This window comes from Eleutherodactylus coqui, chromosome 4 (genome assembly GCF_035609145.1).
Source record: "Eleutherodactylus coqui strain aEleCoq1 chromosome 4, aEleCoq1.hap1, whole genome shotgun sequence".
Taxonomy (NCBI): Eukaryota; Metazoa; Chordata; class Amphibia; order Anura; family Eleutherodactylidae; genus Eleutherodactylus; species Eleutherodactylus coqui.
In genome coordinates, this window is record NC_089840.1 from 209218147 (window position 1) to 209290235 (window position 72089).

The 72089-nt window shown below is 42.5% G+C and overlaps 3 protein-coding genes across 3 annotated transcripts in view; all 3 read left to right on the forward strand.

Moving 5' to 3' along the window:
* The first annotated feature begins 6853 nt into the window (after positions 1-6853).
* Positions 6854-17922, forward strand: SRGN (serglycin). Its single transcript, XM_066598781.1, has 3 exons — positions 6854-7010; positions 13359-13488; positions 17277-17922. The coding sequence occupies exons 1-3, from the start codon at positions 6935-6937 to the stop codon at positions 17449-17451; spliced, it is 381 nt and encodes a 126-aa protein (XP_066454878.1). The 5' UTR covers positions 6854-6934; the 3' UTR covers positions 17452-17922.
* A 17427-nt stretch (positions 17923-35349) lies between these two features.
* On the forward strand, positions 35350-56659 carry VPS26A (VPS26 retromer complex component A). The gene is made up of 9 exons (XM_066600647.1): positions 35350-35447; positions 43337-43486; positions 46172-46247; positions 47687-47843; positions 47988-48152; positions 50927-51033; positions 51918-51986; positions 54396-54538; positions 56072-56659. The coding sequence occupies exons 1-9, from the start codon at positions 35445-35447 to the stop codon at positions 56180-56182; spliced, it is 981 nt and encodes a 326-aa protein (XP_066456744.1). The 5' UTR covers positions 35350-35444; the 3' UTR covers positions 56183-56659.
* A 6655-nt stretch (positions 56660-63314) lies between these two features.
* Positions 63315-72089, forward strand: part of SUPV3L1 (Suv3 like RNA helicase) — a 24070-nt gene continuing 15295 nt past the window's right edge. The window contains exons 1-8 of the mRNA XM_066600649.1: positions 63315-63694; positions 66596-66673; positions 68328-68435; positions 69750-69864; positions 70232-70400; positions 70593-70704; positions 70797-70874; positions 71009-71100. Of these exons, the coding sequence (XP_066456746.1) occupies positions 63436-63694; positions 66596-66673; positions 68328-68435; positions 69750-69864; positions 70232-70400; positions 70593-70704; positions 70797-70874; positions 71009-71100 (1011 nt within the window). The 5' untranslated portion in view covers positions 63315-63435. The remainder of the gene's footprint in view (positions 63695-66595; positions 66674-68327; positions 68436-69749; positions 69865-70231; positions 70401-70592; positions 70705-70796; positions 70875-71008; positions 71101-72089) is intronic.

The window sequence follows — 72089 nt, forward strand, 5'->3', positions numbered from 1 at the left end:
ACGTAGAGGCAAACATGCTGATTTCAGCTGTCTGTCACTTATGAGGTAATGTGCAGTGGTTTTTAAGAACTTACAGCTTGTTCCTGCAGCTCCGAGCAAGACATAAGTCTTATCATACTTATTCGTGAGGTACTGCTAATCCTACCCACTCTCTATGATTGACTGCTTTCTCAGCATGCAGTGGAATAGCTAGACAACTGTAAATCGGGGCATATGGGTGGTGCTAGCTGCACTTCATGAATGAACTGGACTCATCTTTTGCTGGGAGCTGCAGGAGCATCCTGTAAGTTCTTAAAAAATTACTGCACTTTACCCCACAAGTGACAGACCTCTGGAATTACAGTGTCTGTCACTGATTTATGCTGCCCTCAGTGAATATATGTCAGGTCTGCCTGCATCTGAGGCTGCGTACATGTAGTTTTTAAAAATGCATGCATTTTTTTCAAAAAACACATGTTGAATCAACATTGCAGGATAATAGGCTAAACTGGGTGGATGTGTTTCTTTTTTCAGCCTTACATACTAGATTACTGTAAAAGAGAAACCATAGTGTTTGCTGAACACCATCTTGTTCCCCACTGCATTTTGTAACTTACTTGACACATGTATTCCGATATTTTGGCACATGATCAGAAGTTTGCAAGGCCTGAAGAAGAAAAGCTGCAATTGACCTTCGCTCACACAAGTGTATACTTAGGGTAAGACGATTGATTAAAGATGGACTTTGTTTTAGAAATGTACTCATGCTATATAATCAGTCTGCTTACGAAATAGTAAAACAGATGACAAAGAGTTCTTCATTTGATCTTCTATACATGTATTTAACTATGTAAACCTTAGCTAAGCCCAGGAATGCTTATAGATGAACCAAGCGGAGTGTGACTAGAGAAGAGTTTTGCCCAGAGACCGAAGTCACTGCATGTGCTAAGTTTCAGTAACCAATAATAAAGCATTGTAAGAAGTTATGTATATGTATAAGTCAAGTATCCTATAGCCTTGTTTTCAATGTTTTTTTTTGTCTAGAAGGCTTATAAATACTTGTGCTTGTTAAGACATAAATAGAATCAGTCGTGATTACACAGGGTGCTGTGTGACCTGTCAGTGCTTCTCCAAGCAGCTCGTATTTAACCCCTGATCTGGAACACAATAATATTCCTGTAGCGCTCTATTGCTCTGACATTACTATGTATGCCAACCTGGATGGCTTAACCAGTGGAGAGGAACTGGTGGATCGGAGGGGGTAGCAGAGGAGTAAACCTACAGGTAATATACCTCTCTCCCCCTCCTTTCCCAGGACAGAATTTTGAACTGAAATCGGAGGAAAATCGCAGGATGTTTATCCTGTGTGGACATATCCCAAAAGAGGACCTATCATGTCTGTTTAGGTAAATACTGGACCATTTTTTCCTAGAACGCTACGCTGTGTGATTCCTCCTGGAAATGTATGAATAAATTGACAACTGGGAGTTATCAGATGGGTTTTTTTCCTCTACATACTTTGACATTGTGCAAGCAAGTGCTGATAGAGCCAGGCTGTGTAGGGACACAGCCTTCTGACAAGGTGGATGGTAACTTACACATTAGGAGCACTGACAGATCCTCCTTAAAAACCTGTAATAAAGTGTTATATAAAGATAGGGATAGCTAGGCTTATTATCTTGTAAGCTATGATCTCTTGGTTGTGAGGTACTGCTGGATTATCTTTCTGCTTAGATATAAAGGAAGTGGTCAGTTTGCACATTAATCTGATCACTTATGTGGCTGTTCCTCAGTAGTCAACTGTTTAGCTTCCTCTAGTTAATCATTGTCAGCAAATCTATTTTGTTGAGATCGATAGATTCAGGGCAGCAGCATCTGTCCACATTTCCTGCACATAAACTCACCCTCATGTTCGTAGCACACTTATATAAAAAGGTTTTCAAATATGCAGAACAGAAAGTTGAGACGTTTGAGATTTAAGAGTGTTCAATGACTTCAGGAATGATTGCAAAAATTCATGTGTACGAATGCCCGGAATTGTTTTGTCCCGATTATCACGGCCGTGTATCGGGACTGAATGACGTCCATCTGAAGAAGCCCTCAAAGCACAAACATTCTGTAGAAATTGATGACTTCACATAACAATAACACAGGCAGTGGGACTTCATGTGCTGTATTACAATGTACTTTAACTCAATCCATTACAGAAGATCAGATACAAAATACCACAGTGTAGCAGCATTAAAGGGATTCTGTCATCAGGTTCATACTGCCTGAACCACGGGATTTCAAACTTCACCTTAGTGTTTCAGAATACAAAACCCTCACGAGTAAAGGTGACCAGACATCACGATTTAAGTGGAACAGTCCTGCTTTGGGACACTGTTTCCTGCCTTCGGGCCATCTCTCCCGCTTTTGAAACATGGGGCCACCATGAAGGTCATTACCAGCCGAGGTGCTACGGTTCGTTTCCCCGGCTGGTTATTACTCAGTGGAACTGGTACTAGATGCACACACTGATGGCAGTGTGTGCACCCAGGTTCCTCCTCCCTTGCCCTCTCCTCCTTGATGCCGCAGGAAGGAGTCCGAGTGCACACACTTCCACCCTGTGGGAGTCACAATTACTACTGAGGCCACTCTGCACGTGGTAGCATACCTCAAGCTGACTTAGGGTATGTTTACACATGGCAGAGATGTTGCGGAACATCTGCAGCATTTCCGCATCCAGGAAAACTGTCAAAATCTGCAGTTGATTTCATACTATGCAGCGCTCCCCCTCACCTTCTCTGAAGACTTCCCGCTGTCGGTGCTCCTCAACTTCTTCCCAGCAGCCTGGTGATGCTGGTCAGGTAAGGCCACTGGGAACCAGAAGCCAGGGAGTGCTGACAGTGGGAAGCAATCGGAGGAGCTGAGGGGGTTGCCACATGAAATCTGCTGGGAATACGCAGCTGATTGTCAGTCAGAATCCGCACCAATAGTACGGATTTTTACTGTTTTATTTGATGTAGAAATGCTGCGGAATTTGATCCCTGTCTTTTTTTAAATGGCTGTGTACATTTTATAATGACAAATGGTGGTAGAGCGGGTCAGGAATCGTTCTAGCCCATGTGCTTCCATTCGCAGTAAGCAAGCAGTCGCTCATAACTCGATAAAGGCCCTCCAAAACAAAAAAAATTCATATCTATGTGTACTGTTTTGATTACTGATAAAATAAGTATTAGACGGAGTTCCCTTCCTGTGTGGCTTAGGGCTCCTTTACACAGGCGTGTGGTGACAGCATAATACACATATAGTATACAGAGTATTATGGGGGTTTTACGAGTGGAATACGCTGTACTAATCTGCCATAGGCTCCCTTGTTGCCGCTCACACATATTGCTTGAAATACACACTCAAAAAAGATAGCAGCATGTTCTATCTTGTCACGTAATACACACACATATATACAGGAAGATAGTGCATAGCAAATGGTGGAGCACAGCAAATATACAATGTCATGGCTGTTATAGTAATAATATATGTATTTTATTTTATATATCTTTTCATATGTTTCTCACATCAGCCTATGCAAACACACATATATAAAGATATTGGTATATCTTCCTTCTTAGTAAATAACAGCATCAAATCGTTAACTTGGTCAGTATAATATGCTGGTGTGTACAACATGCTTCTCAGAACTCCCACATTTCTTTCCCAGAAGAAAAACTGTCTGAGAGCGCTCTGGGGGCAACCACCTCTTATAAGACAAGCTACACGTCCCCCCACCTTCACATTTTTAGGATAATGAACACAGTAGAAGTTTAATTTCTTCTTGTTTCTTGGAAACCATGTGTTTTGGTAGTAACACACACTTTAAGGCATTAACATATGTTAATCAATAGAAACTAAAAGTCTATCATGAGTTATTATGATTTTAAGGGCATGTATCTCTATTGCTACATAATTTGGAGTATATATGTACCATGATGCTATTAATAAATCAGAAGTGTACTGGTTTTGATACAAGCATTATGTCAGTCTCAGTTACTCTGCATGCATGCACTTCTCAAATATTAATTTGGAACAAGCAGTGAAGTCAAAGGGATATGATTTTTCTCATAACATGGCATACTTGCTAAATGCAGCCTCGTCGGCGGCATTCAGTGAATTACACTTACGTGAAGCCGCTCTTGCAAAAAACATTTTCAAATGATATTTGAGTAAATAAAGGAGAGTTACTCATTCAAACTCTTAATCAATTAACAGATACAAATACTCTCTCAGCGTTATACGGACAGTCCATCGATTTCAACTGAAAGTTATGTAATACTTCATTTTGCGTGTGATGGCGCTACAAGAGAATGTTACACAAATTACAACTGATTACTGGACCCCTTGTGATCCATGTATTTCGGAGTGCCCTTCCAGCAACAGGATTACAAAAGTGTAGAGAACCCATTTTGTTTAATTTGCTCTCACATAGAAATTACTACGGACATGCCTGTAGTTGAAGACATATTATTTGAGACTTTTTGAGTTTCTTTTGTTGCCCAGGACTATGGAAAGTGTCTGTATTATATATTTATTTGTTATTGATAATATGCAGTATTATTATGTATGAGTTATATATCCCCTCCCAGCCAATCAGAATGCAGACGCTGCTAATAATCCACCAGGTGTATGCTGCCTGTCCTGATCTATTTTTTCTCATTTCCTGCCAACCATAGCACAGTATTTAAGCATATCAACCCCCTAGTGATGAAGCTTGTTAATGGGCAACTAGTTTTTCAGTTTTTTCATTGTCGCATTCCTAGAGCCATAACTTTTTACTTTTCCCGTCAACATATCCATATGAGGGCTTGTTTTTTATGGGACAAGTTGTATTTTTTGAATTACATAATTTTTGGGTACATAATGTACTGCATAACTTATTAACTTTTTTTTAAGAGGGATTGGGGGGAAGAAATTCCGCCATTTGTTATTTGGATTACATTTTTACAGCGTTCAATGTGCAAAATAAGTAATGTGATAACATTACTCTATGAGGTCAGCACGATTCTGGCAATACTATTTCATACAGTTTTTTTATGTTTTGCTATTTTTGTTCGCTAAAACCCTTTTAAAAAAAGATTTGCTTTTGTGTCACTGCATTCCAAGAGCCATAGCACTTTTACTTTTCCATCAGTGGAGCTCTATGGGGGCTTGTTTTTTTTATCATTCTTATAATACACTACTATACTTCAGTACAGTATGAAACTCAGCCAGGGACTGAGCCTCATAGGCCGTCATAGCTGGCAAACCTGGAGGCTATAATTAAGCCTCCGGGTGCCAAAGCAACCCATCGGGGTCCGATGGGTGACAGAGTGACTCCCCTCAATTCATCAGCCCTTTATAGGTCACGGTTGTAGGTTTCTCCAATCCTGCTAGTTGAGCAAGTGTCAATGTCACTATGAGCTCCTGAGACCTGCAGTTCTATGGTTTTCCAGGAGCACATTGCTTTAGGTGTGGTTGATTTGGCTGGCTGATGGTGTGGAGTTCTCAAGCCAGCCAATCACCACGAGTCTGCTGCATATAAATACCAGCCCCTTGTACTAGAGCGTGCTAGTTTTTGTCTATTTGTCATGCCCCCTCAGAACCCTGGTGCTTGGTATCTCACATGTTCTGTTTTGGTTTGAAGTGTGAGGTTCTGGGTGGAATTCCCTTGTCTGTTTGTTGGTGTGAATAGTGACATGTTCAGTGCAGGTGACCAGACATTAGGTGTGAACTGTCCTATTCAGTTTGTATGTTATTCTCTTGTGTGTTTGTGGGTGTAAATACTTACCTGTTCAGGGTGCATGTACCTTGTCTGTTTGTGTGTGTGAATGATGTCCTACTGAGCATACATGTTGTATTCCCTCTGTGGCAAGCCAGGCCCCTAGGTTCCAGTGTGGGACCATCCCTATTGGGACGATTACTCCGCTTGTAGGCAGCACTTCTGGGGTTAGGTTGTCTCATTAGAGTAGGGACAAGAGTATTGCAAGAACATGAGGACCCTTGTCACGGGCTTGTGAGCTTCTGTACTTTGGCCAAAGCACTACCTAATACCTTGTATTCATTAGCTATTCCATCTACTGGTGTGTGTTGGTGCTCTTGGTAATTGTTTTGGTGTTTGTCAGTCATTGTTGGATGTCTGCACGCAGATTTATCTGTCGTAGCATTACAGTTCTGTTGTTAGTTGTTTGCATGCATGTTCAGTTTATGTTGGTATCCTGTGTGTATATAATTTGCTGTTAGCCATTTTAGAGTTGTGCGATTAGTACCACAGGAAGTATTCCTGCCGGACGAGACTGGTCTGTGTACCTCAAAACACGTTACATTGCTGGCTTGATTTTATAATATGAAATAAAATTTCTCTTGAATTATACACCTTCTACGAAACCATACGTACAACTGGACTCACAGTTCTATAACTCTACATCGACTACAGGTCGCACCTGGGTCCTAGGCTTTTTTTCTACCTTTTCTTCACTTTTTATTATAATGACAATGTACTATTTTCAACTCTTGTGATGTGGTGAGATAGAAATAATGTATCCTCCTTTTTTAACAATTAGGTATTATTTGTTATACGTCCTGTATTTTCTATTTCAGATTCGAATTGTTTTCTGGGTTGAACAGCTTCAGATTCTTTTACTTTATTTCGCAACGTTCTTTCCAGAAATGAAACCACTGAAGTGATCAGATAAAAATATCTGCAAATTTCTTAATATTCCATGAGAACACAGTGTCTTCTGTTTGTTATCTTACAACTCATTTCTGCAGAAGTTCTTACTTTTGGTTAACTACAGTTGCGTTTTAACATTTGAGCAGGAAGCTATGACAAATTTAGGGTTGGTCATAGTGGTTTTTGTCGGAAACCTTTAGTTGCAGAGGAACTTGTTACTCCTATTTTGCTATCTCGTCTTGAAGCTGTAAAGCGAACATAGTTCTACGGATGATGGGGCTTCTGTTTAACAGCCAGAAAATGTTCCTTTTATTCTGTGTTCTCCTCACTGGAAGCCTTATACAAGGTAAACTACTTTAGCCATTTTTTAAATCCAAAAATATGAGCATTTCTATGCAATGAACTTTTGTAACTGGGATCTAGGTTATGAATGAGTAAATCGATGACCAAATGTTTACTTTAAATTGGGTATTTGTAGAACTATAATTGGTACACTGTGATAACGCTAATATTCCCTTGTTACAACATTTACAGGGCAGGAAAACTCAAGGTCAAAGTTTGTCTGGGTATACCATAATGGGTAACTAAACTTTTCACATGTCATAGTGACTGGTTGAGGTCGGGGTGCCCACTAATCGCTAACACGAACAGACAGAAACACTCATCTGAGTGCTGTACATGTTCGTCTCTTTTCATTATTGCTTGAAGTGGTATATGGACTCAATAGAAAGTCTATGGAGTCCGTACACCACTTGCAATGAGGGCTGAATGGGGACAGCACTCAGCTGAACACTTCTGTCTGTTCAATTTAGCGATCTGTGGAGTCTCAGCACATGGACTTCACAGATCAAAACTTCTGATATGTCACTATTATGTGTCAAAAGTTTAGTTACCCTTTAGGTTGGAACAAACTTTGCTGTCATCTTTAACACTTTACAATTATGCTCTATGGATTATATATATTTCTTAAACTCTGTTCTCAGCTGCACTGGAGGCTCAGTTTGCAGCCTCAGTTGCAGATTTTAATGCATTTTGCAGAAAAATAAAAGCGCTATGTGCTGTAAAATAATGGAACCCGAGAGGCTTCATTGTAAGTCAATGGGGTCCGTCATGTGATGGATCTCGCACTCCATCATTTTAGTTGTTCTGCTCCTGTGACTGAACTTAAGACTGCGAACAGAGCTTAAGAGTTATGTATTATGTGATTTTTATTACCAACTTCATGCATTTATAATATTGGTAACCTAGTTAGGTCCATAGGACAACAATGGATAAGATTTTATTGTGTTATTCAAAGTATCCCTTGTCTAATCTTCCTTTTTCTAATTTCTATATTTGTGGGGGAAAAGATCTATATATTTGATTGCAGTAAAAATTTTATGTAGAATGGTACTGGAAAACTAAAAAGAGGGCACAATCATAAAACATGCCTGAACTGCTTTAGCATGAATTACTAGTAATGTGGCAATAGACCTTTTATTTTTATAGATTTAATTTTTCTAAATAGAAATAACATCAATTCTTTTTGGGATATAAAATCATATTCTATGAATCTGACCTACACAATACATTGGAGACACATACATACACTTCTAATGGCTGACCTAAAATGTAAAATAGGTCATTGTGGGAAATTTGGAGGATTCATGCCATGACGCCATTCAATGCATATTTCTGCTTATTCTTAGGAAAGTTCTGTGACTCTCAAAGTCATCAGTGTGTTAACTCCCCCTATAGTGTGTTTTATGGTAATGTGTGTCAGTTTCGGACATAGATTGAAATTATGTTTCTCATGCACATCTTATTTAACATTCTTTAAAATAGTACAAATGGGGAAATCAATAAATTGCAAAGCTCAATTGATAATAATAATCTTTATTTGTATAGCGCCAACATATTCCGCAGCGCTTTCATAGACAGGGGGAATACAGAAAGACAAAAGTACAAAATTACAGAACCACGGTTACATAGTAATCAGTTGATGGAAACAATAGGGGTGAGGGTCCTTCTCCAGCGACCTTACATCCTACAAGTAATGGGGTGATACAGAAGGTAAAGGGGCTGGAGATGTACACGGTAAGGCGAGTGGACAGTGAGCGATGTTATACACATAGACAATGGTCAGACATTTAGCCGTGTGATGGCAGAAACGGTGTGACTGCAGGAGCGGTTTATGATGGCTAGCAGGGATTGTAGTCAGTAGGTCAGGGAGCATGTTATCAGGCGGAGTACAGAGGGGTTTGTTTAGGAAATGCGGTATGCCTCCCTGAAGAGGTGCGTTTTTAGAGCACGTCTGAAGTTCTGCGAGTCCTGGATTGCTCGAGTAGCCTTTGGTAGTGCGTTCCAGAGGACCGGTGCTGCTCTGGAGAAGCCTTGGAGGCGGGAATGAGAAGTTTTGAGTTAGTGGGGCGCGCAGTCTAGTTTTGTTAGCAGAGTGGAGAGCCTGGGCTGGGTGATGGACTGAGATGAGGAAGGCAATATAGGGTGGTGCTGCGCTGTGGAGGGCTTTGTGGATGAAGGTAGCGAGTTTAAATTGAATTGAATTCTGTATTTAACGGGCAGCCAGTGCAGTGACTGGCACAGGGCAGAGGCATCTGAGTAGCGGCTGGACAGGAAGATGAGCCTGACTGCTGCATTCAGGATGGATTGTAGAGGGTAGAGTCTGGTGCAGGGGAGGCCGATCAGCAACAAGTTGCAATAATCGAGCCGAGAGTGGATGAGGGCAACAATAAGCGTTTTTAGCGTGTCCACGGTGAGAAAAGAGCAGATTCTTGCGATGAGGTGCAGCTGACATGTTCGGGCCAGAGATTGGATGTAGGGAGTAAAGGAGAGATCAGAGTCGAATATGACCCCAAGGCAGCGGGCGTGCTGTCTGGGAGTTATGGTGGCGCCACACACTGAGATGGAGATGTCAGGATGAGGTCGGTTAGTGGAGGGTGGAAACACCAGGAGGTCAGTTTTGGAGAGGTTTGATAATGTTTATATACATGCATGGGATACATATGAATTCAGTTTTAGGGCTTTTTCAGATAACCAAACGCATAATTGCGCATGCCACAACATAACACATTTGTGTAGTGAACGAGGTAGCTTTGCACAAGTATTGGTGCATAGTACTGTACTTTGTGCACACACAAGGCCTGTTCACATGCTTGCGCAAAACACTCATGTGCTCTTTTAAAAGTCTATTTAGCCTAATGAGGCCTAGATGTGCTTTTGTGCACGCATTGAGCGTGCATTTGTGTACATTCCATAGCCTGTTATAGAGGCATTTGCTGCACAATATGCAAAAAGATAGAGCAGGTTCTTTTTTGCGGGCACAGGAAATGCACACACAAAAAACATCAATGAGAACGAACCCAATAACACCAATGGGTTCTATTCTCTGTGCATTGCACGCACATATTATACACGAGCAAAAACGCACAAAATATGGTCATCTGAAGAACCTGAGAAACTTACCTAGAGTTGGGAAACATACTAAAGTGTTTCTAAAAGTGCATTCACACCTAGCTGATTTGGTGTGGATTTTGTCAGGGATTTCAATGCATATCTTCAGCAGATTTTACCCTTTAAATTAAATTCAAATTCATGTCACACCCGACGTGGGCGTAATTCACACCACATCCAGGACGAACATAAATAGAAGGAGAATGCACACAAACAGACACCGAAACAGATTGAACAGTAAATGAACTGGTGAGCAGACATCCAACAATGACTGACAAACACCAAAACACTTACCTAGAATACCAACACGCATAAGCTGATGGAATAGCTAAAGTACGTACGAGGTATTGGTTTGTATGTTGGCCACGATATTTAAGCTCACAAGCCCACGACAAGGGTCCTTGTTGTCTTGCGAGTCCCAACTCAAACCCAGGAAGTCCAGCCTGCAAATGGGGCGATGGTCCCAATAGGGATGGCCCCACGCTGGAACCTAGAGGCCTGGCTTGCCATAGATGGTAAATGGCATACAATCTGAACAGGACACTGTTCACACCACCAGACAAGGGAATTCCACCCAGAACCTTATGCATGCAGCAGTACATGCATGACTTCAAACACCAGGGTTCTGCGAGGGAATGAGGAGAAAGATAAATGACCAGCACCCTCCAGCAAGAGCGTCTGACATATACATATGGGCAGCAATACACACCCAGTCAGCTTAATCTTTCCACACCTGTGTAAGTGTGCTCCTGGAAACCCAGAGAACTGCAGATCTCAAGAGCACAACGTGACAATAGATTTTGGTTGTGCTGTAAGACTTCCCCATATTGGGTGGTGCTTCAGCACAAACTGTGTATGCATTGGGACCCACTAGCATGAGAGAGTGACCTCATTAGTAGACTAGTGACATAAGGTAGAGAAGCAGGGTTGGGTTGCAATTTATTAAAGATTTCCAAGTAAAATATAAAATCAGCCTTATATTACTAAGAAGGTACAACAGCAGTCCCAGTTGATTAATTATGTTTTATTTTTACCTACACATATTGACATGTTCCTGGTTTGCAAAAGTGACAACAGGAAATAGAAACCATATGGTTGTTATCTATAAATTAGATTCTCAAAACGGATAGCAAAACAGTTGACAGCTATTGAAGGGTATCGGCAGCCTAATTATCTGCATCCACAGATACTTTGGGTGCCGATGCAACTGGAGTCTCTTTAAAAGAACACTACAGCTAAAACTGATCCTTATGGGGTAGTAGGAAGACTCCTTTAATTGTCATATTACTATCAACAGTGCCCAAAAAATATACATAGTAACATAGTATGTAAGGCTGAAAAGAGACACATGTCCATCCAATTAAGCCTGTAACCCCCCAATATTGATCCAGAGGAAGGCAAAAAAAACCCAATGAGGTAGAAGCCAATTTTCCCCATTTAAGGAAAAAAATTCCTTCTTGACTCCAATTTGGCAATCAGAATAATCCCTGGATCACTGACCCTTAAAGGGGTTGTCCCGCGATAGTAAGTGGGGTTCAGCACTTCTGTATGGCCATATTAATGCACTTTGTAATATAGATTGTGCATTAAATATTGGCCATACAGAAGTTATACACTTACCCCCTCCGGTGCTGGTGTCCCCGTCTCCATGGCGCCGACCAAAGCCGCCTTCTGCCTGGATTAGACGCGCTTGCGCAGTCTGCCCTCTTCTGTCCGGCTCCGGCGCGAGCACGCCGGAGCGGCCCCTTCAGCGCAAGCGCGTCTAATCCAGGCAGAAGACGGCTTTGGTCAGCGCCATGGAGACGGGGACACCAGCACCGGAGGGGGTAAGTGTATAACTTCTGTATGGCCAATATTTAATGCACAATGTATATTACAAAGTGCATTAATATGGCCATACAGAAGTGCTTAACCCCACTTGCTATCGCGGGACAACCCCTTTAAGAATCAACTGGTGTATTCATGAAATGTTCTCCTGATCGTGCCAGCGGAATAGGACAATTTATACTCCCTGTATCTTTTATCACCAAAGAATAGTACACAGACCATGTGCTTCAAAAAGTCATTTTTATTCAAAACAGCATGAGCAAAAGTTCCTATTTTTACAAACAGTCTGTGAATTTACAGATGGCAACCCCAGAGAACCCTTTCACATGGAATTAGTCCACACGGACATTTTTGCATCATAATGTTATCCCTATGGACTAACACCTGTTAAAATCCGCAAGATTAAATTCCACAACAGAAAACCTTTTTGCTTTAGAACTAAGAACATCTTGCAAAATTGTTATTGCGGATTTCTAACATACAGGAAATGTAATTCTGCAATTAAAATCTGCGTCCTGAAGACAATGCCGTCCTGTTTGAATGGTCCCCAAGTCACATATTCACATAATGGTTTATGCATACTTGCCTTAATGACTGACACATGATATTTTGTCAGTAGTGTGAGAACAACATAGAAATATCCCAAAGAATACATGTGTATATGTAAGACTGGTTCATACTGCATCACTCAAAACTCCATTTAGACAGAACCCTGGATGGAATCGTAGACGACTACACTATTCTGTCGGACACAAATGCCATAAAAGAATAGAAACCTGGTCTCCATTTGACTATTGACAGCCTAGTTCCATCTAAATGCCGTTTTTGATGATTCAGATGTAACGTTGGGACAGAAGAGCTAGGCGCATACTGAAACGCAGTGTGAACCCAGCCTTAGTAAGAATAATAATCTTTATTTGTATAGCGCCAACTTATTTTGCAGCGCTTTTTCTTCCATTAAAATGCTGGGCAGCTAAGCGGAAACTGAACAGACCCCATTATGGTCAATGGGTCCGTTAGGCAATGTTTAGCTTCGTCATAAGACAGACCCGTTCAGCTTGGGGATTCCCTGAATGGAGGAAGAAAACAGAACCCCCACCGCAGATGTGAAAGCAACCTAATAAATTAATCCAGAAACTATTCTGTTTCTACCACAGCTAATTTAACTATTTATCAAGCTTCACTGCTTATACAATTCTTAGTAGGAAATTATCTGTTATTACAAAATGGGTGTTATGCATGAAACTAAACTATTCTATATGGCCAGGAAAAAGTAGGCAAACAGAGAACTACATCTTGGAAATCCCCAAATGTAGTATTTTTCACCATGTGGTCCAGACTGTGTATTACATCCCTGCATTATGTTAGAAATACATTTATATGTGTTAACCAGACACTGTTATTAAATCACCTCTAGGTTTCCCCACCAAGAAAGAAAGATACGAAAGAATTCGTTGCCTACCAGGAGATAACGAAATAGCATGTGCTCAAGAAAAGGCAATTTTTGACCAGGCTGAACAAAGTAATATAATCGATCGCAGTCCAATGTAAGTGTCTTCGTAACTTTGGAAACACATTTCACTAGGCCTGTGCCTATAAGCTTGGGAGGAGGACAACTGCTGAAGGGATACCTTTTACACTGGCTGATAAACCACTCAGATTCCCAGCAGGAATCTGAAGGATATCGTTCAGTGTAAATGCATGCCCCGACTGAACAACAAAAGAGAATTTGTTCGCTTCTCATTCGTCGTTCAATTTCTGCATGCAGAAAACTGAACTACGGATCAGCCTGAGTAAACAGGTAGTCGTTCACTTATGAACTGCCTGTTCATTATGAATGGAAGCGGGTGGGCACTGGAATGCTCCCCGGTCCACTCCACTTCCATTCGCTGAGCAATTATCTTTCCTGTGTAAAAGCACAGAAACGATTATGGCTGGGCTAAAGGATATGTGGTAATATGCGGGCATTGAAATGCATGGACTTTCGCTGGCTCGTTCACACTTGCGGTTGGGAAATGCAGATTCCACGAGTGGAAGAAAAATTGCAGCGTGTTCTATTTTACCGTGGATTATGCATGCATGGGCTCCGTTGATCTCTATGGATGCGTTTGATTCGCAGTGCATAAACAACGTTGTGTATAGATGCGGATTCGTACACATGTTGCAAGTAGAGCAGATAACAACAGGTATAACGAAAGTAGGAATTTGTGAGCAGACAATGCAGGACAGAGTCTGGAGAGAAACAACCCCATCCAGACTGCTGTCTGCAACCTCCACTTATTCTTCTGGGCTCTTCCTCCACAAGAATAAGTGTTTTTGTTTTGTTTTTTAAATGGTTTATACTACTTCCAGAATAAGTAGTATAAACCAGCCAAGCCAAAAAAGCAGTATCCCGTTCTGAAGGCTCTCAGAATATCTCACCACGACAGTACAAGAGTATGTCGCCTGGGTGGTAGAAGGGTGTTTCCAGGGGGTTGAACAACTTTCTGATGGCATTCCCTGATTGCAATCTTTCTTCTGTGTGGACGATATGCTGTCCATATGCATACATCCGCATGGAAAACCGCATACATACGTTACCATACGCAATTAGTTTCCGCAGTCATTCACAGATCTTCCGCTGCGGATATCGGCCTTCGGAATCTCATCCGCTCGTGTGAACCTGGGCCTTAGGCTGGCGCCTGATTGAGGAGTGGTTTTCAAGGGAACTTGTTACCATGTTTTTACCTCTTAAACCCCCTATACCATTTAAATAGTGATGTAATGGGCATTTACATAGTTACTTTGTTAATCATCCTGTGATTGCATGCAGTGGGTGTCTGTGGTGGTGTGGCCAGACTGTACCACATAATGTATGGAAAAACTTTTTTAAAAATGCAATTGTGTCATTTTTGGGGGGAAGGTTCATGTCATGTCATTTTTACTGCACTGAGAACACTACGAAAACTAACTCCCTAGTTTTTCTAGTGTTCACAGTGCAGCAAAAATGACATGAACTTTGTTCTGTGGGTCCATACGATTAGGGTGATAGCAAATTTATTTAATTTTTAATAGTTTTCAAACTTAAAAAGTAAATAAAACTTTTTCTTAAGCAAAAATTGCTTTCCGTTCCCATATTCTTAATTTTTTGTCAATTAGGCTTTGTGGGGGCTCGTTTTTTGTTGTTGTTTTATTATTACTCTTTTGGGAAACATACATCAAATTTTTGGGGAGCCAGGATAACAAATAAAAAACACATTTCTGGCATTCTATCATTTTTTATATTTTTTACAGTCTTCACCATGGGAGATAAATATTGTGATATTTTAATAATTTGCACTTTACATACACGGTTTTTCCAGATATGTTGAGTTTTTTAACTTGTTCATGTTTTTATGGCAATGGGTTTTTTCTACCTTTTTGTTTACTGTTAGAAAACTTTAGATGCAATTTATAATTCACTCAGCAAAATTACAGTAGCGGAAAAGTAAACACAGTGACATAAAAGTACAAGAGTAAGTAAAGTTGTGATGTCACAACATGTTAATGATAAACAGTGTTAAACTGGGATACCAAAGACAGTGATATCATATTACATTGATCATGACTAGAGATGAGCGAGTATACTTGCTAAGGCTAACTACTCGAGCGAGTAGTGCCTTAGCCGAGTATCCTCCCGCTCGTCTGTAAAGATTCAGCTGCCGACGCGGGTGACAGGTGAGTTGCGGCGGTGAGCAGGGGGGGGGGGGGGCGGGGGGAGAGAGGGAGAGAGAGATCTCCCCTCCGTTCCTCCCCACTCTCCCCCGCCCACCGCCGGCCCCCGAATCTTTAGAGACAAGCGGGACGGGAGGATACTCGGCTAAGGCACTACTCGCTCGAGTAGTTAGCCTTAGCGAGTATACTCGCTCATCTCTAATCTTGACTAATGTGAGGTAGCCGCACAGGAATAATAGTCACAAAAATGTCTCAAGGTAGGGATGAGCATACAGTAATATCATAGTACATAATTTAAAACTATGCAGTCATAGAAAAGTGTCGTTGCACACTGTGATGTCACAATATGGGGATAGTAAACAGTGATGTCACGGCATAGAGTAAATAAAGTATCCTAATACAATAATAATGTACAAAGTGATGTCACAGTGCAGTGATAATAATAAATGGCATTACCCTATGTGACTGAGAGGCTTTTGGGCCCTATTAGGCCCTAAGGACTCTCTCCCACCAGCATTTTTATACATGCATAATACCCAGTAACTAACTTTCAATTACTTTTAACAGTGAAAAGAATGCAAAATGCATTATCTTGATGCGTACTATGCACACATGCACGCCAAGATAGTGTAGGGGGATTTGTTGGCACGCAGCAGTAATTATGCCTGCAGCATGCAGGAGAAAACGCCTGTGTGAAAAAGCCCTAAGTTAAAGGTGCTATTGCAACATCTGCACCCCTATAGTCACCCCCCTGCTGATTGCATTATTTATACTTCACTGATCTCGAGTTACTGTCTGCTTCATGGTCAAGAGCATTTCTGCCGCTTGTTATTGAGATCAGTCAATAAGATTGTTGTTGGACCTACTCCATTGTTGCTGAGTCACATTTTTCTAAATATGCCCCTTTGTGTGTTAATTCTGGAATCCTCAAGAGTACATATAGTATACACAGGTATGATTGCTCAGTGCTAATAGACATCTAGAAGAACAGTTGTGTAGATTCATACATTCAATGAGAAGATAAGGAAAATATGTGATGGAGAACAGTTAGATGATGGAGATAAGTCAATCAAGATAAAGGCTATGAAAGTTGTCACTGGACTAATTATTTACTGTTATGCTTATCCCTCCCTGATATGTATCTAAGTACTATTAATCACACAACATCTGTGCCCTCTTATCCTGTCTCTGGCATTTATCTAAGTGCAAATTAAGTTTACCATGTCTGTGTCCTCCCATACATATTTAGATTTGTTCCATTTAGCCTGAGGAAGTACCCTGAGAGATTTGAAAGCTCGCTATAACATCTTGTATTTTTGTTAGCCATTAAAAGGTATCATATCTACAAGATGACTTGGTTTCTCTTACTGAGAACAATCACACTTTGCTCTACTGGCTAACACGGTACTAAACTTTTTTTCTTTTCTGAAATGAATGTATGTTGATTATTATCCTAACTGTAGCCAAAAACAATATATATAAATTTTCCAAGCCATATGCAGTAGCAAACCAAAGACTTTTATGGGCGGTACTTCCACTTTAAGGCAACTTTTGCTATTAACTTCTCACTACGTTTCAGTTACAGTGGTTAGAAGTAAGACACAGATGAAAGTTATTTGATTATTTCATAATTTTATTGTAGATCCAAGAGAGTCCAGTCCTATATAGCATCCATTCCGTTTTCTGCAGAAGATCCTGGATCAGGTAACGGTTTTAGCAGCGGAGAAGAGCCTGGGTCAGCAAGTGAAAATGCAGTATTTTCTAATGAGATAAATGATTCCAAGCAGAATTTTTTCGAGGAAAATCTTCTTATATAAACTGCAGCTGAACGTCCCATGCACCGACTTAAAGGGGTTTTCCGGGAGAAAAACTATTCATGACCTATCCCCAGGATTGATCACTAATAGCAGATTGGGAGGAGGCTGTCGTTCAGGACCCCCGCTGATCAGCTGATTAGAATGAGCTCTGGATGGCCAAAGCTGTCAAAATACCATCGGTAGCACAGTGGCTTTTTTTTTTTTTTACTGCAGCTTTCTCCTACTGAAGTGAATGGGAGAGAACTGCATTACCAAAACCAGACCACTGTGCCGTCTGCAGCTTATTCTAATTTGCTGATTAGGGGAAGGGGGTCCTTAAGGTATATGGAAAAGGAAACTGTAAAGCTAATAGCTTCTATTTGTAACTGTCCATGGCTTCAGTAAAATATTTCTATATTGTGTGTGGCAAACATTTATAAAACCTCTGCTGTTGATATCATTATATTACATTAAAGCTTGTGTCACACTCTCTATTTATTCTGCATTGTGATTTGTGAAAAAAAAAATGTAACACAATAACATTGTTAAAAGCTGTGAGAAATCTTACAAGAACTCTAAACACCCTGTAAAGGTGATTTTAATAAAATGACAAGGTTTAGAGTTTTCAAACTAGCTAATGTCAGTCAAACCTGAGGCACCTCCAAAAGGAAGTGTGACCTATGTGTAGACAGACTGTTTTGGGGTTCTTGCCCCTCATTAGTACAGAGTAGTTTAGATGTGTTGTTCTTCCTTTTAAAGGACTCTCTGGTTTGGCTTGCATGAACTAATTTGCATATGATTTCCCATGTGGCATTGCCTGAAAAAATGTCCCCACATAGCTGCTGGGTCTCTTAAAGGAGAACCAGTACCTCCCCCGAGTAAAGCTTAGTGTTCTCAGCAAACTAAGGCAGGGCTGGCCATGATGATGACCTATTAGTCAATGCATAGAACCTAATCAGAGAGAGCGACAACATGCTTTCCACACTGGCCTAGAGTCAGGTTGCTGCTTCTTAGTGGTTTTCTAGAATTAACGTTTTTAGCATTGACCATAAATGGTGAAGATCCTACAAATAAATCAACTTTCTAATGTATTTTTATTTTAAAAAATCAGCAATGGGCACTCACCTCCATTCCTGGCCTCTGTTGCATGTAAACACTCCCAGTTATGGCGCAAATAGCTGCTTCCTGCTATATAGGTTTTTAGGTGTATTTTAGGAAGTTATGGGATAGAACTAAGATGTGTCTTCAGTTCATGATCAGTGGGGGTCCAGCCTTTGGGACTAAGATACAGGTGCATTTTAGGTAATGTCTCTGTAGAATATAGAATGTGTCCACCCAACACTGTGCAGGGAACTCCAACACAGCTTCATTCAAGTCAATGTACAGCAGAAAGAAGGGAGTAGGGAAAAACAAAACTAGTGCTACAGCCCTTTAATTCTGAAGATAAGTGGGGCATAGCAGTGTGAACCACTTTTATTAGGAAGTCATGGCATACCATAGTGGGATTGTGCAACAATGCAGGAGCAATAGGCAACCCCTTTCATGCATCAGAACCTGGGAGTACATTTGCATACAACCACATGCTCTAGTAGAACATTAATGCATGCCCTAAACTACCGATATGGTCTACTTAGAGATTGCCTTGAAAGCAACAGTACTCAGTATCACTGTTAGTCTGGGAGCGGTCATGTGACTGCATTTATTTATTCATACGCACAACTTTTGGACTGTGTCAGCAGTGACTTTTCAGTTACAGGAATGTTTCCTAAATTTAATTTTCACAGTCTTTGCTTTAGTGAGCAACTTTTATGCTGCGTGAGGGATATTATTTCAATATTTCACCACTTAGTAAACTTAGCCGCAAAAACAAAAAAGGAAGTAAAAATAATTAGGAGTTTCATTGGTGTATATTTTTGGGACACTAAGTCTCTACATGCCAGATGCTGTCAGAAAACATGAGTCATCAAAGAGACTGTTTTATGAAGACCAACTCGGTCTGTAAGCCCTGACAAGGCATTTAGACATCATGGGTGGGAGGGGTGTGTTGAATCCTCCATTCAGGAGTCTTCTTAATAAGCCAGAGTCAGTCTGTTCAAGCAGCTCCAATTCTGGCACACACGACCTGCACTTGTAATAGAAGGATGATGATTAATGATCCAAAGGGCTGCCATGTCATACTACATTTTCCATGAATGGGTTCCTTCTGAGGATATAACCCTTTGAAATGGCTGAAGGTAAGTCTATACTGCTACCACTCTAGCAGTATTACAGGCTGATTTGTACCCAGCTTTCTTGGGCTTCTGAACGTATGCAAAGTGAAAGCTCAAATCACCACCTGATCTGTTCTAACGGCTCTCGCACTCTACAATACTTACTTGAAATACTTACTTGAAACGGACAAGGCTGACTTATAAATTGTAGATTTATTCTAGAAAAGGACTAGCAGTGCAAATTATAGATATGTACAAAAGATATACAAAAAAAGGTTGTTACACAGGAGCATAAGGAAATACCATATTAATAGACAACAGGGCAGTATTTTAAAATAAACACGAAGAAATTAAAAGAAAGTAACCACATTTGGGATACACAGCCCAAAAAGGTCTGTTCGGCGGAGTTCCTAAAAACAAAACAGGACAGTCCATATGCCGCCGAATATTTCCATGGTCTGATAATTCAGATAAAGAACCCACTAAGTTTTAAAGAATCTGCAGAACCACACCCCTGCCGGCTTTTTCCTTATGTCATCAAGGCAGGTTGAGTATATGTGGGAAAGATCTGTAGAAAACCCCGATTTAATATTTTGGCCGTATTTCGCTGGGAGGTGCTCCAATAGGGAAGACATGGCTGTCATGTTTAATATCAGCAATTTACCAATCCATAGATACTAAGCAACATACACAAATTATATGTACATTTTGGGGTGTTTAATCAGCTCGTATTGCAACATCTGTAGATGCATTTTGTTTAGCTGGCCTGCCTGATTCTGAAAATAAAATTCATATCGGGCTCTGACCTTCACACAACCAAATATTCTTTATTAAATGTCTATGGGAACTGTCTAAGGTGTTAATCTACACTTGCAGGGGGTTCAGTTAGCATTCCCCTGTCAATAGCTAGTTTTATTGCAAGGAAGGGGGAGCGAGATTAGAACATTGAATTCATCTTTCCCAGTATCTTGAGCTGTAAGTTGCTATGGATAGTTGGGGGACATTTTATCAATATCTCTATATCACATCTACAACTTTATCAGGCCCATTACAACCCTTAAGCCCCCTTTAGATGGGACGAATGTCAGGCAAATGATGCCCGACACGCGTCCCCGCATACATTATTGTACTGGAGCTAGTATCACTGGCTGGCTCACAGAGCGGCCAACAGGGGGCAGGGAGGCTGCAGGAGATCTCTCTCCTCGCTCTCCCCTGAACCTCTTCATTGACTTAACATAGCGGCCATTCAATACTAAATGGCTGCTATTTACACTGAACGATCATCGTTCAGCTCCCAAAATGGTTGTATATAAATGTATATGTGCCTTAAAAGCAGCCCATGTGGTTGTTATGGTGGTCCTAATTAAACCCATCCCATGTGTTATTGCTTGAAAGTACCTGTGCAGGACCTCCTTCTACAGAGTTACTATATTGCTAACAGAAAAGGGGTGAAGAATTGACTAAGGATTTTGGAAAGAGCCTTGAAGAAAAACCACCATCAAGCCTTTCTGTCTATCTGATAAAACCCAGCAAAAAAATAAATTGAGGGCAATTTAGTCTTTGCTATGGGCCTTTTTCTCTTTGATGTATACCATTGTAGGAAAGTAAGGACGATGAAGTTAAAGAATCCAACCATACATGTTCACAATACAGAAAGAGGTGTTTGAAAACACTTTTACCACAAGCAAAAGTGAATGCTGTAATTATAAAAATTTGAGCTTCTGGAGGTTGCATTTTGGCATCTTAGTCCTCAGTCGACACCTTAAAGAGGTATTCTGGGACTTTTTAAGATTGTTTCTATTGACGACCAACAGGTCATCAATAGAGGATTGACGATCAGCTGATTCCCACGACCGCTGTCACTGTGGAGGAAGCAGAATTTGCTGACCATAGTGCAGTGGCCTGACTACATCTCCTTCGGTCTGTACACATGTTGAGCCACTGGAGATGAACAGGAATACATCCATTCAATGACAGCAACTCTTGAAAATGGTGAGAAATTAAAACATAGATGTATCAAAACTAGTGTAATGCAAAAGGGGAATAATTGGCCCCAGCATTTAATCAAATTCCACCTTTTGTGGAAAAGCTGCAAACTAAATGGTTTCCACGGGTGAGGCTTTTGTTATACTGCGTTAATGCTTTTCACTTAACGTATACCTAATGAACAGCTCATGACATATACAGTACATTAACCCTTCCTTGACCAAAGATCATTGATTAGCCTGTGTCCAAGTCACACTCTACAATTCTGGTATTCTCACATTCAAAGAAATCATAATTTTTTTTTCATTTTTAAGGTGACATGTCTACATGAGGGCTTTGTTTTTCGCAGTACGAGTTGTATTTTTCAATGACACCATTTAACATACCATATAATGTATTGGAAGAATTTTAAAACATTTCTAAGTGGGGAGAAGTGAGAAAACCCCAACTGCACCATATTGGGGTAGAATTGGTAGCTATTTTTACAGCATTCATGGTGCGGTAGAAATTACACGTCTTTATTTTGTGGTTCAATATGAGTACAGTGATACCAAGTTTATATACATTTTTTTAATGTATTAATAGTACTTAAAAAAAGAAAGAGTTACTTCCTGTCACCAGCATTTAACTCCCATAACTTTTTTATTTTTACGTTGAGGGGGTTGCGTAAGGGCTCACTTCTTGTCAGGTGACCTGTAGTTTGTAATGGTACCATGACTTTGATAGTTTTTTATTCAATTTTTTGGGGGGGAACGGAGTGACCAAAAAAGCACAACGGCCATTGCGTATTTTTTCTTCTGACGGAGTTAATCATGCTGGATTAATAATGTGATACTCTAATAAATTGGAAGTTATGGATGTAATGATACCAATTTTTATTTTTTAGTATGCAACAACTTGGAAAAGGGTTTATTTTTTTTTTTACTTTTAATATTTTTTATTTTTACAATAATTAAAAAAAGCTTTAGTTTCCATTTTTATCATTTTTTCTTAAACCTCATAGAGGACTTGAACTGGCGATTGTCTGATTGCTTTTAAATACAATGCAATACTATATTATTGTATTATACTATATAAGTGATCAGACAATACTATTGTATTGCATTATGCTATATTTTAATAGCCTGCCTATTAAAGTCATGCCACAGGCAAGTCTTTAATAAACACTCATGGCAGCCCTGGAGGCCTGCAGAAATTCTCAGGCTGCCAGGACATACAGACAGAAATCCGGCGATCTTATTGCCGGTGGCCTTTCTGGACATTTAAAAACCGCTGTCAGAACTGACAGTGGCATTTAAAGGGTGAAGAGCCGCAATCAGGGTTCTTTTTGATCATAGCTGTTGCTGGTGAGTGTCAGCTGTCGGTTCCCAAACCTCCTCCTTACACAGCGTAGGCTGTGGACGACTATATAGGTTCTAACTGCACAAAGTTTGTGTAGTTATTATGTATATATTTGTATGTGTGATGCAAAAATGTTAAAAAGATGTCTAAAGATTCCATACAGTGGTATCCATCACTCATAGGCAACCATGTTAAATGTTCGATACCTTGCAATATACTTTTTTGTATTGGATGAATTTGTCTGGGATAGCGCAGTCAATATTCCTGATGTGTAATACCGGATGGAATACGTCAGTATAACAGGAGCCGATGAACACATTTAACTAGCTGGATTCTTCAATTGGAAATGATACGAACAATGTCCCGGCTGTAGGACCTTTCAGAAGGGTTTGTCCAAAATTCACAACCCATTAAATCAATATGTAATCACCGTATAAGAGAGGTACTATGAAATCACTGCCTCAGCAGTAGACCACTAATGTCAGTGATTGGCTGTAGCAGTCATATGCACATGTAGACCGCTGCAGTCTGTAAAGAAAGACCAGCCGAGAGGACTGGAGTGATGCTATTAGACTAGCAAGGAATCGGACCAGAGAGGACGCAATCACAGGGCGCATTTCATATGCCGGTCTTAGTAATGTGCCCACTGGAGTAAGATCTGACATGTTTAATGAGGTAATCAAAAATTCCCAGACGTCGCAAATTTTTGCACAAGTAAGGTTTGTGACTTTTTTTTTACAGAAGAAATCTAGGGCTTATTAAATTCCCTCAAGGTTCTTTTGTCTGTCTGGCAAAACAGGAAGCCAAGTTTGATCTTTGCTATGGTGACCTTCTCTTCTATGTACACCACTGGGTTTACAGCTAGTAGGCTCTCATGCCATGCATACACGAATTTCCTATTAATGCATAAAGATGTAATAATACATAAAATTAGAAAATCGTGTAAAATCTGTGGCATATGAAGCTGTACATGCAACAGGAGATGATTGGAAGGGGGGTGTACATATTTTCTATTGCAGCTTGTTGGAGGCTATGACGTCGGTAATAAAGGATGATGGTGGTATACAGTGTATCTTCTCCTACCTCAGCACATATAATCAATTTCCTCATTTACCAGCCTTCATTCAGAATGAAAAGAGGAAACAACACACTCTGCGCAGAACATAGTCCAGAGTCCTTTACCCGCTGAACGTCATCTATGAGACTACCAGCTGAATAGTCCTGGCTCCTACTATGTGGTGCTTTATATCTTCCCTACTGCTTGCTGCCTTTAGTTCATCTGTATTGGCATTAACCATTACAAGGTTGCACATACTCTCTGAACTGCAGGCAAATGCATATTTGCACACGCCTGAGTGCAGCATACTTGTGGAATAAACAATGCTTTTTTGTGCGCATCGGTGTATCTTACAGTACTTTTTCCATGTAAGGCATGTTCACTTGCGTGCGGCAAACAAAGACCACCAATTAAAATGGCTAATCAAACTAACGCATTCCAGATGTATTTTTTTTCCTGTGCAATTATGCAGTGTTATACGCATCTCCTAGCATATTTTACACGCATTTGCGTATTCCCATTGACTTGGGGGGCATTTGGTGCGTAAATAAGCAGTTTTTTCTGCATGAGCGAAATGCAAATATGAACGAACATATTGAAATCAGTGAGTTCTATTCTCTGTGCATTGCGTACGCAAATACGCCCATGTGACACTGGCCTTAATGCATGTAATACGCACTAAAATAGGACATGCTGTGCTTTTTTTTCACGCAGGGAGGAAAAAAAAACGCAGGTGTGAGGGGCCCAATAGAAATCAATGGGTTTTTAGCACCACGTATTACATGCATAATACTGGGTGAGCCCTAAGGCTACTTACACACGGTCGAGAGCGATATCAGGCTGAGAAATTTGGCCCGATATCAAGCTTGCCAACGTGTATTTGCACACTGATGCAAATCGTTTATCTAGCGAAAACACCACCCATCACTTCTGTGAAGTAACGATTCTCCGGTGCGTCTTTCAGCCGTGTAGGTGGATCGGCAAGTGTTCACCATTGTTTTCCATCAGAAACCTCACATCGCACAGCGTGCCCGTGTTTTACTGTCCCATTGAAGACAATTGGCGATGCGTTCCAAAGGATTGCAAAAAGATAAGGTATGCGGGTATTTTTTATATCATATATCATATTTTTTACTTATGTATATGACTCCATTCAAAAGAATGGGGTTCATATTCGTGCAAGTTTTTTGCCTCTCACAGCGCACCAAACTTGCACAAGATTCTTGGCTGTGTGAAACCGGTCATAGTTAATTTGTCAGTTACCTCTGTATGCACAGTCAGGGCTTACTCAGACAGGCATATATCTGCCGGGTTTTCACACCCGGCCGATATACGCTGTCCCTCTCTACAAGTGTAGGCGGCGGGTCCGGGCCGGTAGCAGTGCACTAAGCACCCGCCCCCTCTCCGCCCCTCACCACTGCTTGCAATGGGATGGATGGGACAGGTTCCACCTGTCCCGCTCCCTCCCACTGCAAACAGTGACGGGGGGCGGAGAGAAGCCAGCTCCCGGCCCGCCTCCTCCCATTGCAGAAATGGACAGCGTATATTGGCTGGGCGTGAAAACCCGACCAATATACGCTTGTGTAAATAAGCCCTTATATAGGGAAGGCTGTAAATAACTGATTATTCCACCCAAAGGACCTCTAAGCTCACCTCTAAGATAATGGGATTAATTTTTTTAACTTTTATTTTTTAAAAAGTTGCAAAGTTTGTTGGAATTTCACTCCAATAACTGGGTGATATACAAAGCGACTCCACGCCTTCAAAGATATTTCAAGATTGTGACAAATTTATTTACATTGTGCAAAATTTGATAAATGTATCACATTTTAAACTGGAGTGCGATAAAAACAATTTACCAGAAATGTGACATCAAAAATTCCCCTGATGATAAATTTCTCCCTCCCCATGGTTTTTATGTTATGTTTTTTTCCTATTGAAGTCAATGGAAAAAAAGAAGTTTAAAAGTGATGCCTGGAGAAGCAACTGCGACTGTCAAAGTGCTGTACCATTTGTCCTGGAATCATACATGCAGTTTTTGTTGCATTTTAGCGAGCCAAAACCAGCAATCGTCAGACATAGACATCGTATTAGTGTGATGCGCTGCAACAGAGAGGAAGGCTCCATAGGGAAACATGGAGCATGCCGCGATTTTGTAGTCTCGCAATGTCGCAGGCTACAAAACACCACACGTGTTGAAGAACCCATAGGAAATTATGGGCTCCACATACATGCGATTTGTAGCACTGTCGCATCTTGAGAAAATCGCACAGGTAAATCAATTAAAGATACAAAAAGACACCCCAAATAATGAAGATATTTAAGAATACATTACACACACAGCATATAGATAAAATCAATTAAAACAGCATCAACTGAAACAATGTCACGACACAAGATGGTTTCAGTGATAAGGGACCATCTCCCAGTCTATTCGCACTTGATTTATTCCGGTTATAATGGGTCATTCTGTTCCCCCACATAACAGGAATGTTTTACTTACCGTAAAATCAATTTCTCATCTCATTAATTGGGGGACACAGGAAATCTAAGGGGTATTGCTTGTGCCACTAGGAGGCGACACTAAAGGCCCATTTACATGCAACAATTATCGCTCAAGATTCATTCAAACAAGCAAATTGAGCAATAATCGTTACGTGTAAATGCGAAGCAATCGTACACTATTCATTAACTTGACGTTGATCGCTGAGTTTCTGCCCGCATAAAAATAGTCGTTAGTTGGTTTGCTTGTCATTGGTTTTAACCCTTTGCAATCCAATTTTGCATTCAGGGTTTCCTAGGGGGCTTTCTCTTTCTGCTATTATACAATGTTGCCATCTGCTGGCTAGAGCCAGTACTGTGGTATGTGACATTCTGGAGAGGCCCCTGACAACAGAGCGGCCAGTAATATATAGTAAGAATACCCTGCCAGACATCTTCCGACATCGGAGCTGTACAGCCTTCAATCAGAATGTCTTTATACATCAGACAGTGGATTGGAAAGTGTTAAATAACAGTTGCTCAGTGTTTCAAAGGACTTGAGGGGAGGTGTGATTGTTTGCCCAGCTAAACACAATGACTCATGCAGCAGAAGACAATGGCTTTTTCTTCACACTAATTAAAAACATCCCAGTCAGAGATTCTATGGATATAAACATGCCCTCTTGAGCAAACAACCCTCTGCTTATCTTATCTATGTCCGCCTTACATATAAGCACTACCAAACAACCCAGCTAAAGGCCTATTTACACACAATGATTATCTCTCAAAATTCTTTCAAACAACAGCAAATGACTGATAATTATCATTGCATGTAAATGCTACCATTGTGCACTTTTCATCTGAATGATAATTTTAAGGTGAACTTAAAATTCATTATTCAGCAGCAGAGACATAAAGTATCTCTCAACAGACCACATGCTGTGTTCTCAGCTGGAGTTGGGAGATTACATTGTATTCTGCCAGCAGCCCTGACGAGAACAATGCAGCTGTGTGCAAAGCCTATCCCACATGCTGGGCTTCGCAAACAGCTATCGAAGGCCCTTTGACATGCAAATGAAGATGATAAAGTGTTAATGGACATTAGTGTCCAATAAAACTTTATGCAAAATGACCGGTAAAAATGTCAATCTTTCAATCGTTTGAAAGATTATCTTTGGGTGTACATGTGCCTTTAGGACGGAAATGGCGAGAATTTCAAATGATTATCTTTACATGTAAAGACTAATTATTTAAAAGCAAATAAGTCGTTGTTATTCATTCGTTCGTTCATTGAAACTACAATCGTTGCGTGTAAATGGGCCTTAAGTACAAAAAAGTGTTAGTTTCTCCTACCTTCTACGTCCCTCCTGTAGGCACTGAGCTACAAAAGCAGTAGGAAAGAACAAATCAAACAAAAGTCGATGACTACAAACTGATAAGAAAATACAACTGATATCTTGTCGAAACCGAAGGTTTTGAGAATCGCTATAATGAACAAGAACGAGTCACCTAAAAAACAATTGGGTGGGTGCTGTGTCCACCAATGAATGAGACGAGAAATGGATTTTATGGTAAGTAACAAAAATTTGGTTTTCTTGTACATGTCATTGGGGGACAAAGAAACATTGGGTTGTCCTAAAGCAGTACCTTAGGGGTGGGGAAGGCACAAAGGTGAATGCAGACAATGTACCACCACTTGTGAACTCACATAACCATGCACTGGATAGACTGATAGGAACGCTCCCGAAGTTAGGAGAGAATGGCTGAAAAACAAATGTCGTATACAGAAGTCAATGTGTGGAAGCTTCAGGAAGTTTCTGAATGATCTATGTAGTCTTGTGCTTATGTGTATTTTCAGTGTGTTCCATGTGAGTGAATATGACGTGTATAGCATAGCTGCAGCACTGAATGGGTTACCGTCTGGGTTATGTCTGGAAAAGTATCTCTTTGTGTGTCATGTGACCTTGTTATATATATGTGGGTGCAAGATTTGCTGTGTGTCTGTCTGTCTTGGCTGATGGTCTTTCGGTCTGTCCTGAGAGGAGCTGCTCTGCACACAGACACCTTTAGTCTATGTGTGGTGGATATGGAAGAGGCCAAGAGGATAGAAGTCGTGTGCTGTGGACCCCCTTCTTCTTCCCTGTATGGAGAGTTAGAAGTGTGACGAGCCGCAAGAAGTGCCTGTTCCCGCTGTGCAGTGTGGAGTGCGAATCTTCTACTCCGTGAGTGGGTATCAGTAGATAGTCGTCAAGGTGTTTGTGAAAAAGTGTCCAAGAACAGAGAACCACAGATAACTTGGCCTGTGTAAGTCACTCTGTTTTCCCGTGTTTCCTCCCTGTGACATCACGTGTTCTCCTGCACTACCTATACTGCCGGTGGATGTTAAGCGTGGACTGTATTGAAGTTATTACCAATTGTGTTGAAGAAAACGGCTTTACCGACCGTTCACGGTTCTGTCTTTAAACATCAACCCTATGTGTGAACTCTTTCTTCATTCATCGAGAGATAGCCACTGAGAAACGAACGGTGGCATTACCTGTGACAAAAGTGGACTAAGGTAAACCCTCAACTGGTTAACCCAATTTAATAGCCTGCTCTCGGCTCCTTGGATGTGACCCTGGTTACCCTCTGGGTGGGAGACCGTAGAGCCACCATGACAAGGCCTACAACTATACCCCGCTGTCTCCTAGGCTGGGGCCTCTCCTGAAAAACTGCTATTGTGACTGAGCCAAGAGGAAAGGTTGGGGTAACTGTGCCATGAAGAGACAGGACTAAGCAGCTAGTCCTGGTGAATAAAGTCCTACGAGAGATTAGGCTACCAATGACAGAAATGCAAAAACAGATGTCTATGGGCAGAGACAGAGGCCACCTTGTTAGTAGGCTGGAGGACAGTTGCAAAAAGACAGGACGGAAAATAAACACAGTAATTAATCTTGAAGATGACTCTACCTCGACCGACTTGAAGGGGCGAAAAAAGGCCCAACCTTCCAACTATCTTTACCTGAATGTAGAAGATGACGAGCCAGATGTCCAGTCCCAGAAAAAAAAAAGAACTGCCCAAAAGATTGTTAAGTGGGACCTCCATGCACCTCAACTGCAGGTTCCGTCCGTTGTAGCTGTGGCAAGCGGACCTACATTTGATTGCCTAAGGCTGCCTGTCCATGGCCGTGACGGAATATCACTAGCGATATTCTGCCGCTGGGGAGGATGGGGGAACACTGACAGGTCTCCCCGATGAGCCTATCTAATCGCCTGTGGACAGGCAGCCTAAGGGCTCAGTCACACAGGCGCCGATCTGCCCGTGTTTCTGCACGATAAGACCACTGCACTGCAGGTGCGGATGACTCTCCGCACCATCCGCAAGAAAGAACACATGGCCGGCAATGGAGTCGGTCATGCAGAGCGTCGTCCGCACGCAGTGCGGCTGTCATATCGTGCAGAAACACGGGCGGATCATCGGCGCCTGTGTGACTAAGCCCTCAGTAGGCATCTGAAGTCGCATTTCTGTAAGGTCCTGGGACAGAGGGCAAGAAATAGGTGGATCTAATGTGAGAAGGACAGAGTTAGCCTGAAGTCTCAGAATGATTATTGTGATGACATATTTTGTCAGAATGCTAGCAGAGGAAGGTGCAGAGTTGTAGTTGGGCAGGGGAGTAGCCTCATTGGGGAAGACAAGAGGAAGACATGGAAGAAACACAAAGTCCAGCAAAATATGGGACTGGGAGAAAGAGATCACTTCTATGGAGACAGAATCAGTCACGGCTATACATTTTTGAGATATAGAACTGGGGTTGGTACCCAAAGAGCTCTGACACTCCCTGTTCTGAGTAATGGCTTCTTCACATGGGCATAAGTGCATTTCAATCGTGCAAATACACCATGTGACCAAATATCGCTTACGTCCGCATTTTTCAAGGCACCGGCGCATCTTTGTGTGTGCAAATGCACCATGTGTTTACGCACACAAAAAATTTGCACAAAATCACATTGGTTTTGTCTGTAAAAGTGCAGAAATTATTCAGGTTTTCTGTGTATGTCATGTGCATTTACACACGCCCATTGATTTCAATAGGTTCTTACAGTGCGCAGATTTGCACCCAAATAGGTCATGCAGCATTTTTTTTCACACGATTGCATACGCTCATGTGAACAAGCCCATTGAAATCAATGGGTTCTATTCACTGCATATGGCACACACAAAATTTGCGCATTTAATATGTGTACGATCCCTAAGGAGAGTCCTGGAACGAGCACATGCCGCGAAAAAGATCAGAGCAAGGACAGGTGATATCCCAGGCGATGTGTGACCACTGGCAGGTAACATACAATGATGGTGTGTAGGGACTGATGGAAAGGGTACTTGGATTGGGGGAGGAGGTTGGGACAAAGATAATGTAGCCTCTCATACAGCAGTGGAGTCTGAAATGAGAGTAAGGCCTCTTTCACACGGGCGTTGCGATTTTCAGCCGCCCACATCACGGCCGAAAATCGCATAATTGAGAGAAAGTTGAATCTTGCGTTTTCTCAGCCATTCACACGGACGGGTGCGGTGTATATACGCTGCAGCCCCGAATTCCGTTGGCTGGGTGGAGAGAGATTAACGATGCCCCCTTCCTTTGCCGGCTGACTGTGACAATACAAGGTCCCATAGAAGTCCCTGCTAAAGTCCCTCCCCTTGTCGGTAGCTCCCATAGGCTTCTATGGGAGCTGTTGGCTGATTGCGGCCAAAAGGTAGGGCTAGACCTATCTTTTCCGCACATACTCTGCGGATTCTGGACAGCCGATTTACACGCCTGTCTGAAGAAATGCATTGGAATCCAATGCTTCGGATGGTCGCGATTTTCAGCCGACTTTTTATCGCGGCAAAATAGCCGCGATAAAACATTTGTGTGAATAAGGCCTAAGAAGCATTTCACTAGTGTTGCGACTATAAGATGTGGTGCCTGAAAGGGCGAATTACTTCTCGAATACACAATGTATTCCATGACATTGAAGGAAAGATGAAAAAGTGCGACCCCTTAGTGATGGGACCATATTATACCCTAGTGACCAACCAGTTTTTCAGTTTTTTTTAGCGTTGCATTCCAAGAGCCGCAACTTTTTATTATTTTTTTCATTGACATAGCCGTGTGGGGGCTTGTTTTTAGCGGAACTGTACTTTTAAAGACATCATTTTGGGGTGCATATAATGTATGTATTACTTTTATTAATTTCTTTTAGGGGAATTTGGAAAGAAAAATTCCGCCATTGTTTTCTGGATTCCTTTTTTATGGCGAAGAAATAATGTGATAAGATTATTCTCCCAGTCAGTGCGATTCCGATTATACTAAATTTATACAGTTTTTTTTTGTTTTTCTGTTTTTGCACACTAAAAATATTTTTCGTCTCTGCATTCCAAGAGACAATTTTTTTAAAATGTTTTAATCGACAGGGCTCCATCAACAAGTTTTTTTTCGGGATGAACGCTAGCCTTTATATATCCCATTTTTGGAAACATCTTTTTTACTTCGTTTCTTTAGGATGGAAGAGCCAGGAGCAGGAACTGAGCTCCCGCCCCCTCTCTGTCTCATCTCCGCCCCTCTGCACTATTTGCAATGAAAGGAGGCGGGACGGGGGTGGGGCTAAGTTTCATTGCAAATAGTGCAGAGGGGCAGAGAGGGTGTGGGAGCTCAGTTCCTGCTCCCGGCTCTTCCATCCACCCCCCCCTGCAGATGAGGACAACGTATATCGGCTCGGTGTGAAAACCGAGCCGATATACGGTCGTCTGAATGCGCCCTTAGATAGCTTTTTTTTTTTTTGCTATTACACCATTTTTTAATGCATTTTTTTCTATCGCCACATTCATGGACCCCTAACATTTTTCTTTTTTTGCGGACCAATGGCGCAGATTTTGTCTCCGTGTTTTTTTGCGGAAATACTGCGGAGTTTGACGCAGAGTTTTCCACCATGATTAGCATTTCCATTACATGTGAACATACCCCTAGGCTAACTTCACCTGGCAAGCGCGACATTGGGCTGTGATTCACCAATATGCAATTTTGCTGCAGATGCGAGGCATTTTATATCAAAACCGCCTGGCATCACTTGAGAGAAGAAGTGATCCTCCACCACAGTTGAGGATCGAGGAGTTTCTCCCATTATTTTCACTGGGGAGACCTTGCACCTAGCACACAATGGACGCTGAGATGAGAAAGCGCACCAAAAGATAGGATGTGGTAAAAAAAAATCGCTCATGTGTATGATCCCATTAACAAGAATGGGGTTCATATTCGTGCGTCTCGCAATGCTTACAAATCTCTCACGATTTTGTAGCCCGTGTGAAGCCGACTTAAAGGAGATGTCCCGCGCCGAAACGGGTTTTTTTTTTTTTAAACCCCCCCCCCGTTCGGCGCGAGACAACCCCGATGCAGGGGTTAAAAAAACCACCCGCACAGCGCTTACCTGAATCCCGGCGGTCCGGTGACTTCAATACTTACCGCTGAAGATGGCCGCCGGGATCTTCTACCTTCGTGGACCGCAGCTCTTCTGTGCGGTCCACTGCCGATTCCAGCCTCCTGATTGGCTGGAATCGGCACGTGACGGGGCGGAGCTACACGGAGCCGCTCTCTGGCACGAGCTGCTCCATAGAAGAAAGCTGAAGACCCGGACTGCGCAAGCGCGGCTAATTTGGCCATCGGAGGCCAAAAATTAGTCGGCTCCATGGAGACGAGGACGCCAGCAACGGAGCAGGTAAGTATAAAACTTTTTATAACTTCTGTATGGCTCATAATTAATGCACAATGTACATTACAAAGTGCATTATTATGGCCATACAGAAGTGTATAGACCCACTTGCTGCCTCGGGACATCTCCTTTAAGGCTGGATTCACACGAACGTATATCAGCTCGGTTTTCACGCCGAGCCGATATACCTCGTCCTCATCTGCAGGGGGAGAGGATGGAAGAGCCAGGAGCAGGAACTGAGCTCCCGCCCCCTCTCCGCCTCCTGCACTATTTGCAATGAAAGGAGGCGGGACAGGGGCAGGGCTAAATTCCGAGAATTAGCCCCACCCCTGTCCCACCTCTCCCCAGTGCAAATAGTGCAGAGGGGTGGAGATGAAGCAGAGAGGGGGCGGGAGCTCAGTTCCTGCTCCTGGCTCTTCCATCCTCCCCACCCCCTCCAGATGAGGACGACGTATATCGGCTCGGCGTGAAAACCGAGCCGATATACTTCGTGGGGATCCAGCCTAAGGGCTCATGTCCATGGGCAAAAGAAGAATTAAAATCCGCAGCAGATTTTAACTGTTCTCCTGCCCGCGGATCCGCACCCCATAGGGATGCATTGACCACCCGCGGGGTAGATAAATACCCGCGGATGGTCAATAAAAGTGATTTTAAAAAAAATGGAGCATGAAAAAATCTGGACCATGCTCCATTTTCGTGCGGGTCTCCTGCGGGGACGGCTCCCGCGGGCTTCTATTGAAGCCTATGGAAGCAGTCCGGATCCGCGGGAGACAAAAATCAGATTTTACTCACACGCTCCGCTTCTTCTCTTCGCCGCGGCGCCATCTTCTCTCCGTCGCGGCCGGATCTTTCTTCTTCGGTCAGGCGCATGCGCGGGGCACATCACCGACGTCATCATGCGCATCCGCCGGGCCGAAGAAAGAAGATCCGGCCGCGACGCAGAGAAGATGGTGCCGCAGCGAAGGAAGTATCCGGAGCGGGCGGGAGGTAAGTTTATTCTTATTTATTGTTATTTTCAGCGCTCATGTCCGCGGGGCAGGAGGGACCCGCTACGGATTCTCCATGGAGAATCCGTAGCGGGCCTGATTTTCCCCGTGGACATGAGGCCTAAGGCTGCATTCCCACGAACGTATATCGGCTCGGTTTTCACGCCGAGCCGATATACGTCGTCCTCATCTGCAGAGGGGGGAGGATGGAAGAGCCAGGAGCAGAAACTGAGCTCCCGCCCCCTCTCTGCCTCCTCTCCGCCCCTCTGCACTATTTGCAATGAAAGGAGGCAGGACGGGGGCAGGGCTAAGTTCCAAGAATTAGCCCTGCCCCCGTCCCGCCTCTCCCCATTGCAAATAGTGCAGAGGGGCGGAGAGGAGGCAGAGAGGGGGCGGGAGCTCAGTTCCTGCTTCGGGCTCTTCCATCCTCTCCCCTCTGCAGATAAGGACGACGTATATCAGCTCGGCGTGAAAACCGAGACGTTTTACGTTCGTGGGAATGCAGCCTAACATGGATTTATTTGCACGCGCAACATGCAGAGAATAGAACCCATTAATTTTAATGTTTGTTTAGATTTCTGTATTTATACAAAAAATACACCATGCTCTATTTTTCTGCATATTTGCGCACCAAAGGTCACCATAGATGTCAATGGAAGATGCGTGCAAGTGTGTAATTGCACAGGAAAAAGAACGCATCTGGAACTCATTAGGCTAATTAGTCATTTTAATCGGTGCTGTACTTTTTGCACTCACATGCCTTGTGGGTGCAAAAAGTACATTGTTCATTCCGCAAGTGCGCAGCGCTCAGGGGTCTGCAAATACGCACACGCCCATGCCCATGCAATGCCAACCATGCTGATGAAAGTTGTGTCAGGGTCCCACATACTGCATCCAGCCCCCCTAGCTTTGATGGGAGACCCTCTGTGGGGCAGGCAGCACTGTATATATCGTATTAGCTGCGCTAGAAACAATCCTCCATTAATGAATAAACATGGAGCTCCCCTTTAAGATTCTTTACTGCGGCCTTCCCTCCAGCTAATGGTAGAGCCAGTGACAAGAGGCGTGAAGAGCCGCTGCTAGGTACATCACGTGGTGCTCTGGTCAGCTGACCGGTCACACGGGGACTCTTGACGTCAGCTTGTGCCCACCCCTAGGAGTCACGTGACGGCGGCAGCGGGTGGAGCTGTGCGGTCGGTGCGGAGGGTCTGGTTCGGTCGGAGGGAGAAGATGGTGAGTGTTGTAGGAGGACGCCTCGGAGAGCAGACTTCTCCAGAGCCGGGGGGCGATGGTAGACAGAGCAGCGTGCGGAGGAGGACAGCCCTGGCTGAGCTGAGGCCTAGTGCGGCCGGCCGGGCTGAGCTGTCATAGTGCTAGAAGTGCACAACTTCCCATAGACATGTGATGAGTGCGGGGGGCGCTGTGTGCAGCCGGGCCTGCTGAGGAGCCCAGGTAGGTGGTGGCTGCACCCACCGTGTTGGGCAGGGAGCCTCGCTGCGGACACTCGGGCTTCCTCTACTGCTGCGCTCTCCAACCTGTAGCTCGCGCTGCATGCTGGGAGTTGTAGTTCTACCACTGCAGGCTGGTGGTATACCTTATTACTGATCTCGCTAATGGGCTTAAACCTGCACACTTATCTTTTTAAGGTGGTGGCTTGGCCGATTACTGACAGGCTCCTGCTCTAACAGCCAGGAGCAGGGGAACTGCAGATCCTGGCGGTTTAACCCCTTACAGGCTGCAATCAATAGCAACTGCAGCAGATGACAGGGGGAGGGGGCACCTTCTGTCACCCATCAGCCCCCTGCAGTGCGACCACAAAGGGTTCCTGTGACAGCTTGCAGCCTGACAAGGCCTCCATGTCTGGTTTAACTCAGCCTATTAGAGTTGCCTCTTGTGGAGTCTTAAAGTCTGCTGTCATAGGCTTAGTAGAGTGCAGTACATAAGTAATGCAGTGTACTATCCTAGTGATCAAACCACGGCATTTTTCAAGTCCCCTTCAGAGACTAAAAAAAAGGTGTGGAGAAAAATCAAAGTTTTTAATTTAAAAAACAAAAACAAAATACTTTTTTTTCCCCCTGGAACAAAACCCTTTTTTAAATAGATGAAATCATTCTTAAAAGCAGCATATAACATGTATAGTATTACCTCATTCATAACAATCCAGACAATGACAATATTTTGTTATTTATCAGGCATGGTGGACGGCACAAAAGTTATTTTAAAAAACTAACGCCACGATCTTTTTAAAAACATTTTTTTATCTTGTCCACCTCCCAAAAGCATAAAAACAATCCAAAAGTCACATGTAGCTCAAACGGTACCAATAAAAACTACAACTTTTCCCACATAAAACAAGACCCCACAAAGGTCTTCCGGAAGAGTAGAAATACTATATAGGACTTAGAGTGTGCTGATGCACATTCAATTGTTTTTCTTTAAAAATGTCTTTTTATTGTGCAAAAGTAGTGAAAAATACTTAAAAAATCTCTCTAAACTCGGGTATAACAGTCATCATGCTGATCCTGATAAGTTATTTTTACCGAGTAGTGAAAACAAAGCCTCAAAAATGGTGGAACTTTGAACAATTTTCCCACCTCCCCCCAAAAATGTAATAAAAGTTCTACAACACATTATATCTACCCCAGAGTGGTGGCATTTAAAAAAAAATGCAAGCTCACCCCCCCCCCCCCCCCCCCAAAAAAAAAGAAAACTCGTACAGCCATGTCAGCAAATTATGGCTTTTACAATACAGTGCTGAAGATCGCTTGGTCCTTTAGGCACAAAATAGGCCAGTCACTTAGGGGTTAAATGGTGCAGTATAACTTTGCGCTGTACCATTGGGTACCTCATAGTTACAAGTCACCTGACCTCTGCTCCATATGCCCAGTGCCTACTCCACTACCTTGTAGCCTTGACCTATAACGCCCCATAGGAGCTGCGTCGCTACGCACAAGATGCCCGGGTTTGTTGGTGTCCATCTAGCTCAGGTCTACCCCGCTGTGACGCACTTCCTCGCTGACTGCATCAGGTGGCTTTTTGTGCCCTCATATCAGTCAAAAACCTTAATATTCACAGTAAGACACTGTGCCACTTCACATGGTTCGTTATGGAAGGACTCCGCCACTTCCCGATTCCAGAACCAGTTTGCACAAACTACTAGGATGTCTATAAGAGTCCAGCCTCCATTTGGCTTAATGCCTCAATATATTACTAACAGTTCGAGCCTCTGTTAACTCACTGCTGTCTGTATGACTGTTCCTACCCCTTCTCACCTAAAAGCAGGCCTGCTGACTCTCTAATCAGTCCCTAACGTTGGCGGCCCTTGACTGACTCGGTGTCAGGAAGCGTCACCCTGAGCCACGTGTGCTGCTCCCGGTCCAACTGTCCCTCCAGTTTGGGGCTATAGTGTTGCTGCTTTCTCTTGGACTTCATCCAGTCAACCCTTCATCCAGTCAACCCTTCATCTTGAACCCCCAGTCATTAGGGCCCTTTCTTATGTCCTGGGGGCTCTCCAACATGGAGACAGCATGGCACCTGCAGTCAGCGGCCTCCGCCACTTCACCTGCGCTGTGCCTGGTTAGTGGTGAAGGGGCACTCCAGCTCCTCAGTCTGCAGCTGATTCATCAAAGACAACCCGCAGAGTAGTCCTACTAAGTTAGTCAGGTGATTGGCGGTAGTGCAGCTCCTGGTGTCCTTAATAATAGGCTGTCAAAATCCCAAAGGCAAAACAACCATTTAAGGGCTCATTAATCTTGCTGTAATTTGGGGTTGTCCCAGTATTTCATGGTCAGCACATGTCACCATAAACCTATGAGGCTGTTAACATGGTCATTATTTCACACGGGCCGATATCCAAACAATTGTATGGTAGAATCTGGCAACCATTGGCTACCGTGGGAGGACGGGGTTTCAGCCACGTGTGGCAGGAGACCGTATATCCTAATGAAGACCTCATGGCAGCTTATTTCCATCCACTCTGGAGCCAAACTCAAAAACTGGACGATTGGGCTAGGGTTGCACGGTGGCTTTGGCCGTGCCACAAGTCATGCAGTCGGAGATTGCGGTGTAGCCCAATCAAGGCCTGATAAAAGGTCAGGTAATATGTTGGGATGACTACCTTCCAATAGGCGGCGCTGTGAGGAATCATTCCATAACTGATTTGCATAACTCCCAGTGAGCATTGCATGGCCCCTACATGATTGGGGTGGTCTCCACAAGGAGAAACATTGGCCTCCCAAATTCCCAAGTATGTAATGCATAATCTAGGCCAGTGTTTCCAAACGCCATCCTCAGGGACCCCAACAGGTCATGGTTTCAGGGTCTCCTCAGTATTGTGATGTAATTATTGTCGGTGCCTCATATATATATTTTTTCTCCCTCCGGCCCGCTATCTGTGCAGCCGGACATCCGTATTGGGGTCGGAGCCGGAAGTGTAATAGAAGACAGTGCTCACGTTGATTTCAATGGGAGCTGAGCCTTTCTAGTACATTTTCGATTCCAACCCTTATGATTGCACCTGGTCTCGCTGTGCTGCCAGCGGGCTGGGAGATCAGATGATTGGTGGGGGTCCTGATTGGCCAATCATCACCGATCAACTATTAAAGACCTGAGGACAAGTCATCATAGTAAATGCAAGCGAAACTGCTTTAAAATGTGAAAGGTCCCTCTAAAGCCGGTTGCACCTACTTTGGCCAATTCCGTTGAAATCATCAAGTCTGAGAAGTAGCCCCTCCAGTAGAGTGCAAGATCAGATATGTGAGCGGTGTTTGTCATGCGGTTCCGCAGGCAACGAGATTTAATCTTAGTTTCTACATTAGCAGAAGAATCTCTTCCAGCATTCCTCTGATTCCACGCAGAGCTTCAGTCTCTTCAGGATTACCCTTCACAGATTTCATAGCTGAGAAGTGCTTTATAGCATTTATTACACATACTAATGTTACATGTTAGTTCACTTTTAACCCCTTAGGACATGGCCTATTTTGTCTGTAAGGATGCAATGATTTTTTAGAGATCGTCACTCTTTAAAAGCCATAACCTTCTTATGTTTTATCGCCGCGGCCGTATGAGGGCTTAGCTTTTTGTGACGTGCTGTAGTTTATATTGGTGCTGTTTTTGTGGTGCATATAATGTACAGTATTATAAAACGCTTTCAATTTTTGGGAGGACAGGGAGAAAAAATACATCGATTCTGTTGATTCTGCCATCATTCTATGTGTTTTCCACTTTTGCACATTAACCCCTTAAAGGGGGTGTCTCACGCCGAAACGGGTTTTTTTTTTTTATTCAATAGGCCCCCCGTTCGGCGCGAGACAACCCCAAGGGATGGGTTAAAAAAAAAAAAAAAAAGTTTTACTTACCCGAATCCCCGCGCTGCGGCGACTTCTTCTTCCTTTACCAAGATGGCCGCCGGGATCTTCACCCACGATGCACCGCGGGTCTTCTCCCATGGTGCACCGTGGGCTCTGTGCGGTCCATTGCCGATTCCAGCCTCCTGATTGGCTGGAATTGGCACACGTGACGGGGCGGAGCTACGAGGACCAGCTCTCCGGCACGAGCGGCCCCATTCACCACACAGAAGACCGCACAGCGCAAGCGTGTCTAAAATCACCAGAAGACGGCGATTTTAGATGGATCCATGGCGACGGGGACGCTAGCAACGGAGCAGGTAAGTGTATAACTTCTGTATGGCTCATATTTAATGCACGATGTATATTACAAAGTGCATTAATATGGCCATACAGAAGTGCTTAACCCCACTTGATTTCACGAGACCACCCCTTTAAGGACACGACTAGAGATGAGTGAGTATACTCGCTAAGGCACATTACTCGAGCGACACAAGTATCTTCCCGCTCGTCTCTAAAGATTCGGGGGCCGGCGGGAAGAGCGGGGAGGAACGGAGGGGAGATCTCTCTCTCCCTCTCTGCCCCCCCGCCACAACTCACCTGTCACCCGCAGCGGCCCCCGAATCTTTAGAGACGAGCGGGGAGATAATCGGCTAAGGCACTGCTCGCTCGAGTAATGTGCCTTAGCGAGTATACTCACTCATCTCTAGACACGACCCTTTTTTTCCAATTTCGTTTTTCCCTCCCCCCATCCCTTTAAAAAAATAAAAATAAAAAATCGTAACTCCTTTATTTATCCATTGACGTCGCTGTATGAGGGCTTGTTTTTTGCGGAACGAGTTGTATTTTTCAATGGTGCCATTTAATGTACCATATAATGTACTGAAGAACTTTAAAAAAAAATAAAAATTCTAAGTGGAGAGAAATGCAAACAAAAACAACATTCCGCCATCTCTCAGTGCGTCCTGTTTCTACGGCGCACAAACTGCAACAAAAATGACGTGATAACTTTATTCTATGGGTCAGTACGATTACTACAATATTAAACTTGTATAGGTTTTTTTTGTTTTGTTTTTTGACATGTTTTACAATTATTTTCCGCCGCCATATTCTGCGCGACATAAATTTTATTTTTTTATTGACAATGTTGTGCGCAGGCTCATTTTTTGCGGCACGTCCTGTAGCTTATGTTGGTACTATTTTGCAATGCATACGACTTTTTAGTCGCTTTTGATTGCATTTTTTTCTGGCAGACAGGGTGGCTGAAAGTGCATTTCCGGTGGTCGTTTTTTTTTTTTCTTTCCGGGCGATGCTCGGGGATTTAAATGTCGCTGTCAGAATTGACAGTGGCACTTAAAAGGTTAATAGCTGCGTATGAGCGGGTGCCTGTGGGTTTCAGCTGATGCCTGCGCTCTATGAAGAGAGGTTGCGCCGTGATCTCCAAACATATCCCGACGCTGCAGGATGTACACCCTGGAGCGTTCATTTATTTATGTTTTGGGAATTTTTTTGCATCGCTGTTTTGTAATTCCCATAACTTTTTCGTTTTCCATGGACGGAGCTTTATTAGGGCTTGTTTTCTTTGGATGACTAGCTGTAGTTTTTATTGGTACAATATTGAGGTACATGTGCTTTGTTTTTTTTTTCTTTTTTTCCATCACTCATTGCATTTGTTTGGCAGGTGAAATGAACGAAATAGGCATTTTGTCTCCGTTTATTTTTACAATTTCTGCCTTGCAGATTAAATGGTGTTCAATTTATTGTATAGGTTGTTATGGATACAGTGATTCCAAATGTGTGTGTTTTTGTGTAAAGAATGAAAAGAAAGGGGGGGGGGGAGGGATTCACAGAGAAAGTGAGACGTTTTATTTATTTCCTTAATGTGGTATTTGGTTTGTTTTTTGTCTACTTTTTTTTTTTTTTTATGTCCCTGTACAGGACTTGAACCAAAAATGCTATGCTCACATTGCAGTACTTCTGTATTTTATAGTGGAGGCCCGACACGTAACAAAGGGAGCGCACTCCCACTGTGAACTCGTTACATGCTGCAATCAACATTGATTGTGGCATGGAAGGGTTGATCAGTATTCTCACCGATCCCCGCTGTTGCAATGGGAGGCTGGCTGTTAGTCACAGCCGGCTCCTGCTGCATAATGGCTCACCCTCATGGGTGTACTTGGATTTCGTGGCAAAATTCAAAGAAGAAAAGCGAGCTTGAACATGTAGGAGACAAGTCAAAGTGTAGATCAGTGAAAACTTGTAACCAACGTAATTAATAAAGTTAATTATTTTTTAATCACCATGATGGTGCTGGAGAACTGGCTATACTGTATCTATTGGATTAATTTCATGGTGCTAGAGAACACTCTATTTGATTGATGTAAGAGTGCTAATACACGAATGCTAGCACTCGCGTTTTCCTGACAATTACGGGGCTGAACCTGCAGATACAGCCCAGCAATTAGTGCTGTTACACAATTGTTAACAGTGCTCATGTCATAGCACCCGAACGGGGGTGTTAAACAAGCACCAACAGGCGACTTGCTGTTAATTGCCCAACTAAAGGTTCAGTCTGGTAATTAAAGCAATCCTGTGGTTTTGGTGCAAAATTCTGTCCCGAGACTAAAGGGAGGGGTATATCAGTAGATTGGCTGCAGTCGTTGTTCTCGCCCATTGTCTCTGACCTGCTGGTTTGAGATCCTGGTTTCACCTGGCCAAGATGACCGCTGCAATTTTCTAGGTATCTTAGAGTACACTGTATACTGCTGTCTGATTGGCCAGTGCTGATCATGTGAGCAACACGGTCCATTCAGAGAGCAGGTATAGTGCATTAGTGGTCTAGCATTACCAATGTACTGGGGGATTAGGTAGTCTGAAGACTGTATGCCATCTTGGTCGGCTGACAATGAAGTCCAGAACTGGCAGCAGGCAATATAACTACCCTACCCGGTCCTAGGTCTGAATGTTATCCTGAAACCAAAGTGTCGCTTTAACAGTAAATTGCAAGCATTAGCCGCTCGTTTAATATTACACTGATACTTAATCTCCCTACAGTGTTAATGTGAGGAAAATTGAGGCTTCCCGGGTACAGCGCCCGTCTTTGCAATCGGCACCACTTCTCTAAGTTGCCACATAGTACTAGTGCAGTTTTGCATTTCTTCCTAGTGCTGCATTAGGTTATGTCTACTAGCACCTGATTTGTTACAGAAATGTCCATAATCCATTCCGTACATATGAAATTAGCAAATACAAATCAGCAGTGTGCGAGGATCTCCATAGGCCACGCTCGCACCTCCAGGATTCGGTTAGGAATCTGTAGCAGATTCTGCATGTAAATCCTGGAGGAATCCTCCTTCTTTCAGTAAAGTATGGGATTACAGTATTTTATACCCTATTCACATGTGCCATAAAAAGAAAAATCACAGATTAATGCATGCGCTATTGATTTTCTTTCAAAGTGTTTTTATTAACTTTTTTCATAAGTAGGATGGAGCAGCGGTCTCGCACGTGTGGCCACAGCTCCGTTCATTCTAACTTCACTGTGGGGGGGAGAAGCGACCCCCACCACTACTGATGAGAAAAGGAGCACACGGGACCTCCATTCTCTGGATCGGTGGGAGACCCCTACTAATCAGACTTCTTACCGAAACTGTTGATGGGTGACAAACATGTCCCCTTTAGTCTGCAGCCAGTCCATAGTATTGGTGTGTAATCTCTGTTGGGTTTCTATAAGTGGCTGACTTGTTGATATTAACTTTTCTCTCTTACTTTCTGCAGAGTTTTCTGAGTGGTTTATTTGGTCCAATTTGTGAGATTGAAGTTGTGCTCAACGATGCAGAAACCAGGAAGCTTTCTGAGATTAAAACTGAAGAAGGCAAAATTGAAAAACATTTCTTATTCTATGATGGGGAGTCAGTAGCTGGGAAGGTAAGTCCTTCTCTGCATTGTGCCGCTATGTGATTGCTCGTGATGCCACCTTCTCTACCAACAGCGCTCGTTCTCAAGTTTTGATCCCTGCATTGTGAAAGGGAATGTAACAGTGCATAGTCTAGGTATATGTAGATATACAAAAATGAGGCTATTGGGACCACCACAGAGTTCCCCAGGACTTGCCTCGCATTGTTCTGCTCAGTTGACCAGTTTAACAAATTGGTAAGTTAAAGCAAGGGCAACACTCTTTAATGCAATTATGTGAGACCTTGCACAATGGTATTGATAAATGTGGCCCATTGGGTTCCCACATTCTGTGGGTCTATACACCAACATGCCAAAAGTCATGGGATAGCAGTATATGAATTGCTTCTGAAGTGGCGTGACCTCAGGTAACAGCTTGTGAACGCCCCACCTGTAGAAGTTCTCAGATGTTATCTTGTGAGTGAGGTTGAACACCGGCCAGCGTGCTCATGGCACAGTGAGTCAAATTGTCAGAGTTCGAACAAGTTGTGATGTTGGGTGCCAGACGAATAGGACAACCCATCTCCGAAATTGTGTGGGCATTTAATGTTCTTTCATCCACAGTGTAACTTGTGTACTCGGAATAAGATCAACACCCATGGTGGGCAGTGCAGCGGTTGCCCACGGGTGTATAGTGATCGTGACTGGCTAGAATTGTCCATGTGAACAGACAAGTGACTGGCAGAAACTGCATCCATATTCAATGTAGGAGGGCCCACACACGTATCCCGCAGACCCTCCAGAGTACCTCTGACACCACAACACCAAACACAGCACCTTAGTTGGACTTGTGAGGTTACTAAGGAGACCCTAGAAGACTGGAAACTTTTGTGGTGAGGTCTGATGAGTTACGGTACCAATTGTTTGGGGCTGATGATGGTGTTCATGTGTGCCGCAGACCCCATAATACCCATGGATCCCAGTTGTGAACAAGGCACTGTGCAGGCTGGTAATGGCATCATAGTGGGTTGGGTGTGTTCTCCTTGCCTGGGTTGGGTCCACTGGTCTGCCCAAACACATCATTGACCGATGCCTGCTGCTGTTTGCAGCCCCTCATGGACTTCACGCACCCGCACAATGATGGATTTTCCAGCAGGATAATGCACTGTCATCAGGCCCAAGTTGTCCACAGTTGGTGTGAGGAGCATTTTGGAGAGTTCCTGCATTGGTTGCAATAGGATTCAATAACTTTTTAATAGTTTTTGCATCACTTTGTTCCGAAACCCATAGCTTTTAATTTTTCTGTTAATGTTGCTTTATGATGGCTTGTTTTTTGCAGGAGTATTGTGGTTTTCATTGGTACTTTGTTGGGGTACATACAACTGTGAATTTTTATTCAATTTTTTGGATGGGAGCGCGGGAAGAACAAACATTCCCCTGTTCAGGGATGCCAATGGACAGAGGGAGCTGCTTCTTGCTTATTAACCACTTAGATGCTGCAGTCACTATGGAGCGTGGTATTTGAAGGGTTGTCTCCGATCCTGACCGTTGCAGCAGGATGTTGGCCTCCTGAGGGGTCGTCTTCAATACCGGTAGTTGCAGCCAGCACCCACCTGCCAGTGTTGGAGAGGGCACAACTTCTGTGCCCATAACATCACATACATTTTAAAGTGCATTGTTGAAAATGTACATCAGATGTCCCCAAGGGGGTAATAAGACCTTATGAACATCAGTGGCCTTTTAGCTGGAATAGTAATACTTTGATCTTCTAATCACATTCAGTCTAGTATAAAAGATGGCAAAGTAGAAATACTCTCATGCAGTCAGTGGGTTTAGCTCTTACTATACAAATTTTCGGTAAACTACTTTTAAAAGGTGGTTTTTCAGCATTTTATAACATCTGGATGTGGGCTCCAAATGCAAATATCTGTATTATATTTATCAATTTCCCTCCAATTCCCAGCTGTTCTGTTACTCCTCCACGCATCATGAGCGATGTGGTCAGTAGCCAGCATGGAGTAGCAACAGGAGTGGTAGGTGGTATGTAGGAGTGTCAGTATATTGTACCAGTTCTCATTGAAATCAGTGTGTGTGGCGCTTGTAATTGCAGGCTGGGGTCCCTTTGATTTCAATCAGAGCTGCATCGGCCACTACACAGCGGTGTAGTAGTGCTTCCACTCTGACCCCGGTGTATCCCGGCAGTCGCTGCCTGGACAACCCCTTTAAAATCCTGGAAACCCCTTTTACTTGGCAGTTAGCGATGGCAGAACATAAACCCTGCTGCTTGATAACATCACTTAAAACACTAGTTCTTGAGGCACTATTACACGGGGCTAAAATTACAGGTGCAACCTGGCAATTGGCTCTGAATCACTAGTGCTAGTGGCATTGCGCATTATAGCCACCCAAATCGGCACTAAGGGCGGTATTTTGTATTCCATCGGCAGTACACTTTCCCATATTGGCCAATGACTGTGTTCACGTGGGCAGATTTTTGCGCTGTCTGCGTGAAAATGCTTCACTAGTCAGCAGTTAGGACGGATTGACACTGCTTCAAGTAGGGAAGAGAAAATACGTCTTTGCTGCGGTCGCACTATATCGGCTCAGCATTGCAGGATACATTACCTACTGAGTAGCTGTCTAATGCATTAAATGTCTGGCGGAATTCCTGCTGTCATCTTAAGAAAAATGGCAACTAAAGTGTTTTCTTTTTTCCAGGTCAATATAGTCTTTAGGCAGCCCGGTAAGAGACTAGAGCACCAGGGAATACGGATCGAGTTTGTTGGACAAATTGGTGAGCTGGCATATCATCTGTTCTATAGAACCCTACTGCGGAAAGGATGTGGGCAGAATCTGAAATGTATCACTACTACAGGCGGGGGGGAGGTTGAAACTTGTGAAAAAGTTCTAAACTTCTTGAAGATTTGACAGCAGATTTCCTCTAAAAGAAAAAATATATATTCACCGATTCCTTATGTATGAAAACTAAAAAGCATTTATACCCGGGATTTTTTTTGTGTTTACAGCAATGCATGTTGGTGTTTTTCAGGCAGTCACAGGACTGTATCAAAGACTTGTGGAAGCCTAGTTGTACCTTGATGCTTTGTTAGGGCTACATGTATGCCACATTCATCCACTGCAGACTTTACTTAGTGTTATATTGAGGGCTCCATATTGTGATCAAACTGGAATTTGCATATGGCGACAAGCATTTACATACTTGTCGCCATTTGCAACAAGTCTTGCCCCACCGTACCTTGAAATTCCCTATACATCTGCAGACTGTGTGGCACTGCGGGGGGTGTGTATACCACAATACAGCTGCAGCTTCCTGCCTCGATCACTGTTACAGGCCCACGGTGGGCTTCGCGTCACCTAAAAATGCCTTCGGTCTTCCTGCAGCGCTTCCCAGGGGCCATCCTGCAGACACACATCGGCCTGCTGGCCCTCCATGTGCTGAGTGTGGGGGGACAGCTGACGGACGCCTGTGAGGTGGTGAGGCTTGAGACCCTCAACTGAAACCAGGGAAACTAGGATACCAAGCTATATAATTCAATTACGACCTTTAGGACCAAGTACAGTAAACATGATACTTGGTCCTGGGCTTTAATTACAGCGCTGGATTAACCCTTTGCAATCCAATTTTGGATTCAGCGTTTTCTAGGGGGCTTTCTCTTTCTGCCATTATACAATGGCGCCATCTGCTGGCTAGAGCCAGTACTGTGGTATGTGACATGCTGGAGAGGCCCCCGACAACAGAGCGGACAGTAATCTACAGTAAGAATAATCTGCCAGATGTTTTCTGACATCGGAGCTGTACAGCCTTCAATCAGAATGTCTTTAGACGTCAGACAGTGGATTGGAGAGGGTTAAAGTTCCTGCAATGTAGCTGGAGCAGGTCGGGTCCTCCGCTGTTGGTGAACAGTTGCTACTGTGGGTTGGGATGTCAATAGGGCTAACTCGGTATTGCAGTGTAACGTTTTTTGTAACTGAGGGAATTGGTAGAATACGTATTAGATCTATTTTAAGGTTTTTGGCCCTTTAAAAATGCCATTTTATAAAGCCTGATCTAATCTTGTATCCCACCAGCAAGTCTGGATTGTGCCTCTAAATTTACTGTTTTGAATATCTGAAAGTACTAGAAATAGTTTTTTTGTTTTTTTTTTGTGTATTTTCATAATTTGTATCAGTCTTCATATTTTTTGTATCTTTTTTTTTTTTTTTTTGTTCTAGAACTGTTCAATGATAAAAGCAATACACACGAGTTTGTAAACCTAGTGAAAGAATTGGCGCTGCCTGGGGAGCTGACACAAAGCAGAAGTTATGACTTTGAGTTCATGCAAGTGGAGAAGCCTTACGAGTCCTACATCGGGTCCAATGTAAGATTAAGGTACGCATTGTAATGGAACGATCAGTGCGGATACATGACTCCTGCAGTAACAGAGTATTGCAGTGGAAGCTTTGTTTCATGTCTGCTGTATGAATGAGACTCCTGTGCGCTGGTGGATGTCCTCAGTTGTCATCTGTCTTTCAGGTATTTCTTGAAGGTGACGATTGTGAGACGTCTGTCGGACTTAATAAAGGAATACGATTTAATTGTTCACCAGCTTGCCACGTACCCAGATGTCAACAACTCTATTAAAATGGAAGTTGGGATCGAGGACTGCTTGCACATAGAATTTGAATACAACAAGTCCAAGTGAGAGCTCTGCTTTATTATCTTATTATATTACAATATGCTAACGCTTGTATAATTCCTTAAAGACACAGGGTTTAGTGTTTTTTTTTTTTTCCTTTTTGGCAATTCCTCCTCACTTAAAAAAAAAACAACTAAAACCCTTATTTATCCATTAACTAACTTAGCTGTATAAAGGCTTGTTTTCTGTGGGACAAGTTGCATCTTTCAGTGGTACTATGTAATGTATTGGCGTGAAATGGGGGCAGAGGGGAGCGCCAATTTGGGGGAGTTTGTGTGTTTTTGAGATTTTATTGTACATATGACAAAAGCTTTTTTGTTTTGTTTTTAATTTTTTTTTGTTTAAAACTGATTTAAATTTTTTTTCTTTGTCCCTGTATGGGACATAATTTTTGCGATGATTTGATCTCTGCTGCAATCTATCAAGCGACACCGCAGGCATGACTTCACAGGCAATCTGCAATGGCGGCCCTGGGGGCTTTCTGAAGGCCTCCAAATGCCATGGCAAAAAAAAATGCACTCCCCTGAACTCCGCTCTCGATTATTTAAATGCCACTTTCGGTATTCAAATTTAAGGGGTTCACAGGCACGATCAGCTGGAGTACTGAGCGCCGTTCTTGCGGGCGAGAGTCAGCAACCACCTACATTGTACAGAGCGCGATTGGCTCTTGAACCTCCATGACATAACTGTACGTCATGGAGCCATAAGGGGTTAAAGGGCCTTTTATACAGGCCTGTTTGGGAATTAATATTTGTCCAAACATTCATTCTCCCAATCATCTGCCAAAATCGCCAAAAATAATCTGTCGGCGGCATGTCTTCCTCATATAAATGGAGATCTGCTGCCAACAACAGTGGACTTGTATGCGCCTGAACACTCGTACTGACGGGCACATACAGCAGCACCAATCTCTCGATGTAAATGGGAGCTGAACAAGCACCGATCATTCCCAGCAGAGCGTCTGCCAGTGTTAAAAGGAGCTCAGACCTAAAAGCTGTGTGATCGGTTGCTATAGTGTATTGGCTGTAAGCAGCTAATATCTTGTTGGGGGTGGGTGGGGGGGCGGTGTGGTGGTCTTTACTGATCCCTGGTCTAGAGAAATGCCTGCTCCTATTCTCACTACACCTCAAGTCTTGGGACCCTCCAGGAACATTTCCATACATTTGTATCCTTGCAGCTCAGGTGATTAAACTTCTATAGTTAGTTCTCTGGTTACAATACTACCCGGTTTTGTGGACTGCTTCAGTTGTGGGTGGCTTTTAGAACTATTAGTTAAATACTAATGAACAGCTTGTTTAGCACAATGGCTCATTGTGTTTAAAACATGCCACTATGAGATTAAACTATGCCCTATGTATGTGAATAATCCACTGGAAACTGGCATCTGTGGCTTAGAAATGTCACTGTATATGGGCATTTTTAATGTCTTCACGCTGGCATATGCGCATATCTCAGCTCAATGTGCGTCCGCAGGGCATGGCTTTTTGGGCACAGGACACAGCTATGCTCCGATTTTCAATGGCTATTTAGCCTGTGTTCCTTTTCCTATGGAATTGCACGGCATATTGCGCATCTCCTTAACTATTGCACCCCTACCAACCCCCAATAGACTTTTATATGGACCTTTGGTGCACAACTACACACATATAAAGTATGCTGTGTCTTGTTTTTTAGGTGCACAATAAAAGAAATGTGAACAAAACCATTGAAATTAATGTTTTGGTTTTTTTTGTTTTTTTTTCTATTCTCTGTGTATTGCGCACGCAAATACGCCCATGTGAAGGAGCCATTTAAAAGGGGGTATACCAGCTTTAGCAAGTGATGACAAATTGCTAGGATAGGTCTATGCCCTCACTTACTGATTGCGGGGGTGCAATTGCAGGAAATACAAGAAAATGAAGGGGCCAAGTCTCCTTATTCTACCAATCATCACGGAGTCCCCAAGCCATCAGATCCCCATTAACCCCTTGGTGGCTTCCAGTGCACACATATGATGGGTGTATGGGGGAAGTATATCTGTTAATTTCTTAAATTTTTCCTGAAAGCCCCTTTTTCTATTCACAAAAATAAAAAGAAATTGCAGAGTTGCATTTTTCCCATTTCACACCACATACATTGTATGTTACATTAAATCGTACCATTGTAATATACTCCTCCCCCAACCAACCTCCCTTGGCGCTTTCAATGGAAAAATAGTTCTGATTTTTGGAAGCGGGGAGACGAGCACAAAAGTGAAAAAATGCCTGTGTTCTTACGGGGTAAATCAGCATATCCTAGCAACTTGCATTCACTTTATACCTCTGAAATTCCAGCATATCCTAATAATAAGCAATTTGTTTTTTTGTTTTTTTTTTTGTTTTCTTTTTTATATAAAGGGGCTTTCTGGGACTTTAGCATTAACCCATTATCCTTAAGATAACTTAATATCAGATTGGTGGGATCCAACTCCCTGCACCCCTCCTGCCAGTTATTGATTATTTAGCAGGCATGACTTTGCACATGTTGTAGCCGCTGCCTTGTACTTCATCTCAGTCCTGTTCACTGGATGGGAACGCTCCGTCTGGGGAAACCATGACCAGCGATCAGCCCAGTGCTGTGACTGTCAGCTGATTGGGGGATCCCTACTGAGCTAATATGTATGGATAGGCCATCTCTATTAAAGTCCTAAAAAACTTCTTTAATTCTATTTAACTGTTATTTTATTCTATAGAACTGTTTATTATAGTATCGTCACCGTTTCTGGTTTGTAAAGTTTGTCTCCTGTTTGGCTTTGCAGGTACCACTTAAAAGATGTCATTGTTGGAAAAATATACTTCTTACTGGTCAGAATAAAAATCCAGCACATGGAATTACAGCTGATTAAAAAGGAAATTACTGGAATAGGTATAATATAGTTACTCTAATTTTGAATGTGTTTTATACAGGCTATTAATCCTTGGGGTCTGCTGACCGCCGGACGCCGTCTACAGACTACCTATATGTTTATGTGAGGGTAGTAAGCTCTAACTCCTCATTAGAGATGAGAGAGTATACTCGCTAAGGCTAACTACTCGAGCGAGTAGTGCCTTTGCCGAGTATCTCCCCGATCGTCTCTAAATATTTGGGGGCTGGCGAGGAGTAGTGAGGGAGAGCGGGGAGGAACGGAGGGGAGATCTCTCTCTCTGCCCTTCGCTCCCACCTGCTCACCGCCACAACTCACCTGTCACCTACGCCGGCAGCCGAATCTTTACAGACGAGCGGGAGGGTACTCGGCTAAGGCACTACTCGCTCGAGTAGTTTGCCTTAGCGAGTATACTCGCTCATCTCTACTCCTCTTATAAAGTATAGAAAAACTGGGTGTAGATTTTACAATGGCTCCAACTCAAATAATGTAAAATCTCATGTAGAATTAGTTTTTTGTTTTTTTTGTGGTAACTTGGAATTAAATGGTTATCATCACAAGAATGGGGATAACTTGCTTATCAGTGGATGGGCCAACCCCCCCCCCCCCACCTTCCCCAGAACTTTACCAATTTTGAGATTGCAGTCCTGGCTTGCACACCCCTCTATTCCATTCACTGCAAACTCCTGGCTGTCAATAGGTCCTATTGAAGTGTGTGAGATGTGCCAGGGCTGCAATCTCCAAATCGGGGATGGCAATAACTTGCTATAAGAGTACCCCTTTAAATGTGGGCCCATGGTGCAGTATTCAAGTCCTGTGATGCTTAGTTTCTGGCGATAGCTGATGGGATGCAAGACAAATGTATAATAATTTTCTTGTTTCTTAGGACCCAGTACTACAACTGAGACAGAAACTGTTGCAAAATATGAAATTATGGATGGAGCTCCAGTAAAAGGTATTCTGTTTTATGAAACTTACTTTACATTGTGTTTTTTGTTTTGTCAAATCATTTTTTTTTTTCCGGTCAGTGTTGGTGTCCCTATGATTTTGTGACGAGGCAGAGAGAGCATGCTGGACAGTTGGAGAAGTAACAGTATGACGCCCCTAGAGTCTCGTGACGGGCTCAGCGTGCATCCTGTGTCTCCATGCTTGATGCCAAATCACAAGAGAACAAAATTATAGGGATATTTAAGCTATGATTAGATCTGTTGGTTGCATTAGTTTTATACATTACCGATAAACCATGGGGGAAATTTTTACTAAACACAATATTTCCTGTTGTGGGTTTAGTACAATTTTTTTTTCCCGGGTGCACAGTGCGCTGAATACATTAGAAGGTGCATGCCTCCCCATGTATTAGTTATCACTGTGGCAAACAAATCCTTATTGTGGTAAACACTTGTCACCGTAAGGACCCCCCCCAAAATTTTAAGATTTAACTTTTATTGACTTCAATTAAAATGGCGTATCGACGTCTAGTAATCCTATATGAGACATAAGTCCCACACTAATATAAAAATTAAAATGGCGACCGTTGAAGTGATTAGTCAGATTTACCACATAAATTGTAATAGTATTGGTCTGATAACCCCCTAATAACTAACATTCATGACCTCTATCTCAAGCTGGCATTGGTTAATGATTTTTTTTTTTTTTAAAGGAACGTTTATTTAGCCAAAAGACAAATATACAGTAACAGCAGACATCATAAAGAATGCACACCTTGCTGATACATTACAGTACATGAGAACTGAAAAAAAAAAGGCAAAAGTGAAAACACTGAGTGTCTCGCATATTCGTGTGCATTTCTCATAAAACATAATACTTGGCTGTTCATTTTCACATTTATCAACTACTCATAATGGAACAAACCCAACCAGGGAGGGCTCCTAGTCTGGAGCCCCAAGACACCAGGAGAAAAAAGAAGGAAAAAACAAGACAAAACAACCAAAAAAGGGACAAACATATAGAACAACCCCCCCTCCCCTCCCACCTTAAACAACAACCCTGCGCGACTCTTAAAGAAAAAAAAAAAAAGAATTAGCCTAAACAGTAGATTGGTTCAAGCGAGTATCCCTCACCATATTCATTCCCAGTATCTAGACAGGCATCTCTGCTGCTGTTGCCGGACAGTTCATCCAGTGCCCCCAAACCTTGTCAAACTTCTCAGGACATCCCCTCGCCATATAAGTCAGTTTATACATTGGAAGCACAGAGTTCACCACCTGGATCCATGCGTTTCTGGTCGGCCTACCAGGGTATTGGTTAATGATTTAATAACTTTCCTAACTGCCATACAACTAAGAGGGACCAAATATCCTAAATTTATAGTATCCCTCATTCCCCATCAACCTCCCCATGTATTAGGTGCATCTCCTGCAGTTCTGTGTGTCTAGACAGGAATGTATGTCAGGTCTGACGTGGCGTGCATATCCTGTCTTAGGGTGATGACATCCCCCTCCAACAGGCCCTTTCCACTTTTCAAAAAGCTGCTGAGACCAGTGCAAGCTTTTGTGCCACGTTTGCACAAATATTTGTGCCAGAAACTAGTGCAACAAAACCTTTTATAAATGTGCCCCTATGTGTCGAGTAAATCATAGTCATTTTGTGCTGTTGACATGCAGATGTTGTATTACATTGCAAGAGGTGGGGAATTTTTTAAAATAATCCCTTATGTAGAAACTTTTTTTCAGAATACAAATGGGCAAAATGCCAATAAGTGATGAAGGGAAATGGGGGACTGAAAACTACAGAAATCAAAATATGGTAAAAGGAAGAGGGATGAAGAAATGTTACAATAACACAAAACCAACTAAAAACTTATCACTTCAGTGTAACCAACATGAGAGTATCACTAACGGACCTTTATATATAATATCCTCATAGAGAGTTGGGGAAGGGAGCAAGAAACTTGGGAGAGCCAGATCAATGGAGAGCTCTTGGTTCATGGCATTACAGCCATAAATCTAGAGGTGCTCAGGTCACTATAGTGTATGCATTAGGAGGAGGAAGAGAGAAGACACAATCCAAATACACAAACACTTGGCTGAAACTTATGTCGTCCTAAACAGTTTCAGCATTAAGTAGACAGTCTGTTGGCCTCTAGATGGCGCGCTCTTTTAAATGAGTGCCATATGTCGCCTTCTGCAGATGCTGAATTTCTTTGACCCATTACAAGATGCATGGGGGGTGGGGGTGAGTGCTTCCGAAGGCGTGAAATTAACGAGCAGCTATCAGAAGAAATAATGCTGTTGGCTCTTTTGGGACAGATATCTCCATGAGTTTAAGTGGTGAATTTTAACAGCTGAATATCACCTAGATCTGTTTTCTAAGCGCTTTGTTTTTTTTTTTATAAACTTTGCAGGAGAGTCCATTCCTATCCGGCTGTTCCTTGCAGGCTATGACCCCACACCCACAATGAGAGATGTAAACAAAAAGTTTTCGGTGAGGTATTTCTTGAACTTAGTCCTGGTCGATGAAGAAGACAGAAGATATTTCAAACAGCAGGTAGCTTTTGGTATTCTCTGAAATTCTCATGTGCATTCTCCAATGTGTAGTTGCTTAGCATAAGAACTAGAATTTTTGTACATTTAATCCATGGCTGCTGTAACTTTGCTTCATAGCAAGGTGCACCTATCACATTTAATACATCCTATATTCCCTGCTATACTGCAGGCAGCAAATATCAAACACTACAGGGCAATGGAAACATTACATTGCAGTGGATAATGGTGACTCAAGCCTAGACGTGTGATGGATGGATGTGGGTCTTGGCTCTGGCCAGTAGAAGGGTATCCCACTTATAACTTGGCATTTTGTAGTAGGGCCTTAAAGTTTGTTTGCAGATGCTCTTCATATAATCCGTAGACTTTGATCATTGCCCCTTATGAAGGTTCCTGTGATGGTCTGACTAGCAAACGCTATTGGGTCATAGCATCTTTTATGTGGCAGCCAAAAAAATCACTTCTCTGTTTTACACGGGGAGATATGAGGAAGGAACAATCACATCAGTGATCATTCGTTCCTTGTGCACTCTGAATTGGCCTGTGTGAAAGCTCTTTTGAAAGAGAGGTAGTATTGTCGATTGGCGCTTGTTTTCTGGTTAAATGGGGCCAAGTAAAGAGCATCATAACCAGCAGTTGAGTCTGTAATGGTCTCAGGACGTTGTATCTTCATGTGTTTGCTCATGTTATACAAGCTGGTTTACAGTGGTTGCTTTGACCTAGAAGAGAAAAAGGGCCAGTTTACTTTCACAAACCACATTTTTTTTTTTTAATTGAAGTTTCACTTAAATGAGGGTAAGCTGCAAAACAGACACATCACATGGACAGAGTGGGCCTTTTCTGGATAAAGTAGCATATATTATAATCAACCCCTTTAGGGCTTATTTACGGATAGTGTCTAAAAATTAGATTGTGCATACTTGGACGTAGAATACGTCAGACTTATCACAGTAGCTCTGCTGAATAATAAATCTGTTGAATTTTAAGATGGTCTAGTTGCAAGTCCAGACCACCCTTTAATTGGTTTAGTTTACACACCAATTGCACCAAAATTTTTGTGCAGTTTGGTCTACTCCCCTTTTGTCAGACACAGCAAACCGTATCTGAGACATAGTAAATGTGGCGCAGAGCATGTTGGACACTTGTGCCAGAAAACGTGAGTTTTCAAAACTTAAAATAATTTGTGTTCCAAGTATACTCTACAGCCCGATCTCCCATTGGTGTGGAAAGACGCAACTGCACCGTAGGTGGTAGAGTTGCCCAAGGAATAGTACAACAACCAGCAAGTATCGTACACCGATCCTATTAAACTAAGAAATGTGTATGATACTTGCTGGGCATCAGATGGCCGCCTCAGCAATTGTGTGGCCCAGCACAGCATGCATTTTACTGGAAGGTTCACTTGGAGGCACACTTTCCTTAAAGTTTACAAAGTTCGGATGCAGTTTGTCATTTTAAGACCTAGTGAGTTATACATGGGCTTTAAATCTGAATACTTCAATCTTTTGTATTTCATTTTTCTGTAAAATTTGAACAGGAGATTATTTTGTGGAGAAAAGCTCCCGAGAAGATAAGGAAAAGAACTAATTTTCATCAACGATACGAAGGTCCTGATCCTCAAGCTTCAGCTGAGCAGCCTGAGATTTAGAAGTGTGTACCCCAAAACAGATGAAGGACAGAACCAGATAGGAAAAGGCCAAACCTCCATCAGATCGTCTTCCTTCATCTGACACTGCTGTTCATTGTACCACACTAAACATTCTGCGGGTCTGTATGTAATTCCACTTGTACATATATAAATACCAAGTGCTTTTGCCGAAACACTGGACCTTTCTCAGACTAGCATTTTATATAACTCCTTTAACTTTTAATTTTGGGATTCTGCATATGGAACATGCATCAAGCTAAAAACAAATGTGTCACTGTATTCTCATGCATGTAGGCTGGCGTACATTGAACCCAGGGCCTTATTCTGTATGTCTTCATAAACACGTATTGCATTGTTCATCTTGCTGCAAATCCATTTATATTTGTTTGGAACAGGCAGGTCTCAAATTACTTTGAATCATCCCAAGTCATAAGAATCACTTTAGAAATGAAGGCTTTATTAAACTTTTTGAAGACATCACTGTGTATGCGTCAGTTTTTATTTAATGCTTTTTGTCCCATGTGCCATATCTGTTCTGCCTTTCACCTGTATCTCACACTTTATGTATGTTGATTTGCATAAATGAGACCGGAGATTAGAAATTCATTCAGCAAAGGCATAATTTGCCTTCCATGTAATCCATGGGCCTTTTGAGATACATGGCTAGTATTTGTTTTTGTTTTTTTTGTGCAGAGCTAGCCCTAACTCATAGTACTTGGGTAACTATTCCTAAATTCATAGAAAGGGCAAAACCATGCACACGTGAAGAAATGTCATCTGATCATCCAGGCAACGCCTTACAATTTGGGTTCCCGGAGTGTCCCTTCACTCTAGGCTGCAGGCAGGCAATACGTAAGCACGTTAGATTGGTGTTGGATGACTCTACCAATCAAATGTGTATTGGAAGCTTTGCAGATATGATCCTGGGTAACAAACTTACAATTAACTTTTATGGTTCGTATTAGTTTATGCATTTTTTTCTGCACCATAAAGGATTTTGAAACACTTTTTTTTTCTTTTTGTTTTTTTTAAGATTGTTTAAAATAGATGTAAAGTCAGTCTGAAAGCATTCTAAAAGGGATCTTCCCACTAAGTACATTTATCACCTAATCACAGGATAGGTAATGTGTATGACCACTGGAACCCCCCAGGGATCAGGAGAACAGAACACCCAGTGTCTCCCTTTATCGGAGTGCATTGAAAAAATCACGAGAGGATTCAGATTTACTTATAGAATGATGCTGTAGAGATGTCTAGTAAATGGCAGGCTCTTGTACCTTTTGAGATTTAGAAGCCAATTTAAAGGGGTTGTCCACTTTAGGCTACAGCACCGTTTTTGGAGCCGTGTGCTGTCTGTTTTATTCCATTGTAGGCCTATGAGGCTATGCACATTGATGTTGTGGACTGTGCGAAAAAACATGGCATGTCCTATTCCTATCTGTTTTACGGACAAGAAATAAGTCATGTCAATGTGCTGTCCGTGTAAATCGGACAGTACATGGACTGGTGTAGGCTGCTGTTGAGTCTCACGGGCACAACTTACACTCACGGCTAGTGTGCCAAAGCCTTAAGTACTTTTCTTTTTCTTTGGCAACAGGGGTTTCCTCACAATAAATTGGACACAAGGCATCTTTCTGTTGACTCACGGCAATCTGCTAGTTTTCATTGCAGTGAAACCACAGGAGAATTAAAGCATTACATGGCTCTCCTTTTTAACAATATGGCTGTCATTGTAATGCATGGATGTGCCAGACACTTTCTTTGTAGATCCTCTGGTTAGCAGTTGAGGGTCCTAAACAAGAGCTCCCCTTTGTTTACCATCCATAAAGGAGTATTTTCTAATGGGGTCTAGATCGGCACATTCCTGTTTGCATGGTCTTTGCACTGTAGAGCTGCATTAGTTGTCCCAGTACCTACAAAACTTACATAGATGGAAACAAATTCTTTCCCTGACTAATAAAATGCTCTGCCTTGATAAATACTCCATCTTTGAGTCCTGGCTCCTACAGTTGGTCATTAAGTGGCCAAACAAATCAGATTGGCGGTTGAACCCTCTGAAACATCATTACACAATACAGTCCTAGACATTTTAGTCCGTATTTGTTGCTACAGTCATGCAAACTGGCCATAAATGGTCAATGATTCTGGACTATGGGCAAACGATCTTGCTGAGAACATTCTTTCATGGAACGATTGTGTAACAACTGACTGCAGTATATAAAATCGAGCACAAGTAAAAATTCTAAAGCATGTTGACTGCTTGTCAGGCAATGACTGCCATTGGTCAGCTAAAACAATCAATTGGTGTTAAACGTCGCCTGCCAAACTATTTGGTTGAAATTGTTAGATTTGATCAGTTTTAGACTCTGTACGGGCACTTTTAGCATTCTACATGGTCAGCTAAACCAGCTCTTCAGTGCAAGGACTCCTCGATCATGGATTCTTGGGTCTGAGTATGACATGGGAGGTCACTGAAAGACTATATTGGTGGTCTGGAGACTAGCTGATCGCAAGAGGTCCCACTTCCGAGATGCCAACATGATTAGCTGCTGTCATCAGGAGAAAGTTGCTGCTTGAGGAATGATACATTACACAGTGCCTACTGAAATCAATAGACGTCTAATACTTGTATAGCAGTGGTCTTTCTTTTTTGTAAGCAGGTTAGGAACTCTGAATCGGGCCCGATATCTGTAGAAAGGAGTTTCTTTAGTGGACAACCCCTTTAATGGCACTCTAATGTGAATTTTTAGTTGTACAGATTCATGATGATTAAATGGTTAAACTATAGCAGAGTTATATAAGGGGTTAAATCTATAGCAAAATTTTCAATACATTGCTCTATTATATAAATCGTAATTAGATAATATGCCTATTGCTGCTGAAACTAGAAATAAATGCATCCTCATCACTTTCATGTATTCATGATTTTTTTTTGGCTTTGCTTTTTGGTTTTGCTGTTTATCACTGACACTAAACAAGCATCGCACTTGCATCTTTTTGTCCTGATTATGCTAATAAGTTATATCCTAGTATATAAGGGTGCCCTTAAGATTACTGTTACAACTATACGGGGAATAGAAGCCAGTATACAGATTACTGTAATGAGTGTACAATAACCAAAATTGCTTTCTTCTACACAGCTGTTACGGGTTATAGCATCTACTATTATTCTATGTACCTGCTTGTACACAAGGCCACCTGTAACATGAAGAGTAATGCCGCTAACATCTGTATGGGCCCTGTAAGATATAGCTTTATCTAATACATTTGTATATTGCTAGAATCTTCTTTTTTTGGTTATCGGACATAATGTCAATCTATGTAGGTTTGTGTTTTCTATTAATGGTATAAATCTCAATATACTTTTCACATTCACATTTTGTATATAAACTGCTTTATTATATTGTTAAACTATTTTATATCTTACATGTCTTGGGGAAAATACTCAAATAAAATCTTTCAAACCCCATGTGGTGGTCTTAATGTAGTTTTAAAAACTTAAGGTTTTTTCGGGATACACATTGGGGAAGATTTAGGAATAGACTTGTAGAATGGCAAGAGTTGGCAAAAGTTGAGCAAGCCGTACTCCAACACCATCAATGAGGCAGTGCAGAGTACAAGGCTCTTTCTGAAGCTCCTGTTGAGGTCCCTCATTCTTGGCAATGACTGTTCTTGCTAGGATAAGTAACAGCATATCCAAATCAAAGATGACTCCATGTAATAATTCTTACACCACATTACTTAAGTTGTAAAGCGTTCCAGAAGAGCACGATTGGCACAGCTTGTGCCCGTATGATTTCTGTCTTATACAGGGTGTCCGTTAAAATACCTATCTGGGGTAGATCATCTTTCCAGCATTGTACAAGGGTATGTGTGGAGCATGCTTGTTCCATCACTAAAGTAACCAAAGGAAATCCATTTAAGACTAACTAGCATAACGATGCATTTATTCATTGCTGACAATTGGAATTCGAGATGAGTAGCTCCTTGGTCCCTTTTTCATTGACCGTACCCTGAATGGTGACTGATATGTGAGCATTCTAAACGTGACTGTAGATGAATGGCTGTTTGACTTACCAGTGGCACAACGGCAATGGGTTTGGTACCAGCACAATGGCGCTTAATCTCCTTTCCATAGAGAGGTTAGTGCTTACAATTCTGTTTGGAACTGTTGGATTGGACAACATTATTCTGTCCCTTAGCCACCACAGGCCTTAGACTTAACTTCTCTAGATTTCTTCCTGTTGGGTCACCTTAAGGAATTTGTCTCTGATACCCAACAGTACATCGTAATGTTGGCAAACTGGAGAGATGAATATGAGCAGCCTGTGCCACTGAACACAGAAATGCTGCATACCTCAATTCTGCAACGCTCAACTGTGTGCATCTTTGTATAGCCACCGTCAGCGCCCATTTTGAACATTTTCTGTAAAGATAAAGCTCACATTTTTGTTTCAAATCCTGCACTTTTCTTTATCCTTTGCAGCCAGAAATTGTTATGCTCATTTGTCTTAAATTGATTCCCTTCAATTAGTTTAGTGCTGGTATACGCATGCTCCACATACACACCCTCGTGGAATGCTGGAAATGACTCTTACCCCTGAATATCTTTTATATAGGCAGTCAGGAGGTTAAAAAATGAAAGCAGATTGCATTTCAGACTACTTCTTATAGAAGGAATTGCCTAACAAATTCTTAGATGTTACAACAACTGCGATTTGAGGTCCTAATAATTAAGAAACCTAGAGAAGCCAATGTGCCTAATAAGTACCAGAATTAGAATTCTGAATTTTAAAAAAAAAGCCCATGTGATAATTATGGCTTATAGTGAGTTGCAGATATTGGTTTTGAGATGCATTTTCATACTGGTTATACCCCATAATGAAGGTTTTAGATTGCCCATTCTATTCATGGGGGCAATCTGCTTAGAGGAGTCATAAACACAATACCAATCCATATGTTCTGTTTGAAAATAGGGATATTAGAGTGATAAGAGTGGCCAGATGCAAGGCTAGAACCAAAAATCAAAGCTTATTGCTGAACTACCTACATTCCAGAAAACGATTGTCTTGGTGTGCCTTCTTAAAAAGGTTGCCTCGCCATTGCCTCCTGAGGAAGATAAGTAGTCCATTTAGACTAAACCAATTATTGTTCACTTTAACTTGTTTGAACAATAATCATTCCGTCTAAAAGGGCCATAAGTACTCATTTACTTCCTCTACCCATGCGGCTGATCTGTTACCAGATCAGTGCCATGGATAAGTTTGCCTGCTGTGATCATGCCAGCAAACAAACTCCTGACTTTGTGACTTGTCTACCCTTCAAGGGGTCAGAGTTGGTATGTGTAGCTTATCATTGCTTCTTAAGATGCGAAATGCTCCGCAGTTGCTGATACGACATGGCTAGGCTGATGGGCTATCCAAATCCTGTTCTTGCTGCATCGTGTGATATTCCACTGTCCACACGCAAAGATTCAATGGCCTGCCATATTGTCAAGCCTACTAGAGCCTGCATCCAAACTATGTGGAGACCAGTTCAGTAAATTATAAGAAACCTTGAAGATGGACGATCTCATAACTTCATTACGCGGATCTCGGAAAAGTTTCTTCAATCCTGGAACCCCTGGTTCAGTTTTTGAAACTAAAAGGAGTATGGGTCCTGTAAGGTTTACTTCCATAGAGAATTTACTCATCCTTTCTCCTCTTTCTGCCCCTAATTTCAGAGTCAATGACCGTTTGGGAGAATGTTGTTTTTTTTCTTCATCAGTTTATTTTGTCTGTCTTGTGACTGGTTGCCACTTATTATTATGGCTTCCAAGGCGACATCACTTATTTTGCTATTCTCTCCTAATATGTGAAATTTGTAAACAAAGAATATTAAATACACATGAGCGATGATTTCCCGCACAGCGATGCTGCGAGGTAAAAAATCACTGCATGTCCTATTTTTCTTCGTGTCCCTTGGAACGCATCGCCCATTGCTTTTAATGGGGCAGTCAAACACATCGCATGCCGCGTTTTGTGATGATTCCCATTGAAAACAATGTAAACGCTTGCTGACCCTGCGACGTACGTGAAACAAGGGCCGGAGGATCGCAATTCCCAGAAGTGATGCAAGGAGTTTTTGCATGAAAAACGCCCCACATCTTTAGGTAAGATGCATGTTGACTACGCTCGCCTGGTGAATGTAGCCTTACGGAAATGGAGAACAATCAGCATATCTGTTTCCACAGTCCCAGCCACCTCTGGCCACGGCATACAGACGGGTATTCTTATCTCATCCAAAATTGACTGGCGCAGGAATACCCCTATAGGACCAGGAGACCCCCTTTGTGTGCTTCATTATACACTCAAATGTGCAGTCATACTTAGTTCAGCTTTTCAATGGGTCAAGGGTTATTTATTTATATTACTACATAATGACTCTGCTTCATTTATAAAACTTAGTCCAGGAATAGTGAGTAGCGCAGCGGCCATGGAAACCAATAATGTTATTTATTTTATAACCATTAAATATGGAAATTGGAATCTGACTGGTTGCTATGGAAAACTCCCCTTTTTTTCTTTTTTTACGGATTCTAAAAGTGCATCAATCTACACTATTCTTTCGCTAAGCAATAAAGTCTTGACGGACAAGACAGAACAAGTAACAGTGGAAATTGGGAAAATTAGAAAAGGAGATTGGTGATATCACTGGTTGCTATGGGCAACTATTTGTATCACGATTTATACTTTATCAATATCCTCATAAGCTCTTTAGCGTTTATCACTAACATCTTTTTTCATCACTTTGGTCTTCTAACATATCCAACTCCCTGACCTAATAATCACTATAATTAATGCCACGCAGGCACTCTCCAAGTCACCTAGGTGTTGGGTCCTAATATGTGACGCCACCATCCTGCGTCGTTAGTTTTAAAAACTGCATAAACTAAAGAGTCATATCATCATCATATTGCGCCGCTTGTTCTCCTCTACGTGCTGGGTCATATACGTCATCGGGCTGCGCCGCTGATTGGCATGTGTTCTCTACTTGCTGGTCTCGTACGTCATGTGACTGCGCCGCTGGTTCGCCCCTACTTGCTGGGTCATTACGTCATCTGACTGCGCCGCTGGTTGTCATGTGTTCTCTGTAGTCTGGTCTTTTACGTCATCGGACTGCGCCGCTCATGCTTGTAACTTACTGTGTGGATCATTAGCGAGCGCATGCTGCAGCCAGCGGCTCCGTAGTCCCGTTTATGTGACCTTCCCGCAATGTACATGAAGCGGGTGTCTTCTCTGGCCCGGTGCTGCTTTCAGGCATCTACCCGCAGCCTGCAATCTCCTGCTCCCTGCAGGAATGGCGTCCTTAGCTCGGTCACCGGATGGTCGAGGACGCGGTCCTTGTACAGGCCTTTCTCTAATGATAACGACAAGCGCCTGGATACATCACTGTTCGTCCCTGTGGAGCTTAGAAACACTGAAAGCCTGGAGTCAGACATTGGGGCTGAGCTGACCAAGCCTCTTAATAAGAGTAAGTGTGGGGGGGCTGCTTCTCCAAAGGAATATGGTGGAGATCTTTAATTAGTCACTTTCTGATAGACACATTAAATGGGTTGCTAAAACAGTGCCCCTCTTGTCAATTGGCAGTGTATGGTATTGCATCTCAGTCCGCTTCCTTTAAGATGGTTGTGCCAAAACAAAAAGTTATTCTCTACCCACGGGGCATCTTTATGACTGGTAGGAATCTAACCACTGATTCTGAGAACAGCGGCGCCAACATAGATGAGGTCACAGTTGGACCTGTGCACTGCAGATTGCCGAGTGCTCCTACTCGACACGGTCCATTACATGAATGGAGCAGCGGTGTGCATGTGTGACCACGACTTTGTTGGGACCTCTGCTCTCAGGATCAGTGGGAGTCCCAGTGGTTAGACCCCCACCAACCACTGTGGGTAGGGACCTACTTTATATCTTGGTACATCCCCTGGAAATGGGGAAGAGCTGCAGTACCAGTTACAGCTTCTAGACGATGCCTTGAATGATAAATGGACTTTGTGTTTGCAGGTATTATTGTATCTTGATGCCACCGGAACTAGGGGGTGGAGACAAGATACACTCCAACAACCCACGCACCTGCTGGATTGGCTGGCCAGGGAAATGGGTGGGCATCATCTCCCCAGGCTGCTGCTGTGAATGTCCTGTCCACCGTTCAGGATTCATGGGCTGCTGCTCCTGAGAATGTCTCCTCCAGTGCTCGGCCTTAATGGCCGTCTTCTGTCAATGTTTGCTCCGCCGCTCCCCACCCAGCGCCTGCTGTCATCGTCTCCAGCCTCGGCTGCTGCTGCTGTTGTTGTTCTTGTTGTCGTTGCCGTCGTCGTCCTCTCCCCAGCCATCTGCTGTAAATCTCTCCTCTGGCTCTCGGGCTGAATGCCCTCCTGTCAATGTCCCCTACGGCGGTCGGCGTTCTTCCCTTTAGCCGGCTAAGGACAGTGACAGCGGCAGAGCTGGGAGGGGTGAAGGCACGACTGTGGCGCCCGTCCCACTGACACTTGAGGGCATTTAAGTGTCAGCAGGGAACCTTCACAGCACAGAGCTTGGAAGCAACGCACCCAGCAGAGTAGTCCATGACAGCAGTTCCGGTGGCCACTGTTATAGCGGGGGAGGGAGTGGACCATGCAAGATGGAGGAGCGCAATGCACTGTGCCGGTGTGGTTAAGTGTGCAGCGGAGCACTAGCCACAGGCAGCACCACAGATATCATCCACAGGACAAAAGCAGGGTCTAATTTGCCAGATGTGAGCGCTGCTGAGCGGTAGTGGGGCCGACTGTGAGCAGCTTAGCACTTGGCCGAAGCTGCCCTGACCAGCCAGTCCAGCGGCTCGCGTTGGTTGTGGCAGTGTATCATGGCTAGTTCCGGTGGTGTTAAGATACAATAATACCTTTGCAAAGGTATCAGGCATGCACATGATGTATATGTCATTGTTACGGTCACCGTTGTTTCAGTGAAATTGTGTCCGACAAGTCACGCATTGATAAGTCTCTGTTGATGCATCGTACCGCTAATCACGCCTTCCTTTTTTTCCCTTTCAGTTGTTATATTTCAGATTTAATAAAATTGATTTATTACCATTCTATGATTCAGTCAGTTGCAATTCTGTTCCTTTTGTAAACAAGGTCGCAGTTTGTTTTTCTCCAACTTATCCATCATTCAGATGTGGTTGGAAGAACTTAGTTGCAAAGTCTAGGAGGATTCACTAAAAGCTTAAATCCAAGGACATTTGTGTAACTTTTGACCTACTTTGTGAAGTGGTTTATAAAAGTCATATCTTTTATGAATCTGCTGTAAAGAGTTCCTGTGGGAAAATGTAGAATATATAATTTTGTTTTTTGTTAAACTTGGTCCCTGATCTTGAGGCCTGTACAAGAGTTGGCGGTGTTGGTTTATATACATTTGCTTATGAGCAGAATCCAGCACCCAGAAGAAGGACATTATGTATTGTAGTAAATTACTTGTTTAAACATACCTAACTTCTCAGATGACTTTTTAGAATGAGGAATAACACTATTTCTGGCCATAATGACTTGCTGCTTTTATTTTTCCTCATTTGCCCCTCTGCAAGGTGTACATCTGATTCTCATTCCACTCAGAACTGGTGAAAGGAGCCTGACTGCTGTGCCGTGTCTATAGATTGTACACAGAGAACTGCACATCCCCCTCTGTCTGTAACACACACATAAAATCAGGTTGTTGTAAAATGTACATCAAGACTGAGCAGTGGAGATATGATTTCTGTAGCTAAAACACAATAAAAGTGACTATTATATTGCAGCGTCTATGTGAGTCCTTGCTTCCCACTCCCCTCTGCTCTCTATACATTTCAACGAGCATTATGTCTCATCCTTCTACACTCTTGTTTTAATGTTGCACGTTCATCAATTGAGAGCAGGTAGTGGACAACAAGCTAGAAGAAAGGGAGAAGTTCTCTAAGGTGATTTTTTTATTTTATTTTTTCTCCAGCACAAAAAGTCATTTTGGGTAAATCTAATAGCAGTTTTGCTCATTTTCACACTATGATACAAGCACAAGTTTGAAAAGTTAGTGCGTATGCTCTTGGCAGGCTCGCAAGCATTCTCTATATTCCTGTGCATTTGCGCAGGGAAAGCGCACATATTGAACGAATTACGCTACTTGCCTATTTAAATGAATGGGACCATGGTTGGGTTTTTTTTTTTTTCTCGTTTTTTTGCATGCTCAAAAAGTATAGTAAAACATGCATATGCAAGAACTAATACGCAACTCCCATTGCACAAATGCGCTTACGCCCATGTGACGCCGGCTTAATGATACTTAAATGGCTATGTGTAGTTGTATGTTATGCATGTTTGGAAAGTCTCTTACGTGTCCCTTATATTTCAATATTCTTCTTTTCTAGATGAAGTATTGAATATTTTAAACAGGTTTTACAGAAGAAAAGAAATACAAAAACTGGCGTCAGAGAATGGGTTGGACGGTGAGAGAGATTACTGTGTATTAATTTACCTGGACTGCAAATGGGAACTCTGCTTTGGGTTATAGATCCTTCATCCTCAGCCTGCCATAGATAAGCAGTGGACACGCACTACTGTGCGATGTTGCTTACTAGACAGGCGAGTACAGACGCCAGCATCCGAGTAGTCAGTACTCCGTGAAATGACGAAAATCCACAGAACCCTCTTGTAAGGCCTGTTAGATTTGGCAATAGATGTAGCCTTTCTCTATTGCTTTTGTTATGAACTAAAGCTCCTGCGCTAATAGGGCCCGAGCAAGGAGCATAGTTCACATGTGAAGGAAGAAAACACAAGGGCTCACCGCATCAGATTTATTTCAAGACACCACTATTACTAGATGGGGGCTTAAGAGGGCATTATTACTATGTGAAGGCAGCATTATTACTAGATGGGGGGCTTTAGGGGGCATTATTACTATGTGGGGGAAGAAAAGGCAGCATTACTACTGTATACGTTTCCTAATGCAGGTTGCAAAATTAAATCTGTTATTGGATTGGTTGCTTGCTATGTGCAACCAACTAAGGGTAATTGCATTTCTCTGCATTTGTTTAAGGGCTCATGAAAGGCCATTTACATGGGCAGGGAGTCGGGGCGGCTGAAGAAGATTTCTCTCTCCTGCCCCTCTCCATTTACTGTATGCAGCGGCTGCTCATTACTGAACAGCTGCTGTTTACACTGAACAATGAGCTTTCAGATTTTAAGCTGCTTAAAACTGAACGACTCTCATCCAGTCATTCAGTTTCTGCATGCTTTTTTTTTTTTTTTTACACGGGATAATTATTGTTCAAAACCCCGCAGGAGCCTGAACAACCCGAACGATAATCACCCCATGTAAAAAGGCCTTCACACTGGTGTATGCAACTTTGGTCCATGAAAGACGCAGCGTTTTCAATGCGTGTCTCTTACTTCTGTATTGCATCCGTGTTCACTGTGTTTTATTACATGTGCCTGAAAAAAAGCAAGAAGGCCTAAGTGATGCCAGTTTTGTCACAACCCACAGAAAAAGGGGGTGTGCAAAAAAGCAGTAAATTCAGATGCCAATGCATAGTCACTGCATATTTATTTTATTTTTAATGAACCAATAGACTTTAGTGGGTGATTTTGATCCATGAATACGGACCAAGTAGAACATGATGTAATTTTCAATTTTTTTTCCCATTCATCATTGGTTTGTGTATAAAAAATAAAATAAAATAAGCCCTTTTACACACCACGTTAATTCAATGAGTCCACGTTTGGCCACTAAAAAAAAAAACTGAATACGAACAGAAAATACACCCTTGTCAATTGGTCCTCGGGCTGCAGTCACATGTGACGTCACCCATCTTTTGCAGAAGTTACGTAACGTCGCAGCCTTCAGCTGAGTGCATGATGTAAAACAGGTTTAGCATTCAGTAAATCCTCCATTGGTAAAAGTTCTAGTAATGTTTTCTTAGCTATATAGCCAATACCACATAATCCTGAGTATTAATTTGAATTGCTGTAAATCTTGTATTCCTCATTGGCTAAAAGTACTCCCTAAGAGTGCGAGGACTATTTTTACTCTTCTGGAAAATGCGCCGTACAGCCTCTCCTTTTAGGGTTCAAACTAACGCTTTTTATCTTGGTGGCTTCCAGCTCGTCTCTTTCATCAAGCGTTTATAAGCTTCAGAAGATACGTTATGGAAAATGACCCTCTGCAAGTGGATTTACACATAGTCTTGAATGATATTTGCTGCTCAGTCGGTAAGTGTCCTGCGATTCATAGAGGAGTTTTTCATTTTCTTATTTACATTTGTTTTAAAAAAAACTACGCAACACGTGAAACGCTTTCATCGGGAGGTCTGTGGACAGGGAGACATGGGGGACCTTCACATCCTTCTGACTTTAACTAAATGTTGTCCCCCCTCCCATCCACATAAATGGGTTGATAGTGCACATCTGCATTGCAGATCTATTCAACTTTACGGGAGCGCCGACAACATTTACCTATATCGACCACTAAGCTAATAAAGCCAATGGTGGGACTGGGCATTGGCACCCCTTTGTTTTATAGATTTGTGGTGATCCCAGCTCATAGCTCATCAAGGAAGACTTTGACATGTTTAACCCTTTTCAATCCAATTAGTATCCTGGTTTTCCTATGGGGCTTACTCTTTTTCTGCCGTTATACAACGGCGCTATATGCTGGCTAAAGCCAGTACTGCATCAGGTGACACATTGGATAGTTTCCGACAGTAGAGAGGCTGGCAATATACAGTAAGAGAACCCCGACGGACGTCTTCCAACATCGGAGCTGTACAGCCTTAAATCATAATGTCTTCAGAGGTCAGACAATGGATTGGAAAGGGTTAAAGTCTGTTAGGATTAGTTCCACAAGCTAAATATCGCCAACGTAAGATGTGCCAATCACATGTGACAGTAAATCTACCTTTTTTTTAATTTTATTTCATGCTTTCAAAAGCAAAAAATCCTTCTTGTAGTGTTTCCCGCTCAGTATTTTAATAACCATCATCATTAGAAGTCATCCAGGCTCCTTCCCTTCCACATTGATGATTGACTTCTCCGTCTCCAGCTTGGGACGCCATGCGCCTGCACTAGACTTCCTGCTTTGCGTAATAATGTCTGTTGGCCTCCCCATAGCTTCGATGACGTTGCATACATGCATCTAAGTCAGAAGTGCAGTGCCAACGCATGGCATGTCCACCCTGAAATGGAGACGTCAATCTGTGCGGAGAGCGCCCCGATGATTTTGGATGAGGAACCGCCCGTTGGAAAGCCCAATGGTGATTTATGGGAAATGCTATTGAAAGCACGGAATAAAGTAAAAATGATAGTTACTTGTACTTGGCCCATTTTACATTAGGATTCGTTGCCAGTGATAAATGTAGCTGGTTTCCTCTTTTCATTAGACTGTCTTTTTCAGTCCTTTTCTAAGAAATGTCCCTTCTAAAAATTCGGGCAATGTGCCAACACTTACTCCATGTGTTTTCAATCTTCTGAAGCTGCTCTGCTTGATACCAATTGTGTCCTTTAGTAATGGCTGCTTTCTCTATTTAGGACACATGGATGACATTTTCCCATTCTTCATGAGGCACGCCAAACAAGTCTTCCCAATGCTGGATTGTATAGATGATCTCCGCAAAATAAGTGACCTGAGATTACCTCCTAACTGGTAGAGTTTTATTTCCGTTAGCGTACCAACACTATAAATACTGTATTAAATGGCAAGTTTTGGGGTGCTTTCACATCTACGTTGGGGATTTCACTTTGCTGCTCCATTTGGGGAGGAGGAAAGCGGAATCACCAAGGCTGAACGGCTCTGTCTTAGGATGAAACCAAACAGACCCCATTGAGTATAATGAGGTCTGTTCCCTTTTTGCTCAGCTGGCCGGGTTTTAGCCAGAAGAAAAAGCACGGTATCTTGTGCCGTATCTGCAGCAGATCCTCCAACCAAGGGTCCCAACGCAGATGTGAAACCACCCTATGTATGACTCCGTTACAGCAGTATGAACCTTTTTTGACTCTGCTTTTTGGTATAGGTATCCTGAGGCGAGGGCCATTCACCGCAAGATTGTTTTTCACGCTGGACCTACTAACAGTGGTAAAACCTATCACGCGATCCAGAGATACCTGAGTGCCAAGTCCGGGTTGTATTGTGGTCCGTTAAAACTACTTGCGCACGAGATCTACAAGAAGAGCAATGATTTGGTGAGAATCGGCTTACATTTTATATTGGGTCTGCATATTGTCTAATTTTACAAGCATTATATACTCCAGTGAGGAAATAAAATTCATATCTATTCAGCTAGAATGGGACTTATTGCTTCTAGCAAAAAGTGCGAGATATCTAGGACAGGCTTAAAATAATATATTTTAGTGCATTTTCCTATCTTGTTGCAGGACGTTCCTTGTGATTTAATCACAGGGGAGGAACTGATATTCGTTGATCCAGAAGGAAAGCCATCGGCACATGCAGCGTGCACAGTGGAGATGTGCAGTATGAACACGCCTTGTATGTAACTTCATGTACAATCTGTATGAGCAGCCTTATCATCTAAGTGCTAGGATAACAATGTGGTCTTTTATTGTTTGTATTTTATCCAGACGAGGTAGCAGTGATCGATGAAATACAGATGATTAGAGATCCTAGTAGAGGTTGGGCTTGGACAAGGGCACTTCTAGGTAAAAGGCTGTTCTATACTACTTTTTACTATCGTTTGTTTCCTTTCTACCTTGTCTCCGCTCTCCTCTTTCTCTGATTTTTTTTTAGACATTTGTCGTCTTTTCAATTGAAATTGCTCAATTTTCTGTTCCAGGCCTGTGTGCACAAGAAATCCATATATGTGGGGAGGCGGCTGCTATTAATTTAGTGACGGAGCTGTTGTACACTACTGGTGAAGAAGTAGAGGTAACAGTACTTTGCTATTATCTCCATTACTTTTGTTATGTTTAGTATAGCAATACTCTATAGAGGTCACCAGTATGAAGAGCGGCTGCTCTGGACATTAGAAATTGGTTGTTTTTCCCTACAGTTTTGTAACAAGTATAAGAAAAAAGTGACGCTGGAGTTCACCAGAGCCGAGAGTTGCATTAATATCTTAACGCCACAGGATGTAGGTTTACGACCTGGCTGTGGGGTGCTTAGCGCAACAGGACGTAAACTTACAGGGAAAATGTAAAAATAATAGTGTTTTTTAAAAAAGAAAAAGCCTTTCTTGCACATTTTAACCTATTTGTATAAAAAATTATTTTCTTAAAAACCACTTATTTGGTATCATGTGCAATAAATTGAACACCTTTTTATCCTGCATAGCAAAAACTGTAACCTCCCCCCTAAAAACAGGCAAAATACTTATTTTGTCTGTCTTGCCTCCCAAATAAATGCATTAAAAGTGAACAAAAAGGCAGTTTAGCCCAAAATAGTATAAATACAAACTGCAGCTCGTCACACACAAAAGATAAGCCATCACAGAGCTCCATCCATGGAAAAACAAAAAAGTTATGGGACTTTGAATGCAGTGGTGTAAAAATTAATAATAATTTACGAAAAGGGTTTTTCTTGTGCAAAGTGGAAAAATCTAAGCAAAATTATATTTTTGGTATTGTCATCATCGTACCGACCCGCAGAAAAAAATGTATCATGTTATTTATGCTGTTTGATTAACGCTGTAAAAGAAAATCAATAGCAGAATTGATGTTTTCACTCCCTGCTCCAAAAAAAAATAAAAAATAAAGTTTTGCGATACATTACAGGCACCCAAAAATAGTAGCAATAAAAATTACAGCCCTTATACAGCTGTGTCAACGGAAAAATAAAGTTATGGCTTTTGAAAAGTGGAGATGAAAATCCCCCCAAAATCGTTGCGTCCTCATGGCCAGAATAAGCCACATCCTTAA

Excerpts from the sequence above, each read along its gene's own strand:
- SRGN (XM_066598781.1), top strand. The coding sequence starts at position 6,935 with ATGATGGGGCTTCTGTTTAACAGCCAGAAAATGTTCCTTTTATTCTGT. Across the intron at positions 7,011-13,358 it reads CACTGGAAGCCTTATACAAG|GTTTCCCCACCAAGAAAGAA; the intron begins GTAAACTACTTT and ends AATCACCTCTAG. Across the intron at positions 13,489-17,276 it reads ATAATCGATCGCAGTCCAAT|ATCCAAGAGAGTCCAGTCCT; the intron begins GTAAGTGTCTTC and ends ATTTTATTGTAG.
- VPS26A (XM_066600647.1), top strand. Across the intron at positions 47,844-47,987 it reads GGGTCCAATGTAAGATTAAG|GTATTTCTTGAAGGTGACGA; the intron begins GTACGCATTGTA and ends TCTGTCTTTCAG. Across the intron at positions 51,034-51,917 it reads AAAGGAAATTACTGGAATAG|GACCCAGTACTACAACTGAG; the intron begins GTATAATATAGT and ends CTTGTTTCTTAG.